Here is a 72,089-nt window from a genome sequence, read left to right as displayed (position 1 = left end):
ACATACCAAGGAACAATCCCGCAAAGCAGTTTTGTGAGAGGTGCTTTGAGCAAGGAGATCAAAAATCACAGCAAAATGAGCTAGAACTCGTGCTTGAGCTAGATGGTGATTTTTTCGGGAGGAAGAAGAAGTGTGTGGGTGCAGGAATAAGTGGAGGGGAGCCACCGTGGGCCCACGAGGCAGGGGCGCGTGGCCAGGTGCCAGCTCCCCCTGTTGTGTTTTCAGTGCTAGATATTCTCAAATATTCCAGAAAAAATCATATTAAATTGGCAGGGCATTTGGAGAACTTTTATTTTTGGGGTATTTTTATATTGCATATATAATAAGAAAATAGACAGAAATTACTATTTTTTGCTTTATTTAATATAAATAACAGAAAGTAAAAAGAGGGTACAGAAGGTTGTGCTTTCTAACTTCATCCATCTCATGCTCATCAAAAGGAATCCACTAACAATGTTGATCAAGTCTTGTTAACAAACTCATTTCGAGTAACATGAAACCAGAGAAATTTCGAATGACACTATGTTACCTCAACGGGGATATGTACATCCCCAATAATAAGAATATCATATTTCTTCTTGACAGTAGGAAGAGGAAATTCGAAACCTCCAAAAATAATCGATGGAATTTTTCCAATAGAATTGATACTGTGGACTTGAGGTTGTTTCCTCGGAAAGTGTACCATATGCTCATTACCATTAACATGAAAAATGACATTGCCTCTGGTGCAATCAATAACAGCCCCTGCAGTATTCGAAAAGGGTCTTCCAAGAATAATAGACATACTATATCCTCGGGAATATCAAGAATAACAAAGTCCGTTAAAATAGTAACATCTGCAACCACAACAGGCACATCCTCACAAATACCGACATGTATAGCAGTTGATTTATCAGCCATTTGCAAAGATATTTCAGTAGGTGTCAACTTATTCAAATCAAGTCTACGATATAAAGAGAGAGGCATAACACTAACACCGGCTCCAAGATCACATAAAGCAGTTTTAACATAGTTTCTTTTAATGGAGCATGGTATAGTTGGTACTCCGGGATCTCCTAGTTTCTTAGGTATTCCACCCTTAAAAGTATAATTAGCAAGCATGGTGGAAATTTCAGCTTTCGGTATCTTTCTTTTATTAGTAACAATATCTTTCATGTACTTAGCATAAGGATTCATTTTGAGCATATCAGTTAAACGCATACGCAAAAAGATAGGTCTAATCATTTCAGCAAAGCGCTCAAAATCCTCATCATCCTTTTTCTTGGATGGCTTAGGAGGAAAAGGCATGGGTTTCTGAACCCAAGGCTCTCTTTCCTTACCGTGTTTCCTAGCAACAAAGTCTCTTTTATCATAACGTTGATTCTTTGATTGTGGGTTATCAAGATCAACAACAGGTTCAATTTCTATATCATTATCATTACTGGGTTGAGCATCAACATGAACATCATCATTAACATTTTCATTAGGTTCATGTTCATTACCAAATTGTGTTTCAGCATCAGAAATAGAGATATCATTGGGATTCTCAGGTGTGTCAATAACAGGTTCACTAGAAGCATGCAAAGTCCTATCATTTTTCTTTTTCTTCCTTTTAGAAGGACTAGGTGCATCTATATTATTTCTCTGAGAATCTTGCTCAATTCTCTTAGGATGGCCCTCAGGATACAAAGGTTCCTGGGTCATTTTACCACCTCTAGTCATAATTCTAACATCATTATCATTCTTCTTACTATTTAATTCATTGAGCAAATCATTCTAAGCTTTAAGTACTTGTTCTACTTGAGTGGTAACCATAGAAGCATGTTTACTAATGAGTTTAAGTTCACCCTTAACTCTAGACATATAATCACTCAAGTGTTTAATCATATAAGCATTTTGTTTCAATTGTCTACCAAAATAAGCATTGAAGTCTTCTTGCTTAACCATAAAGTTATCAAACTCATCCAAACATTGGCTAGCAAACTTAGTAGGAGGGATTTCAGCTTTATCATATCTATAGAGAGAATTTACCTTTACTACCGTGTCGGGTTATCAAGACCATGTGTTTCTTCAATAGGTGATGGATTAAAACCATATATTTCTTCAACAGGCGGTAAATTAAGACCATGTATTTCTTCAATAGGAGGTAAATTCTTAACATCTTCAACTTTAATACCCTTTTCTTTCATGGATTTCTTTGCCTCTTGCATATCTTCAGGACTGAGAAATAGAACACCCTTTTCTTCAGAGTGGGTTTAGGAATAGGATGAGGAGTTGGCTCAGGAGCTGGCTCAGGAAGTGTCCAATTATTTTCATTTGTCAACATATTATTCAATAGAATTTCAGCTTCATCCGGTGTTCTTTCCCTGAAAACAGAACCGGCACAACTATCCAAGTGGTCTCTGGAAGCATCGGTTAGTCCATTATAAAAGATATCAAGTATTCCATTTTTATTAAGAGGATGATCAGACAAAGTATTAAGTAATTGGAGAAGCCTCCGCCAAGCTTGTGGGAGACTCTCTTCTTCAATTTGCACAAAATTATATATATCCCTTAAAGCAGCTTGTTTCTTATGAGCAGGGAAATATTTAGCAGAGAAGTAATAAATCATATCCTGGGGACTACGCACACAACCAGGTTCAAGAGAATTAAACCATATCTTAGCATCACCCTTTAATGAGAAGGGAAATATTTTAAGGATATAAAAGTAGTGAGTTCTCTCATTATTAGTGAACAGGGTTGCTATATCATTTAATTTAGTAAGATGTGCCACAACAGTTTTAGATTCATAGCCATAAAAAGGATCAGATTCAACCAAAGTAATTATACCAGGATCAATAGAGAATTCATAATCCTTATCAGTAACAAAGATAGGTGAAGTAGCATAAGCAGGATCATATTTCATTCTAGCATTCAGAGTTTTTTGTTTAAGCTTAGCTAATAATTTCTTAAGATCACTTCTATCATTGCGTGCCAGAAAGTCTCTTTTAGTTTCTTCATCCATAACATAGCCCTCAGGCACAATAGGCAATTCATATTTATTAGGAGAGCCTTCATCATCACTTTCATCAATATTATCAGTTTCAATAATTTCATTCTCTCTAGCCCTAGCAAGTTGTTCATCAAGAAATTCACCAAGTGGCACAGTAGTATCAAGCATAGAAGTAGTTTCATCATAAGTATCATGCATAGCAGAAGTGGCATCATCAATAATATGCGACATATCAGAATTAATAGCAGAAGCAGGTTTAGGTGTTGCAAGCTTACTCAAAACAGAAGGTGAATCAAGTGCAGAGCTAGATGGCAGTTCCTTATCTCCCCTCGTAGTTTAGGGATAAATTTTTGTTTTCGCATCTTTCAAGTTCTTCATAGTGACCAGTAGATATAAATCCCAAGTGACTCAAAGAATAGAGCTACGATCCCCGGCAACGGCTCCAGAAAATAGTCTTGATAACCCACAAGTATAGGGGATCACAACAGTTTTCGGGGGTAGAGTATTCAACCCAAATTTATTGATTCGACACAAGGGGAGCCAAAGAATATTCTCAAGTATTAGCAGCTGAGTTGTCAATTCAACCACACCTGGAAACTTAATATATGCATCAAGTGTTTAGTAGCAAAGTAATATGATAGTAGTGGTAACGATAGCAAAAGGTAACGGTAGCAAAAGTAATATTTTTGGTGTTTTATAGTGATGATAACAATAGCAACGGAAAAGTAAATTAGCGAAGAACAATATATGGAAAGCTCGTAGGCATTGGATCGGTGATAGAGAATTATGCCAGATGTGGTTCATCATGTAACAGTCATAACATTGGGTGCCACAGAACTAGCTCCAATTCATCAATGTAATGTAGGCATGTATTCCAAATATAGTCATACATGCTTATGGAAAAGAACTTGCATGACATCTTTTGTCCTACCCTCCCGTGGCAGCGGGGTCCTAGCGGAAACTAAGGGATATTAAGGCCTCCTTTTAATAGAGTACCGGACCAAAGCATTAACACATAGTGAATACATGAACTCCTCAAACTATGGTCATCACCGGGAGTGGTCCCGATTATTGTCACTTCGGGGTTGCCGGATCATAACACATAGTAGGTGACTATAGACTTGCAAGATAGGATCAAGAACTCACATATATTCATGAAAACATAATAGGTTCAGATCTGAAATCATGGCACTCGGGCCCTAGTGACAAGCATTAAGCATAGCAAAGTCATAGCAACATCAATCTCAGAACATAGTGGATACTAGGGATCAAACCCTAACAAAACTAACTCGATTACATGATAAATCTCATCCAACCCATCACCGTCCAGCAAGCCTACGATGGAATTACTCATGCACGGCGGTGAGCATCATGAAATTGGTGATGGAGGATGGTTGATGATGATGATGGCGACGGATTCCCCTCTCCGGAGCCCCGAACGGACTCCAGAACAGCCCTCCTGAGAGAGTTTAGGGCTTGGCGGCGGCTCCGTATAGTAAAACACGATGAATCCTTCTCCTTTATTTTTTTCTCCCCGAACACGAATATATGGAGTTGGAGTTGAGGTCGGTGGAGCTCCAGGGGGCCCACGAGGCAGGGGGCGCGCCCAGGGGGGCAGGCGTGCCCCCCACCCTCGTGGCTAGGGTGTGGGCCCCCTGGCCTTGATTCTTTTCCAGTATTTTTTATTATTTCCAAAAATAATCTCCGTGGAGTTTCAAGTCATTTCGAGAACTTTTGTTTCTGCACATAAATAACACCATGGCAATTCTGCTGAAAACAGCGTCAGTCCGGGTTAGTTCCATTCAAATCATGCAAGTTAGAGTCCAAAACAAGGGAAAAAGTGTTTGGAAAAGTAGATACAACGGAGACGTATCAAGAGTGTCGTCCATGTACCCTCATAGACCGTAAGAGGAAGCATTATGATAACATGGTTGATGTAGTCGTACGTCTTCAGGATTGACTGATCCTAGTACCGAACGTACGACACCTCCACGATCTGCACACTTTCAGCTCGGTGACGTCCCACGAACTCACGATCCAGTAGAGCTTTGAGGGAGAGTTCCGTCAGCACGACGGCCTGATGATGGTGTTGACGAAGCTACCAATGTAGGGCTTCGCCTAAGCACTGCTACGATATGACCGAGGTGGATTATGGTGGAGGGGGGCACCGCACACGGCTAAAAGATCAATGATCAACTTGTGTGTCTATGGGGTGCCCCCTTCCCCGTATATAAAGGAGTGGAGGAGGGGGAGATGCCGGCCCTACTAGGCGCGCCCCAAGGGGAGTCCTACTCCCACCGGGAGTAGGACTCCAACCCTTCCAAGAGTAGGAGTAGGAGAGAGGGAAGGAGGAGAGAGGGGAAAGGAAAGGGGGGCGCCGCCCCCCTCCTTGTCCAATTAGGACTAGAGTGGGAGGGGGCGCGTGGCCTGCCCTGGCCGCCCCTACTCTTCTCCACTAAGGCCCAATAGGCCCATTACACTCGCCGGGGGGTTCCGGTAACCCCCCGGTACTCCGGTATTTGTCCGAACTTGCCCGGAACCCTTCCGAAGTCCAAACATGGTCATCCAATATATCGATCTTTATGTCTCGACCATTTCGAGACTCCTCATCATGTCCGTGATCATATCCGGGACTCCGAACTACCTTCGATACATCAAAACACATAAACTCATATTACCGATCGTCACCGAACGTTAAGCGTGCGGACCCTACGGGTTCGAGAACTATGTAGACATGACCGAGACTCGTCTCCGGTCAATAACCAATAGCGGAACCTAGATGATCATATTGGCTCCTACATATTCTACGAAGATCTTTTATCGGTCAAACCGCATAACAACATGCGTTGTTCCCTTTGTCATCGGTATGTTACTTGCACGAGATTCGATCATCGGTATCTCAATACCTAGTTCAATCTCATCACCGGCAAGTCTCTTTACTCGTTTTCTAATGCATCATCCTGCAACTAACTCATTAGTTACATTGCTTGCAAGGCTTATAGTGATGTGCATTACCGAGAGGGCCCAGAGATACCTCTCCGACAATCAGAGTGACAAATCCTAATCTCGATCTATGCCAACTCAACAAGTACCATCGGAGACACCTATAGAGCACCTTTATAATCACCCAGTTACGTTGTGATGTTTGGTAGCACACAAAGTGTTCCTTCGGTACTCAGGAGTTGCATAATCTCATAGTCATGGGAACATGTATAAGTCATGAAGAAAGCAATAGCAACAAATTAAACGATCATCGTGCTAAGCTAACGGATGGGTCAAGTCAATCACATCATTCTCTAATGATTTGATCCCATTAATCAAATGACAACTCATCTCTATGGTTGGGAAACATAACCATCATTGATTCAACGAGCTAGTCAAGTAGAGGCAAACTAGTGACACTCTGTTTGTCTATGTATTCACACATGTACTAAGTTTCCTGTTAATGCAATTCTAGCATGAATAATAAACATTTATCATGATATAAGGAAATATAAATAACAACTTTATTATTGCCTCTAGGGATTATTTCTTTCAATCCATGTTCCAACATGGAACAAACTTCAACTTCACCTGCAACTAGCAACACTATAATAGGGACTGAGCAAAAGTGGTAACATAGTCAAACACCGGTTTGCTAGGAAGGTGGGTTAGGGGCTTGACATGGCAGTATGGGAGGCATGATATAACAAGTGGTAGGTAGCGCGACATAGCGATAGAGCGAACAACTAGCAAGCAAAGATAGAAGTGATTTCGAGGGTATGGTCATCTTGCCTGCAATGTTCTCAAGAGTTGTCGAAAGCTTGATCCTCGTTAGCATACTCAACAGGTTCCTCGGTCACGTACTCGTCTCCCGGCTCTACCCAAGTCAAGAACACAAGCAAAGGAACAAACAATCAATCACGGTGCAATGCACAAGCAACATGATGCAATACATGGCATGGTATGCAAAATATGATCTGATATGCATATGCGTGCTCCGGAAGGGAAAGAATGATCAAGGCATCAACTTGGAAAACCAAGCATTCCATTGGAAAGATGAGATGATTTCGGTTTAAATCAATATAAAGATCACAGGAAACGGATGCACGGTTTGCAAAAGGCAAGCAAAACAAGAATGCCGCAAATCTGCGATTAACAACATGATGGCACTTAGAATGCAACAAGAAACTAAGCTACTGCACTCCAACATAGCAAAAAAGAATATGGCAGTGATGTACATGTGATGCTTGACAAAACATGAACACTGAGCTACAACTAAAACACACTAGAACAGGTTCAAACAAGCATGGCAAAAGTGCAAAAGATATCAACTTCATAGACTGAAAATACTAACAGGTCAAAAACAACATCAGGACGCAATGTTTAGAGCAAGCAAACAACATGCTAAAAGAACATATCATAGCAAACAAAGGCATGGCATGATTCTACTAAATGCATAGAACAAAAGTCCCTTACGGAATATGAGCCAAAAAAGCACAAAAGATAAGATGGCACCCATGTAAACATAGCAAGTTTTACTAACAGTTTTAGACTTGGAAGAAAGACAGAGCAAGGCATAAACAGATTCATGATAGCAACTTTGTAAGCTCATGCCACTCACGACAAAGCATTGCATGACAACATAAGCATACCAACAGCAAGATGGCATGTTCATGAAGCTAAACATGATAAGAGAAAGTTAATAGGACGCATGGATCACTAGCAAAACACATGGCAAAATGGATTAACATGTTAACAATCTGCCAGGAATAATTTATAGCAAAAATAGAGCAAGCAAAAGACATGCTAGAGCACTCCATAATTTCAACCAGGGGTATGAATGGATAGATCATAACCACATGTTCAAAACATCCTTACTGAAGTATCTCAAAATAAGCATGGATCTCATCGTAGCATCAAGTTTACATGGCATCAAAATAACAGCAGGAAAAGGACTTAGCAAAAACATGTCCCTAAAAACAGCAACATTATGAAGCCTACTTTGCATTCTTGTGCTAGTCACCACATAGATCACAAAAATACAAGGCTTGCACCTCTGTGAAGATGGCATGATTTAGTTCAAAAAACATGTAGACCTCATGCTCAAAGAATGCACACACCAAATGTAACAAAAATGACAAATCACCATGATCTGGTAAGTACCAAAAGTTAACATTTTATAGCACTCTTGCATCGATGAAAATGGCATCATAGTGGACAGTAAAATGCATGGAAATATATCTAACATGAAGAGCTTAATGAGACGAACATTTTGATATATCAAAAGCATGATTTGGAGCCACGGTCATCGAGATATAGCATGTCAAAGTGGGCATGAAAAAAATAAGAGGATTACTGGACTTAGAGGAATTTTACCCTCGCGAAAAGTCAACGCGGGACGAGGTGATTCCGGGACGGAGTGGATCGGGACGGGGCGTGGCGTTTGGATGGTGAAGCGAGTGGATCTCCTCCACCTTCCCCGGATCCGGCGAGACGACAGCGGTCGGCGCGGGGACGGATCGGGCCGGATCGGCCTGGATCCGTGGCGGACGGCGGCGGAGGACACATCCGGCGAGGAGGCGGCGCGGGCGGCGGCGCACGGTGGAGCGGGTGGCGGACGCGGCGGCCGGTGGAGGTTCGGTCGCCGGCGGGAGGAGGCGAGGCGGAGGAGCTCCCGGGCGACGGCGACGCTAGGGCATGGGACGCGGGTGGTGCGCGGGGTGAGGCGGCCCGGGACGGGCCGGCCTGGCGGCGGGGAGGAGAGAGGAGGTGTGGAGGACACGTGGCGGCGGTGGATTGGTGGGAGGGCGGCGGCGGACACGTCTGATGGCGGCGCGGACAAGTCCAGCGGCGGGGGAGGAAGAAGCTAGGGTTTGGACTGCGATTTTTGGACGGAGGAGGTGTTTATATAGGTAGAGGGAGGTAGGAGAGTCCAAATGAGGTGCGGTTTTCGCCCACACGATCGTGATCCAACGGTGAAGAACATGGAGATGGTTTAGATGGGTTATTGGGATGTTTTGGAGGGGTGTTGGGCTGCAACACAAAGAGGATTTTGCGGTTACCCGGTTAACCGTTGGGGCATCAAACAACCTCCAAATGAATGAAATTTGACAGGCGGTCTACCGGTGGTGTACCAAGGCCACTTGACATATCTCGGCCCATTGCGAGAACGTTTAACTCCCGCTCACGAAAAGAGACAAGAGGGGTGCGCCGGGTGCAAGTGGGAGTGTCGGATTGCGAAACGGACAACGGGGAAGAAGCTCGGATGCATGAGACAAACACGAATGCAAATGCGATGCACATGATGACATGATATGAAATGCATGACAAGAACAAAAAACAAAACGAAGACAAAAACCTAACCACAAAGGGAATATCATATCGCATCTCCGTAAAAGGCAAGAGTCGGAGTTACAAATATGGAAAGTTGTATCCGGGGTGTTACAACACTCTACCACTACAAGAGGATCTCGTCCCGAGATCTAGGATGGCACCGAAGGGAAAACAGAAAATGAATAGGAGAGGTAAACTAAGTTGCTTCTTCGACAAATGAGTGAAACCACGAACCTTGAGAGGTTGAAAAGTTGAAAGAAAGAACGCAATGGAGTTGAACACAATTGAGAGCAATGCGGTAGAAAAGAGAAGGAAAACTTGATAAGATGAAAAGAAATTGAAGAGATGACACAACACTCCGGTTAAAACAAGATAGAGAAGGAATAACAATGATATCAGCAAACTTATGGAAAAATCCTCAAAATTGAGGCGAAATTCTGCAACTACGGAAACAATAGACTGGATTGATATCAACAATGATATGAGAAACTTATTTCACCGGGAGGATAAATGAAGAACTTGGGTCATTTATAAGCACCATAAATAGCAACAATCCTCAGGGAAGGCTTTAGGTGAAAAATGACACAAGATAACTCCAACGAAGAGATTAATGGATTGCAAAGGATCTCCTGAATGAAAAGAAAATGATGGGTTTACATATCTCATCCGTGACAACTTGCGAATCATGAAACATGAAGGGAAATTGTCAAGAATGACATAACACCACCTCAAAAGATAAGGTAGAAAGAATTGCACTTTGGAATGCAGGAAGAATACTTGAACTCCTCAAAACAAAACATTTGCTGAGCGCCCTGTTTAAATTTGAGAATAACTTGGCGGATCATAACTTCGAGAGAAATCTTGAAGAACAATTGAAGAATGAAAAGAATCCTTGACGAACCACCATGTAGAGCTTACATGAAGAACTCGGGTAATAAAAGGATGATAAAAGGAAGAGAAGTTGAAAACACAAGGTGAAGTCTTGCGATGATTTAGATGGAGCTTTGAAATGATATAATTGAGAAAAACTTGGAACTCCAGAAAGAAAGATGAACAACATATAATTGAGAAATTGATATCACGAACAAACTCCGAAAGAAGGAATTAATCACTTGGATGAAACAAAAGCAAGAATTATGTTATACGTATCCTTCCCCAATATGAATTGATGACAAGCAACGGATTTGTCATACTACTTATTCTCATAGAAAAGGATTAAGATAGATATAGCGTAAACTTGAGAAAGGTCTTCAACGAACCACTGGTAGAACTTGAAAAGAACAAATGAATTGATATGATAACAAGAGGAAAGGAGTCTTGAACGAACCACTGTAAGAATTGAAAATGAACGAAGAAAAGATAAAGAAACACTGGGAAGAATTCGAAAACGTACGAAGATACTTGAGAGATTTTAGATACAAGTTAACGAAGAGATCATGAGCGGATTAGAGAGTACTTGAATGATGCACCGGTAAGATTTGGAGAACGAGAGCTGAAAGCTGAAATGAATAATTCTGATATGATGGGCTCCGGAGAATCAAACTGAAAATACTCCTAAATTGCTCCGGATGGGTGAAAAGAATTCTCACAATCAAAAACAATTATGAGAGGATGGCATCAAGCTAGAACCATGAATCTTTGGAAGAGCGGGTAAGGATTTAAGAGGAACTCTTCTTCGGTCTTGAAGATCCGAGAATGACGACGAGAAACACCACCATGAATTATTGAGACACTCCGGAATGAATAATAGAAAGGTTGAACCAATGATGAAAAGAATTTGGAGGCGATCTTGGAGAAGGTATATGACTGATGAATATTCATTCTTACGTCAAACTTTGAAAAGAATTTGAGAATAACTCCATAAAATAGAAGAGTTAGGTAAGATCCTGGGAAAAAACCTATTGGTTAGTGATGTAGGGTGGAACCCTATTCGGCCGATCTTTCACGAAAGGAGCGGATCCCGCGAAGAACACGAAGAACACGAAGAGGGAAACAAGGGAAAACACAAAAGAAACACTAAACCAATAAGAGATAGTCACACATGTGCTAGATCCTCGAGTACATAAGAGTTCACACGGTACACGAGCAACTAGGGATGATACAAAGGTAGCCGGTCTTCTCCGTGAGGAGGTCTTGATGTTCTTCTCCGCAAGGAGGTCTTGAATCCAAAGGGATCTTCTCCGAAGAGGGGCCGCGGTCTCTCTCGTGGAGTAGATCCGATGTGGATGAGCAATGCTCTATCTCTAAATATGAGCTAAACCAATGCTAACCCAAGATAGAAGGAATATGAGGTCTATTTATAGCCTTAGTGCAAAAGGGGACGGAGTGGGGGGATACATGGGTTGCGGCCCAACTCATGGCAGCACATAGGCACCAGACGTCCGGGAGTAACCGGTCGTCCGGAGGCTCGCGAGGGTCTGGACATCCGGTGCCTGTCGGACGTTCGTAGATTCGGTTTGGGTGGACTTCGGTCGGACGTCCGGTCGGGGTCGGACGTACGGAGCCTGGAGGTCGTTGGTCGTCTGTAGCGCTTCGGAAGTCCATAGTTTTGGCTCGGGTATGGAAGTGTCGGTCGTCCGGAGAGGGCCGGACGTCCGGAGCCTAGAGGTCGTCGGACGTCCGGGGTTCGTCGGTCATCCGGAGCCTGGGGACTTTGAGCAGTTCTTCTTCTTGTCCCGTGAACTTGGCGTCCTCACCGTCTTGTCCGTTGAATGTAGTTGGTCTGTGGCCTTCCTCCAAGCACCTGATCACACATAGGGTTTCCGCTTGAGGTAGTAGCCAATTCTCATGTATGGAAAGTGGTAGTTCGGAGAGGAGTGAGTTCACCTTAGTTTCGAGAGCTCTTGCACGTGCTCATGTCATTGGTCCTCTAGTCACTTGGTGAGATGATGGTAGGTCCATGGGGATGACCTTGGGATGCTCCGCATCATCTCCCCTCCCTTGGGGAAGATCCGTCCTCGGATCAAATTCTTCATCACCATGGAAGGGCGAGAGGTCCTTAACATTGGGGATATCGCTCACGTTGTACTTGTCACGGGGGAGGTCGATCTTGTAAGCGTTGTCGTTGTAGCATGCAAGCACCTTGAAGGGTCCGTCTGCTCGTGGTTGAAGTTTGGACTTGCGTTCTTGGGGAAAGCGGTCCTTGCGAGGGTGTAGCCACACGAGATCACCAATGTTGAAGACCATGGGGTGCTTGTTGATGTTGAGCTTGGTCGCAAGTCGTTGTACTTGGCGCTCGATAGTATGTCTTGTATCTTCATGCACCTTCTTTAGATGAGTCACACGTGCACTTGCGTCCAAATTGATGCGCTATTGGAGTGGTAGAGGGAGGATGTCCAATGGTGACAATGGGTTGAATTCATAGACGACCTCGAATGGGGACTTGCCGGTTGTTTAGTGTCTTGCTCGGTTGTAGGCGAACTTGGTGATAGGTAGGTACTCTTCCCACTCCTTGATGTTCTTCTTGATGAGTACTTGAAGTAGAGCGGAGAGTGTGCGGTTGGTCACCTCCATTTGGCCATCGGTTTGTGGATTATACGCCATGGAGAAGAGTAGCTTGATTCCGAGCTTGGCGCATAGGGTCTTACAAAAGTAGCTAAGGAACTTGACGTCACGGTCCGAGATGATCGTCCTTGGCATTCCATGTAGACACAATATTTCCCTACAAAATAGATTAGCAACATGTGAAGCATCGTCTATCTTGTTGCAAGGAATGAAATGTGCCATCTTAGAGAAATGGTCCACAACGACAAATACCGAATCCTTTCCATTTCTAGTCCTAGGAAATCCAAGTACAAAATCCATGCTAATGTCTTCCCATGGTTGATATGGAATTGGGAGAGGCATGTAAAGGCCATGGGATTGAGCTTTAGACTTAGCTTTGCGACATGTAGAGCATCGGTTGGTGAAGCGGTTGACGCTGTGAAACATCTTGGGCCAATAGTAGTTCTTGGAGAGCGTGGCGAAAGTCTTGTCGCATCCAAAATTTCCCATTAAGCCTCCTCCATGAGATTCCTTCAAAATCAACAAACGAAGATAAGACTCGGGAATGCAAAGCTTGTTAGATCTCATAAGATATCCATCTTTGAAGTAACAGCGTTCCCAAGAGGTGTGCGTCAAACACTTGGCATAAGGAGTAGCAAAAGTAGGATCATGCTCATACAAGTCTTTTATATGCTCAAAGACAATGACATCCAATTCAAGTTGAGTAACAAGCATGCATATGCGGGAAAGGGCATCCGCCACAATGTTTTCCTTACCTTTAATGTACTTGATAACATAAGGAAAAGACTCAATAAATTCACTCCATTTAGCATGACACTTGTTCAACTTGGTTTAGCCTTAAGATACTTGAACGTTTCATGATCGGTATGAATGATAAATTCATGAGGGCGAAGATAGTGTTCCCATTCATGCAAAACACGGACTAAAGCATATAGCTCTATGGCATAGATGGGATAATTGAGTTGTGCGCCGGAGAGTTTCTCACTAAAGTAAGCTATGGGGCGCTTCTCTTGTGTTAACACACCTCCTATGCCATTACCACTAACATCGCAATGAATCTCAAAGGGCTTGTCAAAGTTCGGTAAGGCAAGCACGGGAGCATGAGTAAGCAAATTCTTAAGCTCATTGAAAGCAGTATCTTGGGATGGTCCCCAAACAAAATCCACATTCTTCTTGCTCAAAGCATGCAAAGGTGAGGCAATGGCGCTAAAATCTTTCACAAAGCGACGATAGAAACCTGTAAGGCCAAGAAAGCTACACACTTGATGCAAGTTGGTTGGTTGTGGCCAAGTTTTAATAGCATTGATCTTGGAGTCGTCAACATGAACACCCTTAGAAGAAACAACAAAACCCAAGAAAATGAGCTTATCAACACCGAAAAGGCATTTTTCCATGTTAGCAAAGAGATGCTCATTTCGAAGAGTTTGCAAAACGGTTCGGACATGGGTGACGTGATCTTGAAGAGATTTGCTATAAACAAGGATATCATCGAAGTAGACCACAACAAACACACCAATGTAAGGGCAAAAGACATGATTCATAAGACGCATAAAAGTACCCGGTGCTTCCGATAGACCCATAGGCATGACTAACCATTCATATAACCCAAACTTGGTTTTGAAAGCGGTTTTCTATTCATCACCCTCTTGTATGCGGATTTGATAGTAACCACTCTTAAGATCAATTTTTGAAAAGATAGTGGCACCACTAAGTTCATCAAGCATATCATCAAGGCGTGGAATGGGGTACCTATAACGAATGGTGATAGCATTGATAGGTCTACAATCGGAGCACATGCGAAAGCTACCATCTCGTTTTGGCACAAGAATGATCGGGACAGCACAAGGGCTAAAACTTTCACGCACATGTCCATGGTCTATGAGATGCTTTACTTGCCTTTGTATTTCTTTGGTTTCTTCGGGGTTGACGCGGTAGGGAGCTTTGTTCGGAAGAGGTGCTCCGGGGATGAGGTCGACGCGGTGCTCAATGCCTCGTAGTGGAGGTAGTCCCGGAGGTAGCTCGTCGGGGAAAACATCATGAAATTCCTACAAAAGCGAAGACAACACTAGAGGAAGAGTGTGAGAGGTGTTATCTTGTGGTTCATTGTCCTTGCACAAAAGGGCATAGTGTAGGACAGTAGATGGGTTCTCACACACTCCTCTTATCTCACTTTTGGTGGTAAATAGGACTAAGTTCTTCTTTTCGCTCATCGTGGAGGCGCTCGATTTGGGCTTGTGGCGCTCACTCTCTTTTTGGTCACTCGCTCTCTCACCATTATCTCTGATACGTCTCCAACGTATCTATAATTTTTGATTGCTCCATGCTATATTATCTACTGTTTTGGGCAATATTGGGCTTTATTATCCACTTTTATATTATTTTTGGGACTAACCTATTAACCGGAGGCCCAACCCAGATTTGCTGTTTTATGCCTATTTCAGTGTTTCGAAGAAAAGGAATATTAGACGGAGTCGAAACGGAACGAAATCAACTAGAGAAGTTATTTTTGGAACGAAAGCCACCCGATGGACTTGGACCCCACGTCAAGGAAGGAACGAGGAAGCCACGAGGGTGGGGGCGCGCCCACCCCCCTAGGGCGCGCCCCCTGCCTCGTGGGGCCCTCGTGGCTCCCCTGACGTACTCCCTGCACCCATATATACCCACGTATCCTAAAACTTCCAGAACGGAGATTAGATCGGGAGTTCCACTGCCAGAAGCCTCTGTAGCCACCGAAAGCCAATCTAGACCCATTCCGGCACCCTGCCGGAGGGGGCAATCCTTCTCCGGTGGCCATCTTCATCATCCCGGTGCTCTCCATGACGAGGAGGGAGTAGTTCTCCCTCGGGGCTGAGGGTATGTACCAGTAGCTATGTGTTTGATCTCTCTCTCTCTCTCTCTCTCGTGTTCTTGAGATGATACGATCTTGATGTATCGTGAGCTTTGCTATTATAGTTGGATCTTATGTTTCTCCTCCCCCTCTTCTCTCTTGTAATGAATTGAGTTTCCCCTTTGATGTAATCTTATCGGATTGAGTCTTTAAAGATTTGAGAACACTTGATGTATGTCTTGCCGTGGATATCTATGGTGACAATGGGATATCACGTGATTCACTTGATGTATGTTTTGGTGATCAACTTGAGGGTTCCGCCCATGAACCTATGCATAGGGGTTGGCACACGTTTTCGTCGTGATTCTCCGATAGAACTTTGGGGCACTCTTTGAGGTCCTTTGTGTTGGTTGAATAGATGGATCTGAGATTGTGTGACGCATATCGTATAATCATACCCACGGATACTTGAGGTGACATTGGAGTATCTAGGTGACATTAGGGTTTTGGTTGATTTGTGTCTTAAGGTGTTATTCTAGTACGAACTCTAGGGCTGTTTGTGACACTTATATGAATAGCCCAACGGATTGATTGGAAAGAATAACTTTGAGGTGGTTTCGTACCCTACCATAATCTCTTCGTTTGTTCTCCGCTATTAGTGACTTTGGAGTGACTCTTTGTTGCATGTTGAGGGATAGTTATGTGATCCAATTATGTTATTATTATTGAGAGGACTTACACTAGTGAAAGTATGAACCCTAAGCCTTATTTCCACACATTGCAATACCATTTACGCTCAGTTTTACCTTTAGTTACCTTGCTGTTTTTATATTTTCAGATTACAAATACCTTTATCTACTATCCATATACCACTTGTTTCACCCTCTCTTCGCCGAACTAGTGCACCTATACAATTTACCATTGTATTGGGTGTGTTGGGGACACAAGAGACTCTTTGTTATTTGGTTGCAGGGTTGCTTGAGAGAGACCATCTTCATCCTACGCCTCCTACGGATTAATAAACCTTAGGTCATCCACTTGAGGGAAATTTGCTACTGTCCTACAAACCTCTGCACTTGGAGGCCCAACAACGTCTACAAGAAGAAGGTTGTGTTGTAGACATCAAGCTCTTTTCTGGCACCGTTGCCGGGGAGGTGAGTGCTTGAAGGTATATCTTTAGATCTTGCAATCGAGTCTTTTAGTTTCTTGTTTTATCACTAGTTTAGTATATAAAATAAAACTACAAAAAAATGGAATTGAGTTTGTCTCATACGCTTCATCTTTTAAATATCTTTCGTGAGTATGATGGAAAGGATAATTGTGCTCAAGTGCTAGAAGAAGAAATCTATAAAATGTTTGGCACTAAATATTTGAATGATGAGCATGATTGCAATGTTGTTAGTATGAATTTCTTGAATATCCATGATGCTAATGATATGCAAAGCCACAAGCTTGGGGAAGCTATGTTTGATGAAGATGATATTTTTTGTCCCCCAAGCTTTGATGAGCAAATTTATTATGATGAAAGCATGCCTCCTATCTATGATGATTATTGTGATGACACTTATGCTTTAAAGAATAATGATAACAATGAAACTTGTCATCTTGATTTCAATTTTCAATCCCATGATAGTTACTTTATTGAGTTTGCTCCCACCACTATTAATGAGAATTTTTTTGCTTATGTGGAGAGTAATAAATTTTCTATGCTTGTAGATCATGAAAAGAATGATTTAGGTGCTGGTTATATTGTTTAATTCATTCATGATGCTACTGAAAATTATTATGAGGGAGGAATATATGCTTGTAGGAGTTGCAATAATATCAAGTTTCCTCTCTATGTGCTTAAAGTTTTGAAGTTATGCATGTTTTCCTTTCCTATGCAAGTTGATTCTTGTTACCGTAAGTTGTTTGCTCACAAAATCCCTATGCATAGGAAGTGGGTTAGACTTAAATGTTCTAGTCATATTCTTCGTGATGCTCTCTTTATGTTTCAATCCTTATCTTTATGTGAGCATCATTGACATCATCATGCCTAGCTTTTTGATCATGTGGGGCGTTAAACGATAGCGCTTGTTGGGAGGCAACCCAATTTTATTTTTGTTCCTCGCTTTTTTCTCCTGTTTAGTAATACATAATTCATCTAGACTCTGTTTAGATGTGGTTTTATGCTTTTAATTAGTGTTTGTGCCAAGTAGAACCGTTGGGAAGACTTGGGGGAAGTCTTTGCGATCATGCTGTAAGAAACAGAAACTTTAGTGCTCACGAGAATTGTTGCCATTTTTATTTGGATAGTGCTATTTAGTTCATTATTTTTTAAGATGATTAATATATAAATTACTCAGGTCCAGCAATTTATTTGAGAATTTTATGTGTTCCAGAAGTGTACGTTTGATCCATATTACTACAGACTGTTCTGTTTTTGACAGATTCTGTTTTTCATGTGTTGTTTACTTATTTTGATGAATCTATGGCTATTAAAATATTTTATAAACCATGTAGAAGTTGGAATACAGTAGGTTTAACACCAATATAAATAAATAATGAGTTCATTACAGTACCTTGAAGTGGTGATTTATCTTCTTATACTAATGGAGCTTACGAGTTTTCTGTTAAGTTTTGTGTTGTGAAGTTTTCAAGTTTTGGGTAAGGATTCGATGGACTATGGAACAAGGAGTGGTAAGAGCCTAAGCTTGGGGATGCCCAAGGCACCCCAAGGTAATATTCAAGGACAACCAAGAGCTTAAGCTTGGGGATGCCCCAGAAGGCATCCCTCTTTCGTCTTCGTTCATCGGTAACTTTACTTGGAGCTATATTTTTATTCGCCACATGATATGTGTTTTGCTTGGAGCATCAGTTTATTTTGTTAGTATTTGCTTGCTGTTATTTAGAACAATGTTTTGCATCTTTTATTTCAATAAAAGTGGCATTGATAGCCTTTACTATGCCTATGTTACAAGTATACATGTTGCTGTTTGAAAACAGAAAGTTTACCGCTGTTGAAATAATTCCCTAGAAAAGTCAGAATGTGATAAAATGTTGAAACCTTTTGAATATTCAGCTCTGATAAATTTAATACAGTGGGAATTTTCTTTCATAATTTTTGGAGCTAGGGAAGTATGGATGTTGCAGCATTCTTTACAGACTATCCTGTTTAGGCAGATTGCTGTTATGTTTGCATTGTTTGCATATGGTTGCTTCTTTAATGATTCTATTTGAGGATAGGACTATTAAATATGCAGAGGCATTTAGTATGCAATGTTGAATAATAATTTTAGTGATTTGCTACAGTAGAGTATGATAAGGTTTTTGCAATGGTTTATACTAACTTATCTCACGAGTCCTTGTTGAGTTTTGTGTGGATGAAGCTTTTGAGATTTAGGGAGACCTTGATATGAGAGGAACTAAGGAGACACAAAAGCTCAAGCTTGGGGATGCCCAAGGCACCCCAAGATAATATTTCAAGAAGTCTCAAGCATCTAAGCTTGGGGATGCCCCGGTTGGCATCCCACCTTTCTTCTTCAATAACTATCGGTTAGTATCGGTTGATCGTAAGTTTTTGCTTCTTCACATGATGCTTGAAATTCTTAGAATGTCATTTTATTTTGCTTTGCTTGCTGTTTGAATAGAATACCAAGATATGAAATTATTAAATGTTAGAGAGTCTTCACATAGTTGCATAATTATTCGACTACTCATTGATCTTCACTTATATCTTTCGGAGTAGTTTGTCATTTGCTCTAGTGCTTCACTTATATCTTTTAGAGCATGGTGGTAGTTTTATTTTGAAGAAATAGATGAACTCTCATGCTTCACTTAGATTATTTTGAGAGTCTTAAATAGCATGGTAATTTGCTTAAAATCCTAATATGCTAGGTATTCAAGAATAATAAAATTCTCTTATGAGTGTGTTGAATACTAAGAGAAGTTTGATACTTGATGATTGTTTTGAGATATGAGGATGGTGATATTAGAGTCATGCTAGTTGAGTGGTTATGAATTTGAGAAATACTTGTGTTGAAGTTTGTGATTCCCGTAGCATGCACGTATGGTGAACCGTTATGTGATGAAGTCGGAGCATGATTTATTTATTGATTGTCTTCCTTATGAGTGGCTGTCGGGGACGAGCGATGGTCTTTTCCTACCAATCTATCCCCCTAGGAGCATGCGCGTAATACTTTGTTTCGATAACTAATAGATTTTTGCAATAAGTATGTGAGTTCTTTATGACTAATGTTGAGTCCATGGATTATACACACTCTCACCCTTCCACCATTGCTAGCCTCTCTTGTACCGCGCAACTTTCGCCGGTACCATACACCCACCATATACCTTCCTCAAAACAGCCACCATACCTACCTATTATGGCATTTCCATAGCCATTCCGAGATATATTGCCATGCAACTTTCCACCATTCCGTTCATCATGACACATTCATCATTGTCATATTGCTTAGCATGATCATGTAGTTGACATAGTATTTGTGGCAAAGCCACTGTTCATGATTCTTTCATACTTGTCACTCTTGATTCATTGCATATCCCGGTACACCGCCGGAGGCATTCATATAGAGTCATACTTTGTTCTAGTATCGAGTTGTATCATTGAGTTGTAAATAAATAGAAGTGTGATGATCATCATTCAATAGAGCATTGTACCCAAAAAAAAGAGAAAGGCCATAAAAAAAGAAAGGCCAATAAAATAAAATAAGGCCAAATAAAAAAAAGAAAGGCCAAAAAAGGGGGACAATGCTACTATCCTTTTACCACACTTGTGCTTCAAAGTAGCACCATGATCTTCATGATAGAGAGTCTCCTATGTTGTCACTTTCATATACTAGTGGGAATCTCTAATTATAGAACTTGGCTTGTATATTCCAATGATGGGCTTCCTCAAAATGCCCTATGTCTTCATGAGCAAGCGAGTTGGATGCACACCCACTAGTTTCTTTTGTTGAGCTTTCATATACTTATAGCTCTAGTGCATCCGTTGCATGGCAATCCCTACTCACTCACATTGATATCTATTGATGGGCATCTCCATAGCCCGTTGATACGCCTAGTCGATGTGAGACTATCTTTTCCCTTTTTGTCCTCTCCACAACCACCATTCTATTCCACCTATAGTGCTATGTCCATGGCTCACGCTCATGTATTGCGTGAAGATTGAAAAAGTTTGAGAACATCAAAAGTATGAAACAATTGCTTGGCTTGTCATCGGGGTTGTGCATGATTTAAATATTTTGTGTGGTGAAGATAGAGCATAGCCAGACTATATGATTTTGTAGGGATAACTTTCTTTGGCCATGTTATTTTGAGAAGACATGATTGCTTAGTTAGTATGCTTGAAGTATTATTATTTCTATGTCAATATGAACTTTTATCTTGAATCTTATGGATCTGAATATTCATACCACAATTAAGAAGAATTGCATTGAAATTATGCCAAGTAGCACTCCGCATCAAAAATTCTGTTTTTATCATTTACCTACTCGAGGACGAGCAGGAATTAAGCTTGGGGATGCTGATACGTCTCCAATGTATCTATATTTTTTGATTGCTCCATGCTATATTATCTACTGTTTTGGGCAATATTGGACTTTATTATCCATTTTTATATTATTTTTGGGATTAACCTATTAACCGGAGGCCCAGCCCAGATTTGCTGTTTTATGCCTATTTCAGTGCTTCGAAGAAAAGGAATATCAGACGGAGTCGAAACGGAACGAAATCAACTAGAGAAGTTATTTTTGGAACGAAAGCCACCTGATGGACTTGGACCCCACGTCAAGGAAGGAACGAGGAAGCCACGAGGGTGGGGGGGGCGCCCACCCCCCTAGGGCGCGCCCCCTGCCTCGTGGGGCCCTCGTGGATCCCCTGACGTACTCCCTGCACCCATATATACCCACATATCCTAAAACTTCCAGAACAGAGATTAGATCAGGAGTTCCGCCGCCAGAAGCCTCCATAGCCACCGAAAGCCAATCTAGACCCGTTCCGGCACCCTGCCGGAGGGGGCAATCCTTCTCCGGTGGCCATCTTCATCATCCCGGTGCTCTCCATGACGAGGAGGGAGTAGTTCTCCCTCGGGGCTGAGGGTATGTACCAGTAGCTATGTGTTTGATCTCTCTCTCTCTCTCTCTCTCTCTCTCTCTCGTGTTCTTGAGATGATACGATCTTGATGCATCGTGAGCTTTGCTATTATAGTTGGATCTTATGTTTCTCCTCCCCCTCTTCTCTCTTGTAATGAATTGAGTTTCCCCTTTGAAGTAATCTTATTGGATTGAGTCTTTAAAGATTTGAGAACACTTGATGTATGTCTTGCCATGGATATCTGTGGTGACAATGGGATATCACGTGATTCACTTGATGTATGTTTTGGTGATCAACTTGCGGGTTCCGCCCATGAACCTATGCATAGGGGTTGGCACACGTTTTCATCGTGATTCTCCGGTAGAACTTTGGGGCACTCTTTGAGGTCCTTTGTGTTGGTTGAATAGATGAATCTGAGATTGTGTGACGCATATCGTATAATCATACCCACGGATACTTGAGGTGACATTGGAGTATCTAGGTGACATTAGGGTTTTGGTTGATTTGTGTCTTAAGGTGTTATTCTAGTACGAACTATAGGGCTGTTTGTGGCACTTATATGAATAGCCCAACGGATTGATTGGAAAGAATAACTTTGAGGTGGTTTCGTACCCTACCATAATCTCTTCGTTCGTTCTCCGCTATTAGTGACTTTGGAGTGACTCTTTGTTGCATGTTGAGGGATAGTTATGTGATCCAATTATGTTATTATTGTTGAGAGGACTTACACTAGTGAAAGTATGAACCCTAGGCCTTATTTCCACACATTGCAATATCGTTTACGCTCAGTTTTACCTTTAGTTACCTTGTTGTTTTTATATATTTCAGATTACAAATACCTTTATCTACTATCCATATACCACTTGTTTCACCCTCTCTTCGCCGAACTAGTGCACCTATACAATTTACAATTGTATTGGGTGTGTTGGGGACACAAGATACTCTTTGTTATTTGGTTGCAGGGTTGCTTGAGAGAGACTATCTTCATCCTACGCCTCCTACGGATTGATAAACCTTAGGTCATCCACTTGAGGGAAATTTGCGACTGTCCTACAAACCTCTGCACTTGGAGGCCCAACAACGTCTACAAGAAGAAGGTTGTGTAGTAGACATCAATCTCCATGATGGGTGGCTTGCTTGTCGGCGATCACTTGACTTGGAGACATGGGACGAAGTACATACTCCTTTCCTTTCATCTTGAAGATGTAGTGGTTCGTTCGGCCGTTGTGGATGACTCCTCTATCAAATTGCCATGTGCGTCCAAGGAGAAGGTGGCAAACGGTCATTAGAACGATGTCGCACTCCAAAGTGTCTTCATAGGCGCCAATTTTGAAGGAGACTTGTACTCGATGCTCAACTTGGAGAGTGCCGGAGTCGCTAAGCCATTGAACTTTGTAGGGATGTGGGTGCTTCGTCTTGGGCAATTGGATCTTGGAGCAAAGTTCGTTACTTGCGAGATTATGACAACTCCCTGCATCGATGATGACCTTGACGGATCTTCCATTGATGCTGACCTTGGTGTGGAATATGTGGCATCTTTGGTCTTCGTTTTGGTGATGTTTGGAGACAACAAGAGTGGGACTAGAATCTTCATCACAAAAGACTTGTTCCTCTTCATCGTTCACTTGCCGGTGCATGGCGACTTGCTCAAGAGCGTCCATTTATCCTTCACTCACTGAGTCGTAGGTGCCGTCGTTGTTGAGGATCATGGTCCGCTTGTTGGTGTACTCATAGGACTTGTGGCCTCGGCCTCCGCATGTGAAGCATTTGAAGGAACTCATCTTGACGGTCTCATCGGTCGGAGTGGATGATGATGAAGCTCTCGGCTTGAAGTTGCTTGTAGTAGGAGGATGAATTGGAGTTGACGAAGCTTTCTTGGAACTTGACTTGTCGACGTTGCTTGTAGAAGTCCTGGTAGACGGTATTGGAGTCGTTAAAGCTTGGTTGTTGGAGAAGCCATAGGACTTGGATGAGAACTTGGCATACTTGAAATCGTCTTGCACTTGATGTTTCGCTTTTGTAGCTTGATGCACTAGCTCGATGAGGTTTGAGTATGGTTGGAAGTCGGCAATCTTCTTGATGGGATGGTTGAGTCCATTCAAGAAACGTGCCATAATTTACTCATCATATTCCGTGATGTTGGCTCTTATCATGGCAATCTCCATCTCCTTGTAGTACTCTTCAACGCACTTGGTTCCTTGCTTGGGTAGTTGGAGTTTCTTGAAGAGGTCGCAGTTGTAGTAGGTAGGCACAAAGTGTGCTCTCATGATATCCTTCATTTGCACCCAAGTAGTGATGGGTGGTTCACCTCTTGCCTCTCGGCACTCGATAACTTGTTCCCACCAAATGATGGCATAGTCTTGGAACTCAAGGGATGCCATCGCGATCTTTTTCTCTTCTTCATAGTTGTGGAAACAGAAGATTTTGTCAACCTTCAATGCCCATGAAAGATACCCTTCTGGATCGTTGCTTCCATTGAACTTGGGCATGGTGAACTTGAGTTTTCTGTAGCGTTGCTCTTCATTGTGTTGGGGTCGGGGATGATGACGCCCATGTTGTTGATGATTGTCAAGCTCGTGTTGCTCTTGGTGAGGAGGGTTGTCAACCTCATGTTGCTCTTGTCGTGGAGGATTTCCATTGTCATCATGTGCTTGATGAACTTGATGTTCTTGGCGAGCTTGTGGAGGAGCTTGTCGAGCTCGAGGAACTTGACGATGCACGCAAGCTTGAAATCTTCGTTCGTGAGCTTCTTCGCGAAGTGCTTCCTCTTGTTCACGCCGATGGCGATTGCGTGTGGCGACGGCGTGACTTGAATCTTGAAGGGCACGTTGCGCCTCAAGTGCTTGAGCTTCACGGAGTTGTTGTTCTTGGCGTTGTGCCTCGGCATCTTGTGCATCTTGGTGTAGACGCGCGCGCTCTTCCTCTTCATGTTGGCGTTGTCGTTGCCATTCTCATGCTAGCGCAAAAGCTGCTTGGGTTTGACGTTGTCGGTGCTCTTGAGAGTTGGTGTCGCGTAGAGGATTGAGGCTTGCATGACGATCGTTGCGCGCGGCACGTCGAAGAGTGTTCGACATCGGTGTACTTGAGCCGGAGAGGGGGAAGTCGGAGTGTTGACTTGAGCGGCTCCTTCTTGATGAAGACGAAGTGGAAGAAGAGCGGTTGAGCAACAAAGCACGAATCTCGTCCATTCTTGCGTTGTTCTCTTGCTTGTGATCGTCGAGCTTGTGGTCGAAGTATTCCCTTGTACGTTGCTCGGAGAGTCGCAAGTCGGCGGCGAGGTTGTCGATGCGTTCACTCATTGCTTGTTGCTCTTGATGCAAAGCACGTTGTGCACCAAAGAGGTGGCTCTTGGTGACGTAGGAGTTCATGTCATCGTCATGCTCAATGAAGAGTGGGTTGGTTGAAGTACTTAGCCTATCCATCATTCCAAGATAAAAATGTGAGTGGTAGAAAGAGAAGAACGAATACCAAATGTACCTTGACCGAAGTTGAAAGTGGATCAATGATCACTCCAATGCGGACAAGGAAATAACACAATTGGTACCAATTCTTGTCGGTTTCTCACACCTACACAAGTAAAAGCTTACGGTGGAGCTTGGTTAGGATGGTGGCACAAAATGTGATGCAATTGTAAGTGAGCTTTAATAATGTTGGAAAAGATTCGCAAGATTGCAATGCAATAAGTAGACCAAGCAATATAAGGTACACGGAAATACACACGCAAAAAGATAAGTGGGGTTGTGCAACCAAGGATGAGCCAAAATGTGGAACCCAGAAAAATGCTCTTGTTGCACAACACTAGAGAGACGCTAGCACGATTGCACAATAGGCGGATACAAGACTTGTGCACAACCTACTATGCAACGACTTCTATCCCAAGTATGCTCTATGCAAGGTGTTTCTATGATATGATCCAAGATGATCGAGTATGAGAATCTTAATGTTGTATGATGCTATGGTTCTTGCTTAAAAGCTCTTTGCTTATCTTTCCCTTTTGCTTAAAAGCTTGTTTGGTTCTTTGTTGTTTGAGCTTTTTTCTCATGCAATTCTTGATGAACCAAGATAGCAATTGTGTATGCGATGACAACCTTGTGACACAAGAGATGATACCAAGATATGCAACAATGATGTATGTATGCTATGGGAAGTATGATCACTAATGTGCACAAGTCTCGTTGCCGGCAATACTCAAAGTCTAGTCTCGATGGGTAAGCGACGCCAAGGAGTAAGGCTATGATGGCTATCAAAGTAATGGCAAGAGTGATATGTCCGATACCAAGATGAGGTTACCATTTCTTGCATACGGTATGGTGTCAAAATGGTGGCACGAATACCAAGATGTAGTCGAGGTGGTCGTTGTTGATGGCGCGTCCGTGGAGAAGATGAGCGGCGGTGATGTTGATGTCGAACCGTACCTAGATAGCCGAAACACAAAAGGACACGGAACCGCAACTCAAATTCTCAAAGCTCGAAGTGGTAACACCCGTCGGAGTACGGAGCGGGTAAGCAATGGTGGTGGTATGCGTAAGTGGTGATGGTGTATAGGTGGTAGGAGTGCGTATGCAGAATTGTGGGGCAGTGGTGGTGACTAAACTCAAAAAATTCAGTTTCGTCAGGGTTCGTCGGACGTCCGGGCTGGGCCGGTCGTCCGGTCGTCGGACGTCCGGTGGGGGTCGCATGTCTGGTGCCTGGGCGAATTTCGGGCACGGGGTGAACTTCAAGTGGGCGGGGTGGATGGGGAGAAAATCATCGAATCCGGGCGATTTCGTGGATGGAAAAGGTGGGAAAAGGGGGGAAAAGCTAGATCCACTCAAAACAAAGCAAATCCATGGATCAAATCCAACAAAATTCCAACACACCAACAAATCACAAAAAAAATTTGGGGCTATTTTTGTGGGGAATTTTCGAATTAGGGACTAAATCAACAAAAACTAGGCTAGCAACACAACGTGGAGGCTCCGAAATCATGATCAACGTGGCTCTTGATACCAAGATGATGTAGGGTGGAACCCTATTCGGCCGATCTTTCACGAAAGGAGCGGATCTCGCAAAGAACACGAAGAGGGAAACGAGGGAAAACACGGGGAAAACACTAAAGAAACACTAAACCAACAAGAGATAGTCACACATGTGCTAGATCCTCGAGTACATAAGAGTTCACACGGTACATGATCAACTAGGGATGGTACAAAGGTAGCCGGTCGTCTCCGTGAGGAGGTCTTGATGTTCTTCTCCGCAAGGAGGTCTTGAATCCAAAGGGATCTTCTCCGAAGAGGGGCCGCAGTCTCTCTCGTGGAGTAGATCCAATGTGGATGAGCAATGCTATATCTCTAAATATGAGCTAAACTAATGCTAACCCTAGCTAGAAGGAATAGGAGGTCTATTTATAGCCTTAGTGCAAAAGGGGGCGAAGTGGGGGGATACATGGGCCGCGGCCCAACTCATGGCAGCACACAGGCGCCGGACGTCCGGGAGTCACCGGTCGTCCGAAGGCTCACGAGGGTCCGGACGTCCGGTGCCTGTCGGACGTCCTTAGATTCGGCTCGGGTGGACTTCGGTCGGACGTCCGGTCGGGGTCGGACGTCCGGACCCTGGAGGTCGTCGGTCGTCCATAGCGCTTCGGAAGTCCGTAGTTTTGGCTCGGGTATGGAAGTGTCGGTCGTCCAGAGAGGGCCGGACGTCCGGAGCCTGGAGGTCGTCGGTCATCCGGGGTTCATGAGTCGTCCGGAGCCTGGTGACTTCAAGAAGTTCTTCTTCTTGTCTCGTCAACTTGGCGTCCTCACCGTCTTGTCCGTTGAATGTAGTTGGTCTGTGGCCTTCCTCCAAGCACCTGATCACACATAGGGTTTCCGCTTGAGGTAGTAGCCAATTCTCATGCATGGTAAGTGGTAGTTCGGAGAGGAGTGAGTTCACCTTAGTTTCGAGAGCTCTTGCACGTGCTCGTGTCATTGGTCCGCTAGTCACTTGGTGAGACGATGGTAGGTCCATGGGGATGACCTTGGGATGCTCCGCATCAGTTAGGGCCCACTCAAAGATACACCGTTTAATGATTTAAAAGAGAGATTGCGCCGGTGGAATTAAATGGCTTGAATGAGGTAACAACCATGAAATGGAACAAACAGATTGAGAATGGAAATGCGAATCTTCCGAGATATCTTCTGCACTCCGGAACAAATGGAAAGCGAGAGGTGAATGATTATGAGAGGCTTAGATAAGAACTTCCAACATGGATATCATGTGAAACAAAAGGAAGAGATATAATCAACACCGAAGCTTGAATTGAATACACCTGAGAAAAAAATGTAACGAAGAATGATGAACTTGAATCTTCCTTAGTATCTTCCTGAGAATCACTGGATAAGAACATGAAGGAAAAGAATGGAGAGACTTCCCACCAATAAAAGGATACTTGAATAAGAAATCTGATTCCTTGAAGGAAAAGGGGGGGGGGGGGGGAAAAACAAAGGCAACTTGGAGTAGATGGAATGGAACAAACACCGCTGAGAAGAACTTAGAATTGATCTTGCGGATGTTGAAAATGATCGGATCCACTTGAAGAGAAGCACACCGGTAGAAAAGAATTAGCATGACCATCTCGATGATCAATAAGGATTAGTATACACATAGGAATGTGAGAACACCACATAGGGAAGGTATGGAATCAACACTTAACATCGAAGCAACTCGAATACCACAACAAAAACAAAACAAGGATTTGGCTCACAGAATAAGCCGGAACAAACATATGATAGACCCCCATATCGTATCATGTGTCTGTTGGAAGGATATCCTACATGATACTTGAATTCCTGCTTATAAACTCCCGAAACTTACTGGTTATGCAATCAGGTGTTGGGGATATAGGGGAAGCATAATATCTCACCCAAACTAACAATCCCTACATCCAGCTGTATCCATCCTTCAACACATAACCTAGAAACCTTCGGAAATCATGTACCTCAACCTTCAAAAAGGATCCGTTATACGAGTTATGGCAATACTCCCGAACTCCCGCCCCAGTACTGGGTGGCGTCGAGGTTATCTCACCAACAACTGCATAAAAGAGATTTTCGATGTCTTCGAACTCAGGTATTCCATAACTGCAACGATAAAATTGTGACGACAACACCTCGGAGCTCAACTCCCCGGGACACTGCCACAACCCCTAAATGTCAGGAGGCACCAAGAACAATGTTCTTGTCACAAGACTATCGGAACGATTCCAAGATACCCGCGTGATCCTAATTTTTTTCGTGAAATTTGAGGAGAGGGAAGTCAAAACTTCTACATCAGGAGGCCTCACCAGAGCGACGAAGGGACTGAGGAGTAAAAAGAATCCTACTCTCCGATATATATATATATATATATATATATAAAATCCTAAGACTCAAAACATTTTGTTCTAGACTCAACAACGTCAGCGATTCGATCAAGCAGGGGGCTCCTAAGTCAGGGATGGCTCTGATACCAACTTGTAACACCCACAATGCGGCTATATCTCCCACGTGTCGGGGCATGACTTAGAGGCATAGCCGCATGGTAGTTTTGTCGCAAGAGGGGTAATCTTCACACAATCCCACGTATTGAATAAGAAAGGGATAAAGAGTTGGCTTACAATCGCCACTTCACACAACACATAAACTGACTACGGTCAAATCCGAATAAAAAGGAAGATAAACCCCAAATGCTAGATCCCCGATCGTCCCAACTGGGCTCCACTACTGATCATCCGGAAAAGAAACATAACAACGACAAAGATCTTCATCGAGCTCCCACTTGAGCTCGGTTGCGTCACCTGCACTGGTATCATCGGCACCTGCAACTGTTTGGAAGTATCTGTGAGTCACGAGGACTCAGCAATCTCACACCCGCGAGATCAAGACTATTTAAGCTTATGGGTAGGATAGGGTAATGAGGTGCAGCTGCAGCAAGCACTTGTCGGATTTCGGGTTCTGGCAGACCCTTGAGGTTCGAACACTGGGGTGCGCACGAAGATCTCTCCCCTACCGATCTACGTCCAATCTCCTCGCGTGATCTAAGCTTGAAACAACGAACAACACAAGGGACACGAGATTTATACTGGTTCGGGCCACCGTTGTGGTGTAATACCCTACTCCAGTGTGTGGTGTGGTGGATTGCCTTGGGGGCTGATGATGAACAGTACAAGGGAAGAACAGCCTCGCGAGAGGTGTTCTTGAGCTGGTGCGATGAACTGCTGGGGCGAGTTCAGTCGACTCTTTCTCTCTCTACTAGGGTTCTATCACATCTCTAGCCGTCTCTCTTTTACCCCCCCTTGGGTGTCTCCTTCCTTCTGTGGTGGCTAGCTCTATTTATAGGGGCTCTGGGCCTCTCCCCAAATAATGAGCGAGAAGGGCGCCAACAATTGGCCATTTTGAAGGGGAACATCTAGTACAAGTTATCCTGACCAAAGGTGGTCTTCGGCTGCCAAAAGCTCTGGTGATGACGCCGTCTTGGGCTCCACGGTGACCTCTGTCCTGCCGCTCTGCTGGTCTTGGTCTCGTTGCACTGGAATGGTAACCTTTGCTCGATGCCTTGGCCTGTGCTTGCACCCTTTGCACCAAAGGGGAAACAAGGACACTGCGCAGGCTGGCGCCCGCCTGGTCTCGATCGTCATGGCTTGCATCATGGGCTCCTCGCGAGGTACCCCTGCCTTGATCTCTCCGCCTCCTCGCGAGCCTGCCTGATGAGGCTGCCTCCGAGGAAGCTTTCTGTCGTCCGCCCCGCGAGGCTTGGCCCCTCGTGAGGGTCTTGAGCTTGAGCTGATGAAGATGGGCCGCGCTGGGCCCCCCACTTGAGCCATGCCGTAGGCAGGCAAGTCTGGGGACCCCCGTTCCCAGAACACCGACAGTAGCCCCCGGGCCCAAGGCGCACCCGGGCTTGGCCTAGCAGGGAAGCGAAGGGGCAAGCGCGAAGCGCCGCGGGCCCCAACAGCCTGCGGCCCTGGGTGCCGCGTGGCGATTGATTGGTCGTGGGCGTCTACGCTTCCCACGATGCTTCGTCAACTATCCATCTGACAAAAGAGGTGCCCGGGCCAGACTTACTTGCTTTGTTCTTGTCCGCATCGCCCCAGATCCCCTTTCTCGCTCTCCTCCTTCTTGCTTCCAAAATCCTCCAGATCTGTCTCAATCCTTCTCGCCCGGCACGCCATGGCGCCTCACAAGTCCCTGACCGAGGCTTGGTACTCGCCGGCCCTGGATTCCCCGAACTTGCCAGAGAAGAACCTCACCCTCACGCGCCTGATGACGGTGGCGCAGGGCAGCAAGGGGGCGACTGTGCTCAAGGCCGGCTCCGACCAGCCTGAAAGCAGGGGGAGCACCTTCTACCCGCTTTTTGTGAGCGCCATCATCGCCGGTCTGGTGCCTCCTTTCTCTGAGTTCTTCTTTGCCGTTCTCCACCAGTACAACTTGCAGGCTCTACATCTCCACCCTAACTCTGTTCTTCTCCTAGCGATTTTTGCTTACTACTGTGAGGCTCATGTCGGGGTAAAGCCCTCGGTGGCCTTGTTGCGCCACTATTTTTCCCTCCGGGTTTCTGGTGGCCATGTCTCCGCATGTGCGAGCTTCATCGCATACTCCAATTCCAATGCTATCTCGAAGCCTGGGAAGAGAATCGAAGGCTTCCGGAGCAAGTGGGTCATGGTGGACGTCGGGCGCCTCCACCCCCGTCTGGTGTTGCCTACGGGGCAGCCCAAGGCTGTCGACGCGTGGTCCCGCACGGAGCTCGTTGACCTCCGTGCGAGGGCGGTGCTGAAGAGGATGAATGCGGACCTGAGGCAGAGCAACTTGGGGACGGCGAAGCTGACTGGAGCCACGCTCCTGAGGGAGTTCTTGGAGCACCGGGTGGCTCCACTCCAGGAGCACTCGCTCCCGTTGTGGAGGCTTGGGGAAGCGGACGCGGCCTTGCGCCTAAGCTCTGAGGCCCTGACCGATGAGAATCTGGTCGTGGCCCTCCATTCCTTGGTTGGGGGAGACGTGGCGAAGCCGGTGGGCGCCCCCGCCCCCTGTTCCTTCGCGACGATTGGGAGCAGGTGGTGAACGCCATGCCCACCTTTAATGGTGATGGGCTGGTGCCCGCAGAAGCTCCCGAGGGTCTTGCGGCACTGGCGATGGTGAACATGTCCTCCGACAGCTCCAGCGAGAGCGATGGGGAAGAAGAGGCGGAGGAAGAAGAATCTGACTCTGAGGCGACTGGCGAGGAGTCGAGGGAGTCTTTCCCTCGGCTCAGGTCCCAGGTTATTCGCTCCATGCTGGACGATGATGAGGCCGGCGCCAGGCGAGGAGGGGAGGACTCTCCCTTGGTCGCGAGGAAGGGCAGGTCGGGGCTAGTTCCCCCAGGGTCTGCTCTGGTCCCTAAGCGATCCGAGACCAGCTCCAGCCCTCCTGATGTGCCTTCTGCTTCCGAGCCTCCCGAGGCTGACCCCAGCTGCAAGCTCTCGGGCTTCAAGTTTGGCCGGAGGTTGCTTGGGTCCGCGAGCGACGACCAGTAAGTGCTCGGTTCGTGCTTTGCTTGGTTTCTGCCGCCGAGGCTTGACGTCCATATTCTTTTGTCAGGTTGGCGCCTGCGGCGAAGAGGTTGAAAGGGGCTTCCGTGGCCCCGCTTGGGGCGAGTCCACCTGCCAGGATGGCGCCTTCGTCCACTAAGGGGAAAGACGGCGCGGCTCGCGCCTCCCCTGCCCGGTCGTCCTCGCGAGGCTGACTGGGACACCTCGGCGAGGAGTCAGCCCCCGTGGCTCCGCTGACCCTGGAGTCGACTGCGCTCGATGCTGTAGCCGGGGCAGCCAAGGCCCAGGGGGTTCCTTCCTGCCAAGCCGTGATCACGCTGCCGTCTTCTTCGCCTGCTCCGCCGGTTGCCGCTTCTTCTGTTCCCTCTGCCGTCGTCCTAGACCAGGTCGCCAGCAAACTGAGCCAGCTGCGGGAGGATCTTCTGAGCGCAGACCCTCGCCTAGCGGCCGGGCGCCTGGAGTTAGCTTCTGGCTGGGCCCGTTCCGCTGCCTCCGTCCGAGCAGCGCTGAGCCAGGCCATGGAGGCCTCCGAGGGGGAGAGTCAGGCCGCCAACCAAGCCAAGGCTGCTCGCGACACTGCCCTGGGCGACGCTGAGGCTGCCAAGGCTCGCTGCGAGGCGCTGGAGACCGAGCTGCAAGGCCTGCGCGATGAGTTCGCCAAGGAGGTCCACGGCCGCCAGGAGAAAGAGAAGGAGATGAAGGCTCGGGAGGCTGCCGTCAAGGACCCGGACGTCAAGCTTGACGACCGCCACGGCCGGTTGGAGATGCTGGAGCGGTCGCTGAAGGCGGAGAGGACCGAGCTAGACGCCAAGGCGAAGGTCCTGGCGGAGGATTGGGTGGCCTTCGCGAAGATGGAGAAGAGGGCTCGTGCCGCGCCGAAGACGCTTTACGAGAGCGGCTTGGAGGAGCCGCTAGCCGGTGCGGAGGACGGCCCTGCTGAGATGCTTCCCTTCCTGGTCTGTGCACTTGAAGATGTCATAGACGGCCTTGGCCCTATGGCCGAGGCCGAGGTGCGTGCCCTGTCTTCTGCGGCGCTGACGCATGTCCTCAGCCACGTCTACCTGCGCGACCCCGACGTCGACTTCGATAGCCCGCTGGAACCCGTGAGCGGCGACCTTGCCGCTGCTGCCGTTGAGGCCGTGAATGGCCGAGCCGAAGCTTTGCTGGGGAGGTTCCACACCTTCAGCGTCTTGCCCGGGTGCGGTGCCGCTAGCTCCGCGGCCCCAGGAGGCGGGGTCGCCCAGCGCGACTCCACCACAGGCGGCGGCGCCACTGGAGAGTGATCCCTTCGCGGCTTCTGTGCTGTTTTTATTCCTGCAACATGCACCATGCCTTGCGGAGGCGTTTAAACTTGTGTTTGACGTCGTGAAACAATCTATGGCTTGTAATATTTGCTTTGAATTTCCTGGAATTTGCATTTTTCTCCCCTACTTGCTCGCGCTCTACGTCGGCAGGGCCCGGCCTCGCGCATACCTCACCCAGCGTTAGCCCCGAACGGAAACCAGGACGGGACTAAGGAGTGAGGGGCTACGTGGCAAGTTAGTCTCCTGAGTCGCGATGCTCAGGAGTCCCCCTTGACGCCCAAGCAACAAGTAGGAAAGGGGGGGGGACGAGGAGTGGATTGATCGTTCTGCGTCGGCAGGGCTCGGCCCCACACATACCTCACCCAGCGTTAGCCCCGACCGGAAACCAGGACGGGACTAAGGAGTGAGGGGCTACGGGGCAAGTTAGGCTCCTGAGTCGCGATGCTCAGGAGTCCCCCTTGACGCACAAGCAACAAGTAGGAAACAGGGGGACGAGGAGTGGATTGATCGTTCTGCGTCGGCAGGGCCCGGCCCCGCGCATACCTCACCCGGCGTGAGCCCCGACCGGAAACCAGGACGGGACTAAGGAGTGAGGGGCTACGGGGCAAGTTAGGCTCCCGAGTCACGATGCTTAGGAGTCCCCCTTGACGTTCAAACGGGTTTCCATACCTTGGCTCCGCTCGAGGAGGGGCGCGTGACGACCAGGTCCGAGGGACCTGGCTGGGTGGCGTGCACTCGGGCAAGACCCGGGCATAGCCCCCGCATCCAGCCCCCTCGCGTGGCGCTCCCGAGGGGAGGCGTTGCGATGGTGCCAGACACTGAGCTCTGGGCTCCCTGAGGTTGGTACGGCCGTAGGCCGCCCTCAGTTGTTTATCACCAGCGCGGAGCATAGCGCTTCCGTATGTGTACGGGCATAGCCGCTCCTCGACAGTGTCATCAGCCAGCACGGAGCATGGTGCTTCCACTGGTACGTGGGAGGGGGCTCCCCTCCGGGAGGAGCCCCCGGGGCGTGTACAGCCCCGCCCTGACACATGGCCGGCACGGTAGGGCTAGGAGAGGTATATCTGGGCACTCGTGAGCCAGCGCGGGACTCACGAGGCCCTACCTCGAGGCTGGTTGCGCCTGGCTCTGGGCCTTATCAATGGTGTGTTCCTGCAGGGTGGTTAGAATGCAATTGCTCTACGTCCTTAGGTCCCAGCCCTCGAGCGAGCTCAGCCGCCGCTGTCATGACAGGTCGCAATGCCGTGGGTCAAGGCCATGGGGTGAGGGCTGGAGAGCCAGTAGGAGCCCATGAGTCGCGATGCTCAGGTACCCCCCTTTTAACGTGCAAGCGCTTTGCATGAAAGCGGAGAAGTCTGCGATAAGCAGTAGGTGACAATTAAGCGCAAAAGAGCAAATTCATTTTAAGTAGACGCGGGAAAGGCAAACGCCGCAGGGCCAGGCCCGAGCAGCTCGGGGATGATGCAGCCTGAGGGGCGCCCCCAACAAGGTAAGTAAAGAGCGTAAGCAAAACAGATACATGCCGCAGGGACGGACCCACGCGACCTGGGAATGATGCGGCCCTGTGGGCGCTCCCAGCTAAAAACGGAACTTAGAAAGATGTCACCTGGTGTCGTTGAAGTTGAAGTGATGCTGAAGAAGCGGTCGATGCACGATGAAGACGTCGATCCTTATGAGCCCCTAGGCCCAGGAGCCTCGGGAGGCTCCGGGGGCACTGGTGGGTTTCCGAGGGCCTTCTCCATCTCCGCCAGGACCGCACCATGCCTGACCTCCTGAGCCTCCAGAATGCTCCTCAGCAGGCGCTGACGAGCGGTGACCGCGTTCGGTAGGCCAAAAGGCATGCGAACGTAGCTGTGAGGTGGACCCTCGCAACGCCCCGCGCGCGAAGGCCAGAGGCGCTCCAGAGACGCGGCTCGGTTGAGCCCTGGCACGTCAAAGCAGACGCGCAGCCCACCATCCTCACCTGGATGTGGGGTTACAATGGGCAGGCGGCGCCTGCCGCGCATGACTCTCGATTCCTGTAGCTCATGGGTGTTTCTTGCGATGAACTCCTGAGGGTTTGGTTTTCCTTGCCTTGTACCTTCCTGAGGGAAATGTGCCTGGAAGCACCCCTCCAATTGGTGCCCGAGTGCCTCCCTCGCGACCTCGGCAAGGTCGGTGGCTCTCCAAGAAAGAGCCCCCGAGCCCTGTCTGAGGAGGGCCTTGGGCGCGCCTTCCTATGCGAGAGAGGGTGGCGCTCCCTGATTGGGCGCAGATCCTGACGCTACACCTCTGGAGGCGCCTGCCTCCTTATGGCTCAGGCCAGGCGAAACCTTCTTCTTCTTAAGGGTCGCCTCGGGAAGTCTTCCGTTTCTGTGGTCCGGGTCTTCGATTGCTGCGGCTTGGAATGCACGCTCAAGTGAACGCACTGCGTCCCTTTCTTCACAGGGTACGGTGATGACTCCGCCGCTTCCTGGCATCTTGAGGACATTGTACCCATGGTGAGTCACTGCCGTGAACTTGGTCAGGGCTGGGTACCCGAGAATGGCGTTGTATGGCAGATGGATGTGGGCGACGTCGAAGTCGACGAGCTCAGTGCGGTAGTTGTTGTGCTGCCCTAAGGTGACTAGAAGGAGAACCTGCCCTATCGGAACAGTGGAACCATCAGTGACTCCTGAGAAGGGCTTGGTTGGCTGAAGCTGATCGTACGACACTTGGAGATTGTCGAACGTCTCGACGGACAGGACGTTGAGTCCTGCTCCGCCGTCAATGAGGGTCCTGGTGACCTGCACGTTGCTAATGACTGGGGAGCAAAGCATCGGGAGGACTCTGGCCGTTGCCGCACACTTGAGCTGATCCGCTGAGCTAAACATGATAGCGCACGCAGACCACCTGAGAGGGCGAGTGGCCTCAAGCTTGGGGAGGACTGCATTCACCTCGCGAGCAAACTGCTTGAAGATGCGCTGTGAGGCTGGGGCCTGCGCGCCACCCAAGATGCAAGCGATTGTGCGCGGCTCCTGGAAGCCCCCAGCCCCCTCGTCTTGATGTTGGTCTTCGTTCCTCCTTGGCGGTGGCGGCAGAGGAGGAAGGCCTGCGTTGCCGTGCGGGCGATCCTCGCGAGGCTGATCTCTCCAGCCTCCCTCGCGAGGCTAGTCCTGCCAGCGATCCTCGCGAGGTCGGTCTCACCACCCTTGGCGAGGGCCACGGTCTTCCCATCATCCGCCACCTCTTCCTCCTCCTCGGCCATAGCCTCTGTCATTGCGCTCGGGGCGTCGGCCGACACGTCCATCTCTCACGGCCCTGAGCTCTTGACATTTGTTGGTGTTGTGGGTGTGGAGGTCGTGGTACACGCAGTACCGGCTGCCCTTGGATGACTCAGGCTGATCCCTACCTCGCTTGATGTCTGGTTCCGCTGCAAGCACGGCAGCCCCCTTGCACTTCACGTCCTTGGCCTTGGGCTTCTTCTCTTCTGGGTCGGCAGCCAGGAGTTCGAGGAGGGAAATGCGCCCTTCTTCAGCCCTGGCGCACTTGGTCGCCAAGTTGAACAACTCCAGGGATGTGCACAGGTCTTCATGGATTGCTAGCTCCTCCTTCATCTTGATGTCGCATACGCCATCGGAGAAGGCCGAGATGATGGCTTCTTCAGTCACCTTGGGGATCTTGAGGCGAGCGTTGTTGAAGCACTGGATGTATTTCTGCAGGGTTTCCCCTTGCTGCTGCTTGATGCGGCGCAGATCGCTCACGGCCAGGGGCCGGTCGTGAGTGCCCTGGAAGTTGGCGATGAAGCGAGTGCGCATCTCGTCCCAGGAGGAGATTGTGCTAGGAGCCAGGTTCAGGAGCCAGGTGCGGGCCCTGTCCTTGAGCGCCATGGGGAAACAGTTCACCTGACCCTTTCGTCTCCGTTGACGGCTTCGATGCATAGCTCATAGAGCTGCAGGAACTCCGCAGGGTCCGCCATGCCATCGTAGCAAGGGGGCAGGTCAGGCTTGAACTTGCCTGGCCATGCGATGCCGCATAGCTCGGGGGTGAGGGCACGGCAGCCTGCTGTGGCCACCAGTGCCTTTTGCTGGTACCGGGCTTGCTCCTGGGGATTACCGTGCGCCACCGCTTGGAGCAGCGCGGGGTCTTGGCGTGGAGGTGCAGGGACGCGATCTTGGCGTGCCGGTGCTGGGAGCGCGCGAGCACCTTCTTGGGGACGAGGGATCTCTTGGCAGCTCCTTTCTTGCTGTGCAGGCACCGGGCGCGGAGGGTCTCGCCTTGGGGCTGCGCGCCTTGGAGCCAGGGCGCCTTCTTGGGGAGGAGGTGGTGGAGGCGTCTCCTGATCCTCGCCTCCTGCGCGGAATGGAGGGCGAGGTAGCGAGAAGGACGGCAAGGGGGAGACCCCTGCGGCGCTGACGAGCTCGGTGATGTGGGCGAGCCAGTCTTCGTAGAGGTCATCGACGGGGCGGTAGTGCAAGAGCTCTCTTGCCAGGAGCAGCGCGGCATGCGCGTCCGTGGGGGCAGGCCGGGCGTGGGATGACGAAGCGGCTGGAGTCAGCGACGGTGTGGCGGTGCGGCCCTCCCACCGTACCGAAGGATGCTGGGACGAGGCCTGCTGCTCATTCCCCGCTGGGCCGGTGGCGGCGTTGGCAGCAGGCAACGGGGAACGACGAGGGCGTCCGCCAACGGGCACCGTCTGGGCGACGCGGGCGGCGAGAGCAGCCCGGTGCTTGGCGCGAGCCCGACGAGCGTCAGCCATGGACACGACGGAAGATCACACGCGAACAGTGGAAGAAAGATTCCGGTGCACCCCTACCTGGCGCGCCAAATGTCGGATTTCGGGTTCCGGCAGACCCTTGAGGTTCGAACACTGGGGTGCGCGCGGAGATCTCTCCCTACCGATCTACGTCCAATATCCTCGCGTGATCTAAGCTGGAAACAACGAACAACACAAGGGACACGAGATTTATACTGGTTCGGGCCACCGTTGTGGTGTAATACCCTACTCCAGTGTGTGGTGTGGCGGATTGCCTCGGGGGCTGATGATGAAAAGTACAAGGGAAGAACAGCCTCGCGAGAGGTGTTCTTGAGCTGGTGCGATGAACTGCTGGGGCGAGTTCAGTCGACTCTTTCTCTCTCTGCTAGGGTTCTATCACATCTCTAGCCGTCTCTCTTTTACCCCCCCTTGGGTGTCTCCTTCCTTCTGTGGTGGCTAGCTCTATTTATAGGGGCCCTGGGCCTCTCCCCAAATAATGAGCGGGAAGGGCGCCAACAATTGGCCATTTTGAAGGGGAACATCTAGTACAAGTTATCCTGACCAAAGGTGGTCTTCGGCTGCCAAAAGCTCTGGTGATGACGCTGTCTTAGGCTCCACGGTGACCTCCATCTTGCCGCTCTGCTGGTCTTGGTCTCGTTGCACCGGAATGGTAACCTTTACCCGATGCCTTGGCCTGTGCTTGCCCCCTTTGCACCAAAGGGGAAACAAGGACACTTCACAGGCCGGCGCCCCGCCTGGTGCCCGCCTGGTCTCGATCGTCATGGCTTGTGTCACGGGCTCCTCGCGAGGTACCCCTGCCTTGATCTCTCTGCCTCCTCGCGAGCCTGCCTGATGAGGCTGCCTCCAAGGAAGCTTTCTGTCGTCCGCCCCGCGAGGCTCGGCCCCTCGCGAGGGTCGTGAGCTCGAGCTGATGAAGATGTGCTGCGCTGGGCCCCCCACTTGAGCCACGCCGCAGGCAGGCAAGTCTGGGGACCCTCATTCCCAGAACACCGACAGTAGCCCCCGGGCCCAAGGCACGCCCGGGCTTGGCCTAGCAGGGAAGCGAAGGGGCAAGCGCGAAGCGCCGTGGCCCCAACAGCCTGCGGCCTTGGGCGCCGCATGGCGATTGATTGGTCGTGGGCGTCTACGCTTCCCACGATGCTTCGGCAACTATCCATCTGACAAAAGAGGTGCCCGGGCCAGACTTACTTGCTTTGTTCTCGTTCGCCTCGCCCCAGATCCCCTTTCTCGCTCTCCTCCTTCTTGCTTCCGAAATCCTCCAGATCTGTCTCAATCCTTCTCGCCCAGCACGCCATGGCGCCTCGCAAGTCCCCGACCGAGGCCTGGTACTCGCCGGCCCTGGATTCCCCGAACTTGCCGGAGAAGAACCTCGCCCTCACGCGCCTGATGACGGTGGCGTAGGGCAGCAAGGGGGCGACTGTGCTCAAGGCCGGCTCCGACCAGCCTGAAAGCAGGGGGAGCACCTTCTATCCGCTTTTTGTGAGCGCCATCGTCGCCGGTCTGGTGCCTCCTTTCCCTGAGTTCTTCTGTGCTATTCTCCGCCAGTACAACTTGCGGGCTCTACATCTCCACCCCAACTTTGATATAACAAGTGGTAGGTAGCGTGACATAGCGATAGAGCAAACAACTAGCAAGCAAAGATAGAAGTGATTTCGAGGGTATGATCATCTTGCCTGCAATGTTCTCAGAGTTGTCGAAAGCTTGATCCTCGTTAGCATACTCAACAGGTTCCTCGGTCACATACTCGTCTCCCGGCTCTACCCAAGGCAAGAACACAAGCAAAGGAACAAACAATCAATCACGGTGCAATGCACAAGCAACATGATGCAATACATGGCATGGTATGCAAGATATGATATGCAATGCATATGTGTGCTCCGGAAGGGAAAGAATGATCAAGGCATCAACTTGGAAAACCAAGTATGCTGCTGGAAAGATGAGATGATTTTGGTTGAAATCGATATAAAGATCACCGGAAATGGATGCATGGTTTGCAAAAGGCAAGCAAAACAAGAATGACGCAAATCAGCGATTAACAGCATGATGGCACTTAGAATGCAACAAGAAGCTAAGCTACTGCACTCCAACATAGCAACAAAGCATATGTGAGTGATGTACATGTGATGCTTGACAAAACATGAACACTGAGCTACAGCTAAAACACACTAGAACAGGTTCAAAAAAGCATGGCAAAAGTGCAAAAGATATCAGCTTCACACACTTGGTGAAAATACTAACAGGTCAAAAACAACATCAGGTAGCAATGTTTAGAGGAAGCAAACAACATGCTACAGGAACATATCGTAGCAAACAAAGGCATGGCATGAATCTACTAACTGCATAGAATAAAAGTCCCTTACTGAACGTGAGCCAAAAAGGCACAGAAGATAAGATGGCACCCATGTAAACATAGCAAGTTTTATTAATAGTTCCAGACTTGGAAGAAACACAGAGCAAGGCATAAACGGATTCATGATAGCAACTTTGCAAGCTCATGCCACTCACCAAAAAGTATTACATTACAACATAAGCATACCAACAGCAAGATGGCATGTTCATGAAGCTAAACATGGCAAGAGCAAGTTAATACGATGCATGGATCACTAGCAAAACACATGGCAAAATGGATTAACATGTTAACAATCTACCAGGAATAATTTATACCAAAAATAGAGCAAGCGAAAGACATGCTACAACACCCCATAATTTCAACCAGGGGCATGAATGGATAGAGCATAACCATGTGTTCAAAACATCCTTACTTAAGTATCTCAAAATAAGCATGGATCTCATGGTAGCATCAAGTTTACATGGCATCAAAATAATAGCAAGAAAAGGACTTAGCAAAAACATAAGTCCCTGAAAACAGCAACATTATGAAGCCTATTTTGCATGCTTGTGCTAGTCACCACATAGATAACAAAAATACAAGGCTTGCACCTCTGTAAAGATGGAATGATTTAGTTCAAAACACATGTAGACCTCATGCTCAAAGAATTCACACATCAAATGCAACAAAAATGACAAATCACCTTGATCTGATAAGTACCAGCAGTTAACATTTTATAGCACTCTTGCATCGACGAAAATTGCATGATAATGGATAGTAACATGCATGGAAATGCTGATAACATGAAGAGCTTAACGAGATGAACATTTCGATATATCAAAAGCATGATTTGGAGCCACGGTCATTGAGATGTAGCATGTCAAAGTGGGCATGAAAAAATAAGAGGATTACAGGACTTAGGAATTTTACCCTCGCGAAAAGTCAACGCGGGACGAGGTGATTTTGGGACGGAGTGGATCGGGACGGGGCATGGCGTTTGGATGGTGGAGGGGGTGGATCTCCTCCACCTTCCCCGGATCCGGCGACGAGGAGCTCCGGCGAGCTCCGGCTCCAGCGAGACGGCAGCAGTCGGCGTGGGGACGGATCGGGCTGGATCCGCCTAGATCCGCGGCGGAGGACACATCCGGCGAGGAGGCGGCGCAGGATGTCGGCGCGGGCGGCGGCGCACGGCGGAGCGGGCAGCGGACACGGCGGCCGGTGGATGTTCGATCGCCGGCGGGAGGAGGCGAGACGGCGGAGCTCTCGGGCGCGGCGACGCTAGGGCACGGGACGCGGGCCGGCCTCGGGCACCGGTGGGCCTGGCGGCGGGGAGGAGAGAGAGGAGGCATGGGGGACACATGGCGGCGGCAGATTGGTTGGAGGGCGGCGGCGGACACGTCCGATGGCGGCGCGGACAAGTCCGGCAGCGAGGGGAGGAAGACGCTAGGGTTTGGACTGTGATTTTTGGACAGAGGAGGTGTCTATATAGGTAGAGGGAGGTAGGAGAGTCCAAATGAGGTGCAATTTTCGCCCACACGATCGTGATCCAATGGTGAAGAACATGGAGATGGTTTAGATGGGTTATGGGGCTGTTTTGGAGGGGTGTTGGGCTACAACACGAAGAGGCTTTTGCGGTTACCCGATTAACCGTTGGGGCATCAAACGGCCTCCAAATGGAACGGAATTTGACAAGCGGTCTACCGGTGGTGTACCAAGGCCACTTGACCAATCTTGGTCCATTCCGAGAATGTTTAACTCCCGCTCATGAAAAGAGACAAGAGGGGTGCGCCGGGTGCAAGTGGGAGTGTCGAATTGCGAAACGGACAACGGGGAAAAAGCTCGGATGCATGAGACAAACATGAATGCAAATGCGATGCACATGGTGACATGATATGAAATGCATGACAAGAACAAAAAACAAAACGAAGACAAAAACCTAACCACGAAGGGAACATCATATCGCATCTCCGGAATAGGCAAGAGTTGGAGTTACAAATATGGAAAGTTGTATCCGGGGTGTTACACATTCACTACATCACTGATTGTCCTTAATGGGAGAAGGAATCAAAGAACAATAAATACAAGGATTACAGTTCTGATGACTCAAAGAAGAAGAAGAACTCTTCAAAATCCTCATCATCAAAATCTTCAAAGTCTTCATCTCACAAGAAGAGCAGCTCCAAAAAGGCCCAGGCATTCATTGGCAAGCAAATGGACTCTGAAGCTGAATCTAAGGAAAATGTGGATGAGGAGGCATCTGAGGAGTCAGACTTGCTGTGGCGAGCCTAGCCCTCACTACTGCTTTCGTCAGCAAGTCCATCTTCAACTCTGAGGAAAATGACTTTCCCAGCACTGCTGACGATGGAAATGATGACTACGCTCCCACCTATTGCTTCATGGGAAAAGGTGCTGAGGATGATCAACCCAAAGCCACCGAGTGGGTCCTCGACAGTGGATGTACAAATCACATGACTGGTGACAGGAACTTATTGATGGACACTGCTTTATCTCCATCGCATCTGAAGCATATCACCTACGCTAGCAAAGGCAAAAGCAAGGTATTGGTCTAGGTAGGGTTGCGATCTCAAAGGATTGACACATGGACAAAGTCATGCTTGTCGATTCCTTAGGGTTCAACCTCATGTCTGTCTAATGCTTTGTGATCTTGATATGGTTGTTGTCTTTGGCAAGTACCGTTGTGTTATGATCATGGAAGATCACAATTCCAAAGTCTTCGAAGGCTTTAGGAGAGGAGACTTGTATATTGTTGATTTCTCTACATGACCACAACCTGCTACATGTCTACTTGAAAAAGCTTTAGAAGGCTGGCTATGGCATCGATGACTTGGTCATGCTGGCATGAGGAACTTGCACATGCTCGTGAAGAAGAAGCATGTCATTGGCATCGAGGGTGTCAAATTCCTCAAGGATCATCTATGTGGAGCTTGTGAAGCTAGAAAGATGACCAAGGCCAAGCATCCCTCAAAGACCATCATGACTACCACACGTCCATTTTAATTGCTTCACATGGATCTCTTCGGCCCTACTCATTATGCCACATTAACTAATGTTGCATCTTTATATGGCTTTGTCATTGTTGATGACTATTCTCATTACACATGGGTGCATATCATCACTTACAAAACTGAAGTGCAGGAAGTCTTCAAACGATTTTCCTCGAGGGCTCAACCAACTTTGGTGTGAAGATCAAGCACATCAGAAGTGACAATGGGACCGAGTTCAAGAACACTGGTCTTGATGACTATCTTGATGAACTTGGTATTACTCACGAATTATCTGCTCCCTATACTCCTCAGCAAAATGGCGTCGTGAGGCGCAAGAACAAGACTCTTGTTGAGATGGCTCGCACTATGCTTGATGAATACAAGACACCTCCTCTCTTCTGGCCTGAGGCAATTGATACTGCGTGCCATATCATCAACAAAGTATATCTTCACAAATTCTTCAAAAAGACCTGATATGAACTCCTCACTGACAAGAAACCCAATGTGAGTTATTTCAAAGTCTTCGGTGCTAAATGTTGGATTAGAGATCCTCATCACAATTCTAAATTTGCACCGAAAGCACATGAAGGTTTTATGCTTGGTTACGCAAAGGACTCGCACACCTACAGAGTCTTCAACACCTATCACCACAAGGTTGTTGAAACTGTAGGTGTGTGGTTCGATGAGACTAACGAATCGTAGAGAGAGCACCTACCTCCTGTGCTAGATGAAATGTCTCCTAAGGAATCCATTAAGTTTAAGGCTACTGAGGATGTCATTCCTACCAAAGAATCTGCTGATGAAGTCATTCCAGAACGTGAAGAACATCATGCTGGTGCACCTGAGGAAAATGGCTTTGAAGAAAATGCTGAGCCCACTCAACGTCGTCAACCCGCTCATCCTCGGGTTGCTAATGAAGTGCAGATTGAGAGAATCATCAACGACATCAAAGCACCAGGTCCTCTCACACGCTCAAAAGCTTCACATTTGTCTAACTTTTGTGGGCACTTTGTTTTTGTCTCTATTACAGAGCCCACCAAAGTAGATGAGGCATTTCTGGAGACTGAGTGGATTCAAGCGATGAAAGAGGAATTACATCAATTCGAGCTCAACAATGTCCAAGAACTTGTCAAGCGAGTAGACCCACGCAAGCACAATATCATCGGCACCAAATGGATCTACCGCAACAAGCAAGATGAAAATGGCCTTGTGGTGAGGAATAAGGCATGACTAGTAGCTCAAGGCCACACCCAGGTTGAAGGAATTGATTTCGATGAAACCTTTGCACCTGTTGCTAGACTTGAGGCTATTCGCATATTGATTGCTTATGCTAATCATCATAATATCATCTTATATCAAATGGATGTGAAAAGTGCATTCCTCAATGGTAAGCTTGAGGAAGAAGTATATGTTGCTCAACCCCCAGGTTTTGAAGATCCAAAGCATCCTGACCAAGTCTTTGATACGTCTCCAACGTATCTATAATTTTTGATTGTTCCATGCTATTATATTATCAATCTTGGATGTTTTATATGCATTTATATGCTATTTTATATGATTTTTGGGACTAACCTATTAACCTAGAGCCCAGTGGCAGTTTTTTTTCCTTCCTTTTGAGTTTTATAGAAAAGGAATACCAAACGGAGTCCAATTGATGTGCCAATTTTTGATGTTTTTTATGGACCAAAAGTAGCCGCCGGAGTAAAAGAGTTGGCCAGAAGTGTCTCGAGCCGTCCACGAGGGTGGAGGGCGCGCCCCCTATCTCATGGACGACTCGGAGACCCCCCTGACTTGTTCCCGACGCCAAAATTCCTATAAATAACCAAGCCTCCAGAAAATAACCTAGATCGGGAGTTCCGCCGCCGCAAGCCTCTGTAGCCACCAAAAACCAATCATGACCCCGTTCTGGCACCCTACCGGAGGGGGGATCCCTCACCGGTGGCCATATTCATCATCCCGGCGCTCTCCATGACGAGGAGGGAGTAGTTCACCCTCGGGGCTGAGGGTATGTACCAGTAGCTATGTGTTTGATCTCTCTCTCATGTTCTTGATATGGCACGATCGTGATGTACTGCAAGCTTTGCTATTATAGTTGTATCTTATGATGTTTCTCCCCTCTATCTCCTTGTGATGAATTGAGTTCTCCCTTTGAACTTATCTTATCGGATTGAGTTTTTAAGGATTTGAGAACACTTGATGTATGTCTTGCATGTGCTTATCTGTGGTGACATTGGGATATTCACGTGATCCACTTGATGTATTTTTTGGTGATCAACTTGTGAGTTATGAGACATTGTGAACTTATGCATAGGAGTTGGCACATGTTTTCGTCTTGACTCTCCGGTAGAAACTTTGGGGCACTCTTTGAAGTTCTTTGTGTTGGTTGATAGATGAATTTGAGATTGTGTGATGCATATCGTATAATCATACCCACGGATACTTGAGGTGACATTGGAGTATCTAGATGACATTAGGGTTTTGGTTGATTTGTGTCTTAAGGTGTTATTCTAGTACGGACTCTAGGATAGATTGAACGGAAAGAATAGCTTCATGTTATTTTACTACGGGCTCTTGAATAGATCGATCAGAAAGGATAACTTTGAGGTGGTTTCGTACCCTACAATAATCTCTTCGTTTGTTCTCCGCTATTAGTGACTTTGGAGTGACTCTTTGTTGCATGTTGAGGGGTTGTTATATGATCCAATTATGTTATTATTGTTGAGAGAACTTGCACTAGTGAAAGTATGAACCCTAGGCCTTGTTTCAATGCATTGCAGTACCGTTTTTGCTCACTTTTATCATTAGTTACCTTGCTGTTTTTATATTCTCAGATTACAAAAACCTATATCTACCATCCATATTGCACTTGTATCACCATCTCTTCGCCGAATTAGTGCACGTATACAATTTCCCATTGTATTGGGTGTGTTGGGGACACAAAAGACTCTTTGTTATTTGGTTGCAGGGTTGCTTGAGAGAGACCATCTTCATCCTACGCCTCCCACGGATTGATAAACCTTAGGTCATCCACTTGAGGGAAATTTGGTACTTTCCTACAAACCTCTGCACTTGGAGGCCCAACAACATCTACAAGAAGAAGGTTGTGTACTAGACCCCAGTCTTCAGACTCAATAAGGCCCTCTATGGCCTCAAGCAGGCCCCTCGGGCGTGGTATGATACTTTAAAGGAATTCCTCATGAAGAAAGGCTTCAAACCCGGTTCCCTTGACCCAACACTTTTCACCAAAGCCTATGATGATGAATTATTCATGTGCGAAATCTATGTTGATGATATTATCTTTGGATGTACTAACCAACGTTACACTGACGAATTTGCCTATATGATGAGTGAGGAATATCAAATGTCTATGATGGGAGAATTGAAATTCTTCTTAGGTCTTCAAATTCGTCAACAGCGCAATGGCATCTTCATATCTCAAGAGAAATACCTCAAGGATGTGTTTAGGAAGTTCGGCATGCAAGATTGCAAAGGCGTCAAAATCCCTATGCCCACAAATGGCCATCTATGCACTGATGAAAATGGTATTGACTTTGATCAAAAGGTATAATGCCACATGATTGGTTCTTTATTGTATCTGTGTGCATCTAGGCCAGATATTGTGCTTAGTTTTTTCATGTGTGCCCGTTTTCAAGCTACACCAAAGGAATCACATCATAAGGCTGTGAAGCATATTCTTCGATATCTAGCTCACACTCGAACACTTGGATTATGGTATCCCAAGGGCTCGACTTTTGATCTCATTGGATATTCTAACTCTGACCATGCTGGTGATCGTGTGGACCGCAAGTCAACATCAGGCACATGCCATTTCCTTGGGCGATCCTTAGTATGTTGGTCCTCGAAGAAGCAGAACTGCGTATCACTCTCTACTGTTGAAGCTGAGTACATTGCTACTGGTTCGTGCTATGCTCAATTGCTATGGATGAAGCAAACCCTCAAGGACTACAACATCAATGTGAAGAATGTGCCACTCTTCTGTGACAATGAGAGTGCCATCAAGATTGCTCATAACCCAGTTCACCACTTGAAGACAAAGCACATCCAGATTCGTCATCATTTTCTTCGCGATCATGTGTTGAAGGGCGACATCTCTATCGAGCACGTGAAGACTGAAGAATAGCTAGCCGATATCTTCACAAAGCCCTTGGATGAGAAGAGATTTAGCAAGTTGCGGTGTGAGCTAAATATCTTAGAATATTCGAATGTCCTTTGAAAAGGACACACATCCTAACACTTATGCAAATTGATGACTTAGATGTGCAACACACGAAGTACCGTTTTTTTCAATCAATGAAGACTAACCCTCTAAGTGTGAAGAAATTAATGAAGAATTTGATTCTTAGAGCCCTACGACAAATGTACGCGGCGTCTGAAATCATCATTCTTATACGGTGGGTCATGCCACCAACAAAAGTTGAAAATCTTCAATTTGAGTATTTATTCAGTTTTGAAATTCCTCGGTTGTTCAAATTCTTCAAATTTGCATAGTCTTCACTCTTTCCGACTGTGTTCTTCATTGGCTATATTATATATTTCAGTGTTCTGTCCTCTACAACATTCCCTTATTGCTAATTTCTTCAAGTTGACTATTCTGCTAAGTGAATGTGATCGGACCCTTCCCCCTCTATGCTAAACTCAACCCAGTCTGTTCACAAATTCTTCATGTGCGTTCTATTTGAAACCCGTTCAAAATCTTCACTGTGTCCTTGTCAGCTAAAGAATTTTCAAACAAAATACTAAAATTTTCATATCTCAATTTTCGGCTTTTGCCGCTCAAACCGTTCCACATCCCACGATATTATTATTCTACTCACCCACAATCTCACACGATATCCACCTCACTGTGCGTGGTTGACACATGTCGCTAGGATGAGAAGGGTCAGGGGCACGTTCGTCCTATTTCCTCGGGCGAGCGATTTTTCACCTCGGCTATAAATACCCTCACACTCCTTAGACTGCATTTACCCTGCTCGACCTCACTTCCCTCGCTCGAGCTCTCAGACCTAGCGCTGCCGCTACTTCCATCATCACGGTGAGGAAGAGATTCATTGCCTCGACCTCGTCGCCGTCGTACTCGCGCTGGCCGCAAAAATCTTCACTCTGCCACTGCCGTAGCTGTCTTCCGCCGCTGAGTTAGGGCGTGGAAGATCTGAATGGACAAACTTCCCATCTACACCTCCCAGTTCGTCGTGTTCTTCATCAAGGGTAAATAAAATCTATTTTTACCGCCCTTGTTGATTCTGATGATTTTCATAAAATCTTCAAAAGGTGTTTATTCTTCAACTTCCCCACTCGTTAACACCTCACATGCATCTGTTCTTGATCTATTTCTCTAAGCAATGTTTTTCTTCAAGATTCCTCAATTGTGTGGATTTTCAATCTATACAACTTGGAACCTAAGTCAAAGACCGCTTAGTGAAATTCCTCAAGACACTCCTGGTCAAATTCCTCAAACTTGTTCCTTTTGAAAAACTTCTGAGAACGCATGTGACCTCTCCAAATTCTTCGCACCTATACTCTGTTCACAGGTACACATGTCCGCTCCTGAATCACTAGGTTCTCATCAACTTAACTCATTTGCAGTGTTCCTCGAAGACATATTGCATACCTCATCAGAGAATTCTATTGTTCAAAATCCTCAGCTGAAGAAAATGGCTGATGGCAAGAGACCTCAAAAGGGAGGGAAGAAATTGGAAGTGAACACGGCCTTTGAGATTCCAGATGACATTTATGAGGAATATTGCACTCCTGATGAAGCCACACATGGCAAGGAGAACAAGAATCAGCGCAAGGTGCACATACAGAGGATAGAGAGGAGATGGGCATAGGAATGGAGGGAGTACAGATATGTAGCTCCAAAATAAATGAAGAAATTCGCTTTGCATCCTCCTTGCCCAAGACCTTCGTTGGCACCTGGCCAAATTGCTGATCCCACTAGCCTCAAGCGCGGTGAGGACCTTCGTTGGCACCTGGACAAGCAGCAAGCCAAGTTGGCCAAAATGGCCAAGGAAGCAGTGAGGAAATTCAATGAAGACTCTGCCGCTGCCGCTGTTGAGGCCTCTGCTAGCAAGCCTAAGAAGGTTATGCCCAAGAAGCCTGCGCACAAGCCCAGTTCCTTAGCAATGCCCTCACGGCCAAGCTCATCAAAGCCCTCAAGGCATATTCCTCAAGCAGCTCCAGTTCCCACTGTTGCAAGACCTTCAGCTGCTGCTACAAAATCCCTGGCACCTATGCATCTCGCCTCGTGCCAAAGGACAACTGGTATCTCAATTGCTTCAAGATCATCTACAAGTTCCTCAGCTCGTCCTCAGTCCTCAACAGGACCAACTCTGCTGAAGAAGAAGGCCACTGCTGGACGAGGCACAAGACCAAGTCCTCACAAGAAGCAGGTCACCTTCCAAGTGCCGTCAAGTGAAGACGAAGCTGATGATGAGGAATTAGCTTAAATTATTAGAGACAGACATCATAGGGCCGCTAGAGCCAAAGGTAGTAATGTGCCATTGATGCTGGATCCAAAGTTGATCCTAGACTTCATCAACCTCTAGCATAAGGACCCCAACATTCCTCTGCCCGAGCTAAACCTCACTCCTGGCCAAAGTCATGTGTTGACGGCCTTCATTGATGAGGAAAAATGGAAATTTGAACAGGGGAGGAGGGTGAAGAAAGCTCAGTACAAGAAAGAGCGCTTTCTAAAGCAAAATATTTTGAAGCTATCACTTGATGAACTTGTTGCTCTGCAATCAGAAATCAAGGGTCTCAGTGATGAATTTGACCGATACTATGCTGATTGGTTGGGTGCCAAAGTCATATTCGTCAAGCTGACCAAGGGATTCACCTCAAATGTTGTAGCCCCAACGCAACATGAAATTCCTCAGGCTAAAGCATCTGCCCAGCCTACTAAAGAACATGCCAGCACCGCTGATGAAAATCAGGCTGCTGAAGAAAATAGGAGCACCAGGGCTAATGAAGACATTCCAGTCGCTAAAGAAATTACCAGGGCAACCTCTAGTGTTGCGCCTGAAGAACCAGCTACGCTAGTTGAAGCATATGCTACTGCGCCTGAAGAAACTGAACAAGCCAGGGCAACTGCATCAGTTGTGCCTTAAGAAATTGCACCAATTTCCTCTGCTCCTCCTGCACAAACAAACATCAACCTTCCTTCTGCATCAGAAGCGAAGAAAACCAAAGCTGCGGAGCGAGCAGCTGTGAAGAAAAGGAAATCATCTGCTTCCTCAGAGTCTTCAGCTCCGAAGAAAGTGAAGACTTTGACAAGCTCTTTTGAAAATCCTATAGATGTTGTTCCCATATTAAGAATGCCATCAAAGGAGATTATTCCCTTTGGTGAGGAATATGTGATTCCAAGTGAATTTGATGAAGAAGATCCTTCTGCTGCTACATCAGAGCAGTTGGATGAAGAAATTGAAGTGGATGATATCCCTTCAACTCCACTGGCATCATCGCCCATGCCTCAGTTCATAGCTGAAGAGGCAGGCGTTGAGGAAATAGATGAGGAAGATGAAGATGAAGATGTGGACATTGGGTGTAGAACACCGATTCTGAATGATGACTACTGGGAAAGTCATCACCCCAATTCACCACTGTTCACCCCTCTGCAATAGATTCCTCAGTCTCCTGTCCAGACTGAAGAAATTCATATGGGCTCTGAAGAACATCAAGCTTCACTTCTGACTATTCCTGAAGAAGTTCCAGCCACTAGTGCTGATGAAAATGTTGCTGAAGAAATGGAGGCCAAGGCCGCTGAAGAAATTGCCACTGAAATTCCTCAGCCTGTGGCTCCAGAGATTGTGATTCAAGAGGCTGTGAAGACATCAACTGAAGATCTTCATCCCAAGCCTCAGAATCCTCACTCCAAGAAGCAGAAGTTCAAGGCTGATGACTTCTTTTCTGAGCACATTTTCTTCACAGATTACAATCCATATGACTCTGCAAGACTTAGACGCAAGCGCTTCTGGACCACAAGTCAAATGATCTTCTACTCCTCGCTGCTGTTTGATAAAGACAAGATCTTTAACCAGGAGCAAATTCCTCATGTTGATATGGAGTCGCTGCCATGCTTCACCCCAGTCCTCAGTGTTCTTCATGATGCTGGGCTGCTCAACCTCTGCACCGACATCTGCGACTGGAATGAAGAATTCATTCTTCAGTTCTATGCCACGTTGCACATCACTGGCAACATTGAAGATGTGAATTCATGGGTATTGGACTGGATGACAAAAAATACTCACTACAAACTCCGACCTATGAATTGCTTCATGCCGTCTCAGTCAGTGCTCCCACTGAAGGTGCACGGCGCATCTGTGATGAACCTAAGCTCTCCAACCATCTGATGCAAGTACTAACGAAGCCTTTGAAGCCAGGCCAAGCTCCGAGAACCAAATTCCTCGTCAAGGAATTGCTTTATGTGCCAAGAACCATATACAGGATATTAACCAAAACCCTTAGTGCAATCAAGGGCCACAACTCTGATGATGAAGAAGTTGTTGGCATCATGAATAATCTGCTTTTCAACATCATACATGGTATTCCTATTGATGTCTACTACACAACTTTATTCTTGTAGACATGTTGGGCCTCCAAGTGCAGAGTTTTGTAGGACAGTAGCAATTTTCCCTCAAGTGGATGACCTAAGGTATATCAATCCATGAGAGGTGTAGGATGAAGAAGGTCTCTCTCAAACGACCCTGCAACCAAATACAAGAAATCTCTTGTGTCCCCAACGCACCCAATACAATGGCAAATTGTATAGGTGCACTAGTTCGGCGAAGAGATGGTGATAAAAGTGTAATATTGATGGTAGAAATACATTTTTATAATCTGAATAAATAAAAACAGCAAGGTAGCAAATAGTAAACAGGCACAAAAACGGTGTTGCAATGCTTGAAAATGAGGCCTAGGGTCCGTACTTTCCCTAGTGCAACCTCTCAACAATGCTAATATAATTGGATCATATAACCATTCCTCAACATGCAACGAAGAATCACTCAAAAGTTCCTATCTAGTGGAGAACATAAGACAAAATTGTTTGTAGGGTACAAAACCACCTCAAAGCTATTCTTTCCGATCAAGCTATCCTAGAGTTCGTACTAAAATAACACCAAGCTATTCTTTCCGTTCGATCTATCCTAGAGTTCGTACTAAAATAACACCAAAGAAAATTCAGATTCATAATATTCAATCCAACACAAAGAACTTCAAAGAGTGCCCCAAGATTTCTACCGGAGAAACAAAGACAAGAACGTGCATCAACCCCTATGCATAGATTACCCCAATGTCACCTCGGGAATCCGCGAGTTGAGTGCTGAAACATATATCAAGTGAATTAATAAGTTACCCCATTGTCACCACGAGTATTCAATTGCAAGACATATATCAAGTGTTCTCAAATCCATAAAAGTATTCAATCCGATAAAAAAAAAATCTCAAAGGGAAAACTCAATTCATCACAAGATAGAGAGGGGAAAACACCATATGATCTGACTATATTAACAAAGCCTGCGATACATCAAGATCGTGACATCTCAAGAACACGAGAGAGAGAGAGAGAGTAAACACATAGCTACTGGTACAAACCCTCAGCCCCGAGGGTGGACTACTCCCTCCTCATCGTGATGGCCGCCGGGATGATGAAGATGGCCACCTGAGATGATTCCCCTCTTTGGCAGGGTGCCGGAAAGGGTCTAGATTGGTTTTCGGTGGCTACGGAGCCTTGCGGCGGCGAAACTTCTGATCTTGGTTAACCCCGAAGGGTTTCAGAATATTCGGGAATTTATAGTGCAAAGAAGGGGTACGAGAGGCCACCGAGGTGAGCACAACCCACTAGGGCGCGCCTGGGGGCCCAGGCGCGCCCTGGTGGGTTGTGCCCCCCTCGGGGCACCCTCCAGGTGTAGCTCTGGCCCATTGGAAGTGTTCTGGTCCATAAAAAATCCTCAAAAAGTTTCGTGGCATTTGGACTCCGTTTGATATTGATTTTCTATGATGTAAAAAACAACAACTGGCACTGGGTCAATAGGTTAGTCCCAAAAAATGATATAAAGTTGCTATAAAATGATTGTAAAACATCCTAGAATGATAATAAAACAGCATGAATACTTCATAAATTATAAATACGTTGAAGACGTATCACCTATCAACTAGCACGATTTCTTCATGAGGACTTTGGCAAATGTAGCTCTCTCACCGTTTGAGTTGAAGCCTTATGCTCCCAGGATCATGAGATTCATCAGACCAAGGTCTTCAATTCATTATGAGGCTATTTGTCAATGCCATCTCAGCTATTTGCCCCTGATTGAAGTCGTCAAACGAACTATTTCCTCAGCTGATGAGAAGGGCAAGGATGCTATTATCAATGAAGGCATTCGTCCATTGGATGGACAGTTTCGCAAAGCTGCATCCTACTCCACCAATGATGACTCTGCCACCCATGACACTGCCGGAAATGCTTCAAAGCAAAATCCTCAAGCCACTGCTCCAAGGGTGATGACTGACCGTGAGCTTCTCCTCAGTCTTCATCAGAAAGTGGATCGCAATCACAAGTGGGTCAAGCGACAGTTTGGTTCAATTCTTCAGAACATGACAATCACGCAAAACACTGTGAAGAAGAACCACTACTACTTGCATGAAGTTTTTGACCGCACTTGGGTTGTACTGTCTCACCTCTACGGTGATGAAGATCTCAAGCAGATGGGCTTCAAGCGGGAATTTGACTAGTCTTAGCCACGTTCAAGGAAATTCAAGAAGATCAGAGTTCCTCACTTGGTGGCCAACTCATATTCTTCATCGCGCGAGAAGGATGAACATGATGACTTAAACGACACTGCATCAACGGACGACCCCAACAACGCTGGCGCTCCTTTTTTCGTCCCTTTTGGTCATTCGATGACAAAGGGGGAGAAATTTGAGTTAGTATTCAAGCGGATCTATATATGGGCATTTTTTTTTGCTAAGTTACAACTCTCATTCTTCTGAAGTATTTGTTGGATCGAGTTGTAAACTTAAGTCCGATGGTGGTCTGATAATTTTGCTATGTTTTTCTACATTCTATTTCCTCATATATGTCAATGCACGCATGCTGAATTACATTAGTCACCATATTTCATCATGCATGTCAAATTCTTCATATCATATGTTAAGTGCGTGTATGAATTACAAGATATAGGGGGAGATCTCCATGATTCTATTCTACAATCACTACAAAAAAAGACACATCCGTGACAATTTGGGCCGAACGAAACAAATTCTGTCATGCTTATGACACTTCTATGGCGATAATTGTGCCAAAACCCGGTATCATCATAGATGTGGTGGGCTCGTACTTCTACGACAAAAAATCATGACAGAAAATGGCCTTTTTGTCCTGGGCAGGCCGGAGACACAGCTACATGACATTCTTTGGGCCATCCATGACGGAATAAACCGTGGTAGAAGCAAGGACGAGGAAAATATCGGGGAGTTCCCGGTTACGGTGGGTGGTCGGGGTCGAGCGATGCACGGAGGTTTGCGCGTTTCTCTTGTACACGTTGATACATCTCCAGCGTATCTATAATTTATGGAGTATTCATGCTGTTATATTATAATTCTTGGATGTTTTACAATCATTTTATAGCAACTTTATATCATTTTTTGGGACTAACCTATTAACCCAGTGCCAAGTGCCAGTTGCTGTTTTTTGCTTGTTTTTTACATCACAGGAAATCAATATCAACCCACCAATGGGCCAGAGCTGCACCTGGGGGGTGCCCCGAGGGGGGCAAAACCCACCAGGGCGCGCCTGGGCCCCCAGGCGCACCCTGGTGGGTTGTACTCACCTCGGTGGCCTCCCGCACCCCTTTTTTGCACTATAAATTCCCAAATGTTCTGAAACCCTTCGGGGTTAACCTAGATTAGAAGTTCCGCCGCCACAAGGCTCTGTAGCCACCAAAAACCAATCTAGACCCTTTCCGGCACCTGCCGGAGGGGGGAATCATCTCCGATGGCCATCTTCATCATCTCGGTGGCCACCACGATGAGGAGGGAGTAGTCCACCCTCGGGGCCGAGGGTCTGTACCAGTAGCTATGTCTTTAATCTCTCTCTATCTCTCTCTCTCTCGTGTTCTTGAGATAGCACGATATTGATGTATCGCGGGCTTTGTCAATATAGTCGGATCATATGGTGTTTTCCCCTCTCTATCTTGTTGTCATGAATTGAGTTTTTCCCTTTGAGATTTCGTTGTTATCGGATTGAATACTTTTATGGATTTGAGAACACTTGATATATGTCTTGCAATTGAATACTCGTGGTGACAATGGGGTATCGTACTGATTCACTTGATATATGTTTTGGCACTCAACTCGTGGATTCCTGAGGTGACATTGGGGTAATCTATGCATAGGGGTTGATGCACGTTCTTGTCTTTGTTTCTCCGGTAGAAATCTTGGGGCACTCTTTGAAGTTCTTTGTGTTGGATTGAGTATTATGAATATGAATTTTCTTTGGTGTTATTTTAGTATGAACTCTAGGATAGATCAAACGGAAAGAATAGCTTTGTGTTCTTTTAGTACGAATTCTTGAATAGATCGAATGGAAAGAATAGCTTTGAGGTGGTTTCGTACCCTACAAACAATTTATTCTTATGTTCTCCGCTAGATAGGAACTTTGGAGTGATTCTTCATCGCACTTTGAGGGGTGGTTATATGATCCAATTATATTAGCATTGTTGAGAGGTTGCACTTGTGAAAGTACAGACCCTAGGCCTCATTTCCAAGCATTGCAATACCGTTTGTGATCACTTTTGTTACTTGCTACCTTGCTGTTTTTATTGTTACTATTACAAAAACCAATATCTACAATCATTACTACACTTTTATTACCATCTGTTCGGCGAACTAGTGCACCTATACAAATCACCATTGTATTCGGTGTGTTGGGGACACAAGAGACTTTTTATTATTTGGTTGCAGGGTCGTTTGAGAGAGACCATATTCATCCTACACCTCCCATGGATTGATAAACCTTAGGTCATCCACTTGAGGGAAAATTTCTACTGTCCTACAAAACTCTGCGCTTGGAGGCCTAACACGTGTCTACAAGAATAAAGTTGCGTAGTAGACATCACACGTACACGCGTGTGTGCGAGGCGTTGCGCTCTAACTAAACCCGAGCGAGGCGTTGGGCTCTAACTGAACCCGAGCGCTTGAAGTAGCTACGTTACTGAACCCCGATTGACCCCTTGCTGTGAACCCGAGTGATTCTTTTGCTACTACTGCTAACTAAAGTCGATCGATGCTGCCTCTTGATGAACAATGACCGTTGTTGGGGGGGGTGGATGAACATTTGCCGGTGGGGGGGGTGTATGAACAGGATCCCGTGGTAGTAGAGGCTGTTGCCGCTGGATGAACAGGACCCCGATCGAGCCGGTTGGGGGTGGATGAACAAGACCCCGTGGAGGGCTGGATGAACAAGACGCCGTGGAGGGCTGGTTGAACAGTAGCCCATGGAGGGGTGGTTGAACAGGACCCATGGAGAGGGCTGGTTGAACAGTAGCCGGTGGAGGAGCGGTGGAGGCTGGATGAACAGGAGCCCGTGGATGAACAGTCACATGTGGAGGCTGGAGGAGGTCAACAGTGGATGAACAGTAGCTTGTGGAGGCTGGAGGAGGTCGACGGTGGAGATGAACAGTATCCCGTGGAGTCCCATTTTGCGGTACGCCACACCCCTCCCAATGAACAGTACCCCTTTCGTCCCTAGCGCTCCAACACAAGTCCGTTTCCTCCATTTTGTGGTACGCCACACCCCTCCCGATCAACAGGATCCCGTTTCGACCATAGGAGTTCCAAGAGAAGTCCATTTCCTCCATTTTGCGGTACGCCAGACCCCTCCCGATGAACAGGATCCCATTTCGACTGTGGCTGGTCGAACACAAGGCCATTTCCTCCGTTTTGTGGTACGCCAGGCCTCGTTTCGATTGGTTGTTCCGTCCAAGGTAGTTGGCTTCCGATGAACACGACGACTCAGTTTCTCTGTTCCGACCCAGCCATGTACACGAGCCCTGGCCGCATGTATGCGCGAGTAGGCATTCGAGACCCCGCCTGTATGTACGTACGTGGTCGTATGTTTTGGCGTGTGGCTGTATGTACGTGTACACAGTTTAGATGGGACAACCTAAACTGCTACGTGGGGGGCTCTACTATGACATGTGCCGCTACTTACTCGGCCACGGTTCATCGTTGCAGAGCGACCGATCGACCAGTATGTACGTACACGTTCGCGACAAGACAGACAACCATACGTACGCTTCGACCGGGTGGGTCCCAGCTGTCAGGGGGGAATCTTTTTTTGCCCGTAACAAGGACGCACTTCCTCGCATGCGAAGATGTAGCTAGTGGGTCCCCACAGTCAGGGGGAGAAAACATTATTTTTCAGGGTAAAAGGATGCAGTTGCATGCATGCGTCCATGGGCATGGTGCGTCCCCACTGTCAGCCTCACACGTACAGTCATCTTCCGATGACTCTCGCTTGTTGACCACGTTGACCACACTGTGCCGAGTGCACCAAGGCCGATGGACGATGGAGAGGCCCCATACTAGAACGACCCGGAGATGGGGAAGACGCGGCGGTGGAGTCGCAGATGGAGAGGAGTGGAAAACTTGACTGGTTCAGGTGCGCGGCAGCACTGCCGCGGTGCCGCCCATGGGAGACAGGAGCAAGAACAGAGGTTGAAGAAGGAGTACGACTGTTGGATTAGCATCCAACGGTCCAGCTGCTAGAATCATTTGTTGATTAAGTTGACAAAGCCCTGCGTACACGTCCGCTTAGTAGGCCCACAAGTCAGCCACCAAATCTAACGGGTCCCAGCTGTCAACAGGAGGAATAGTTTTTTTGCATAACAAGGAGGCACTTCCTTCTGTGCGAAGATACAGCCGGTGGGTCCCGAAAACATTTTTTTCAGCTTAATAAGGAGGAACTTTCCTTGCGTGCGATTGTTGAGGAAATTGTTAACTAGTAACTGCTCGGTTGGCTGGCGAGTAGGGGATTAATAGGCTAATCGGCAAGTTAATCGGCCATTTAATCAATTAATCAGATGATTTATCAGTTTATCGGCTACTCCGTGACCCTATGAGTAGGGATTAATCGGCAAGTTAACTGGTTAATCGGATGAATTCTTGAACAGGGCATGCGACCATGGACCTCCTAGGTCTCGGCCGTCAGGCTCTCCACATACAGTCCTCTTCCGATGACTCTCGTTTGTTGACCACGCCGCGCCGAGCGCAGCGAGGCGGTGGACGACAGCGAGGCCTGGGATGGGAACGACCCCGAGATGGGAAGACGCGGCAGTGGAGTCGCATATTGAGAGGAGTACAAGGGTTATAACTAGTTCTGGTGCGGCGTGGGGCTGTAGTCGGTGGAGAATAACAGGAGGTGTGGAGGGGTGGAGGGATAGCCTGGCCAGCGGTGGGGTAGCACTTCGCAGCAATGCGTGCTAAGCAGAGCCGCTAGCCGCCGGAGGCCGTACCAGGCGGTCCTGATGACACTGGAGGAAGAAGACGAGAGATTGAAGGTGCATGCCGGCCGTTGGATATAAATCCAATGGCTGATGATGTCATAATCATTTGTTGACCAAGTTGACATTGCCTTGCGTAGGCTTTGACCTATTGGCCCACATGTTAGCCTGCAAAAATGTGGCACATATTTAACCCATGTTTTCTAGAATTTACAGTCCATTTGCGTCAATGCGACCCATTTAATATTTTCTAAGAAATCCCAGCCCATTTGCACTTTCTTGAAATACACGAATTAGCTGGGCTTGTTCTATATATAATGTTAGGTTATAAGGAGCAATTAATATAAAAAAATAAACCGGAGAGACAAATTTTTATATATAAAATTGACAAATTAGCGAGTTATTGCTCAAAACAAAAATGAGCGCGTTATTATTACATTGGTCCTTAAAATCTTTGCAAGCTTTTGTACGCAATCACCAGGATTTTCCTTGCCTGTGAGTGAAAAACAACCAGGATTTTCCTGGCCAACTTCTGTTAAACATTTACTTCTATAAGTTAATAACACGTGGGATGTTTTTATAATGTATATATAAGTCTATATACATATATGATAATAGTAATAATATAAATATATATAATGTGGTTAGAAGGGAAAACATAAATTGAACACAACATTATTATTCTTATATATAGATAAATAGAACATAGATCTGTGTTTTATTAAAAAAATACATTGAGCTGCCGATCTTTAAGAAAAATTAAAACCTACGTTGGGAGGCCCATAGGCCGGTATGGACCTCAAAAAAAAGTTGAAACCACTGTCTCCGTATGTCGTGGGCTATGCATGTTAAAAAACAAAACCTAGGCCTACCTGATACTTGTTCGTCCTCTGGAAAAAAATGATACCAGCTAGATCCCCGATACCCCTTTCCCGCAACAAAAAAAAAAGAAAGATCCCCGATACGCCTGAAAAAAAGCTCCCCGATGACAGTCATCGTTGAAAATTTATTTCATTTATTGACTAAGGTTGACAAACCCGTGGGCCCCAACGTCAGTATACAATTAGGAAGAAGTTTTTCTCCAATGGGGCACTTGCTTGCATACGGCTTGGACCTAGTGGGTCCCCACTGTTAGTCTCCCGGTGTACAGTCCTCTCTGGATTCCTCTTGTTTGTTGAGCATGTTGACAATGGCATACGGCGGTGCCATGGAGAGCGCACACGGACGGGAAAGAACCAGAGCCGGGGAAGACGCCTTCATTCTTTCGAACATACCACACTAGGCCGGTGGCTGCAACCCTCTCACCCAAAAGCTGTACTGCCCGGGTTCGATTCCAACTGGTGTAGTTGAAAAATATCTAACACTTGCCAAAATTCGTCCCTAGTTTACCCAGTTTTTCGCACACTCAACATTGTCTTGCTATTCCCAGTTTAGAAAAAACATTGTCTTGCCATTTGGAAAATAGCATATCTTTTTGACTTTGCATCATATGAAGATGTGCTATACATGAATGTTGATGAGCATGATGTTAACTTGTTAATTCCATTTTTTACCATGAATAAAATTTCCAACATTCTGTTATCCATGTTTGAAAAGTTCCTGTTGATTTAAATGCTCTGCCTCTAAAACATGCAGTTTCTTATCTGAAAATCACTTGGACAAGCAGCCATCACCGGTGTTGGATTTGACGCCGCGCTTCTTCAATCCCCCGATAGGCGCAAGGGGGAAATAAACTTCTGTCTCGTGCTGCCGGTTGGGGAATGGAGCAAATTGGATTAAAGAGGGGGCCGGCGGTGCGACTGAAGAAGCACATCAGACGCGATTTTTTTCTTCAGTGGATGGCTCTCGATGGCGTTTTTTTACTTGCCTCTGCACCATACAACTTGTATTTTTAGCCTCCCAGTCCATGGTGGACCAGCAGCCCATTTGCTGGGCAGGCCAACCTACAGAAACCAGCACTCAATTTTTCATCAAGCCCCAAAAAGAACATAGTACTATATTTGTTTTGAGGCCAAATACATTACGGCAGGGGTTGAGCGGGGGAGGGGGAAGACAGAGCAAAAAGATTAAAAAGAGCTGATGCGCCGTTGCTACCCTAACAAAGCAGGCACAATTCTTCTCGGGAAGAAGGTGTGCCATTGACACCCACACATCACAAATCCCACAGTAGACATACTAACAAGTGCACACACAAGTACAACAGAAAATGTAAACATTCATATCAAACTCGGGTTCACAGGACACATTCATATTCATAGCCAACATTCACAATCAACAACTCAAAAGATTCATATATACACAAGTTCAGCATGTCTATGCATCCAAATGATGATTGATAGATCACACGACAATATTCATAGATAATTCACAAAAATATTCAGATATACACATGTTCAATATGTTTATGCATCCAAATGATTGAGATCACAACCAATATCATCCATGGACGAACTTTAATTACCTAGGGTATAGACTGGTAAATGGTGTTCAGCCGGAGGTACTTTCTGCTAAAATTAATGCTTGTACGAGTAAACTTTCGAGTACATAAGAGGCAACACAGACAATCCGAACTTTGCTTGTAGGTTTATCCTCAAATAGCGGCCTCGTGGCAAGGGAGGTTTGAGCAACTTGGCCACTACTTTCATCCAACTAGTTTACTAGCTTATCTTGGCCCTGTACCTTGCCAAAATTCTACATTGCAGACAAGAAAGGAGGCGGTTGAGAAAATGAACCACCCAAATTTTTTGTGCAGTTCAACTGAAATGGAGCATCCCTGGCATGCAGACTGATTAAGTTCCAGATGAATATACGCGTCAACCAACTTGTCTGGAATCTTTAGACTCCATGCCATACAATTTGCTACCATACGTGCCGATAACCAAAAGGCACAAGTTGGGACCAAAGACTGTACTGCGTTTTTCTGGGCTATGCGCCAAGCAATATTTTTGGCGTTCACTCTCCTAATACTTGGAGTTTGACAATTGGTTTATACTCGAATGAATATAGACACTTCTTCTTGTCAACATCGATGCTTGTCCGAGTGAACTTTGGAGTAGATAGCAACAACATAAGTATCTGTCCACCTGATCTTTTTGTGCAGTTCTATTGAAATCGCCCAATGTAATGATTTGCCTGCGAGTTCAGGCTCCAAGTTACTCCTTTATGAAATCAGCAAATTGTAGCACAATACCAAATTACCAATACATATGACAAGCACAATAATCAGGATAAAGACCAGTACCAACCTATGTGAGGTAGCATATCAATTACTATTTCCTTTGACTGGAAGCCGAGATAAGCGAAGCGACTGACAGCAAAGGAAGCAAGCAAGCCGAGATAAGCGACTGACAGGAAAGGAAGGAAGCAGTCGAGGCAATGAAGCACCCTAAGTTTTTGTGCTGTTCCACCAAAATCGAGCATCCCTATTGGCACATATATTGAGAGAGTGAGATTACTGTAATAGTGGGACAAGTTGATGAAACATGCACTAACAAATAGAAGCACCCTCATTATCTTAGTGGGTAATGTTAGCAACATAGTAGTCTCGCTTAAAGAGAAGTATTAGTTTATTTAACCAGTGCCAATTAGCTCAACACTCAAAGCATTGCCATGTATCACAGGTTGCAAGACTTTAACGTGCAAAGATAAAGGAGTTTCTCATGACAGTAGCATGATACAAATAGAGATGCCAACAAACTAATATGGATGAAGGCCTTAGGCCGGTACCAACCTGAGCAAAAAACCTCATTCATGTAGTCCCAGAAGAGATGATAAAGCACTCTCTGGAATCACTCAATAGTATATATTTTTGAGCACTTCAAATGTATGGTTGAAATCACTCTTGTTTACCAGTGCTCAGATTATATCGAAAGATTATCAAGAACTTCCAGCAGAGTTAAAGCACTGGCTGGGATATAGTTCATTGTATTGTCTTGTGTAGTTCCACTAAAATGTATTATTGGCACAACATGATCCCTTCCATCTTGCAATATAGGCCGTCTGATTTATATCTGATGGATAGGAAGGAAACTATGGCAATTTTGCAAAAAGGTACCCACAACCCTCTCCACATTTGCAAATAAGGCATTCCCGCGTTCATCCTTTTCTCTCACAAGATAAACTACTCATACACAAATGCATATTGATATTACATGCAACGCACGAGCATCTTGCTAGTATTCCAAGTAAATTAAGACTATGTAACACCCCGGACACACCCGCCAGTGGTCGTTACTCCTGGCGGGTGTGTCCGGGGCATTACAATTTGGTAACAGAGCCTTCCCCGACCTTAGGAGCCCCCTGCTTGATCGAATTGTTGGCGTTGTTGAGTCTAGAAAAATGTTTTGAGTCATCTAGGATTATATATATATATCAGAGAGTTTAGGAATTCTTTTTACTCCCCAGTCCCTTCATCGCTCTGGCGAGGCATCCTGACATAGAGTTTTGACTCTTTTCTTCTCAAATTTCACTAATTTTTTTTCTTAGGATCACGCGGGTATCTTGGAATCATTCCGATGGTTTTGTGACAAGAACATTGTTCTTGGTGCCTCCTGTCATTTAGGGGTTGTGGCAGTGTCCCAGGGAGTTGAGCTCCGAGGTGTTGTCATCACGATTTTATCGTTGCAGTTCTGGAATACCTGAGATTAGTTTCGCCAACATCGAAAATCTCTTTTATGCAGTTGTTGGTGAGATAACCTCGATGCCACCTAGTACTGGGGCGGGAGTTCGGGAGTATTGCCATAACTCGTATAACAGATGCTTTTCGAAGGTTGAGGTAAACGATTTCCGAAGGTTTCTTGGTTATGTGTTGAAGGATGGATACGGCTGGATGTAGGATTTGCTAGCTTTGGGTGAGATATTATGCTTCCCCTGTATCCCCAACACCTGATTGCATAACCGGAAAGTTTTGGGAGTTCATAAGTGGGAATTCAAGTAGCTCTTAGGATATCTTTCCGACAGATGTATGATATGAAATTGGGGTTCGACGTCTAGTGGTCTGCCTATCCACGGTCGGTTTTACAGTGGTCTCATTGTGTCTTAAAGAGTCCTTGGCTATGCTAACTCGGGGACGCTTCGTATGTCATGTGCACTGCCTTGTACATGATGGTGCTGTACGATCGAGCCCGTGTAGGCCCCACCACGAAAACTTTGAATGAAATCTCTATCATATGTTTGTTCCGGCTTATTCTACAAGCCAATCCTTTGTTTTTGTTTTGAGTTGTGGTATTCGAGTTGCTTCGAAGTCAAATGTTGATTCCATACCTTCTCTAAACGGTGTTCTCATGCTCCGATGTGAATACCAAACCTTCATGATAATCGAGACTGTCATGTCAATCCTTTTCAACCGGTGTGTTTCTCTTCAAGTGGATCCGATCATTTCAATATCAGCAAGATCCATTACTAGTTCTTCTCAATGGTGTTGTCTTCATCCGTTCCAAGTTGACTTTGTTTTTTCCCCCCCCCCCCCCCTTTTTTTTTTCAAGGATTCAGATTTCTTAATCAAGTATCCATCTTTTTGATGCGAGGCCTTTTCATTCCTTTTTCGTCAATATCCTTATCCGGTGATTCTCATGAATTTTCTAACGGAGCTTCAAGTTCGTCACTCTTCACTCGTTTTCTTCTCCGGTGGAACCAATTCAAGCTTTCGGTGTTGATCATATCTTTTTCCTCGTTTCAAATACCTTCTCATGCCGGTGCACCTTATATTCATTCACTTCTCGATATTTAATTGTTCCGGAGTGCTCAAGATATCTCGAAGATTCGTGTTTTCATTCCTAATATGTTCAAGTTATTTCGAGGTTCTTTTCTTTTTCAAGCCATTTATATCAACCAGTGCAATCTCTCTTCAAAAATCGTTCAACGATGTATCTTTTCAGTGGGCCCTAACCCACAGGTCTTTTTCCAGGATCTTACCCGACTCTTCTAATTCTCCTGGAGATATCTTTAAAATTCTTTTCGAAGTTTGACGTAAAAATGAACTGTCATCAGTCAAATGCTTTTATCCAAGATCTTTCAAATTCTTTTCATCATTGGATCAACTTTTCTATTCTTCATTCCTTTGTGCCTCTACAATTTTTGTTGGTGTTTCTCGTCGTCATTCTCAGGTTTTGAGGACCGAAGAAGACTTTTCCTCCATATCTATCCGTTCTCTCAGAGATTCATGATTGTAGCTTGTTGCCATCCTCTCATAGTTATTTTCGATTGTGGGAATTCTTTTCACCTATCCGGAGCTATTCAAGAGTCTTCTCAGTTTGATTATCCGGAGTTCAACATTTCAGGATCATTCATATTTAGTTTTCAGCTCTCGTTATCCAAAAATCATACCGATGCATCATTCAAGTATATTCTCTAATCAGCCCGTGATCTTTTGTTCTCGTGGATCTAATTTCCCTCAAGTATTTTCATTCGTTCTCTAATTCCTTTCCGGTGATTTATCCCTTTACTTCATTCTTTGTCAATGCTTACGGTGGTTCGTTCAAGATTTTTCTTCTTTCTTATCATATCAATTCATTCGTTGTTTCCTAATTATACCGGTGGTTCGTCGAAGACCTTCTTAAGTTTGCGCCATATCTATCTTCATCCTTTCCATGAGAATAAGTACTGTGCCAAATCCATTGTTTGTCATCAATTTAATTGATGAAGGATAAGCATAATGTAATTCTTAGTCTTGTTTCATCGAGTTTATTCAATTCCTTATTCTGGAGGTGCATCATATCACATTCTTGGTTCGAGATGATTTATCTTTTCTTTTCCCGGAGTTCCTAGCTCTCGCAATTACATCACCAAGGAGATTCATTTAAATCATTGCAAGGCTTCAACCTTATTCTTTTCATCCTCCATTTCGATTAATCATTTCTTTTATTACCGGAGTTCTCATGAAGGCTCTACAAGATGGTTCATCAAGGATTTAATTCTTTCTCGAAGTGTTCATCGAGATTCTTTTCAGAGGAGCTCAAGTATTCTTTATCTTGCATTTTAAAGTGCAATTCTTTCAACCGTATCATTTGAGGTGGTATTATGTCATTCTTGATAATTTGAGTTCATGTCTCATGATTCACATGTTGTTAAGAATGAGGTATTTTAAATCCATCAATCTCATCATTGGAGTTATATTGGGTTATATTTCATCGAAAGCCTTCCCTGAGGATTGTTGCTATCATGGTGTTTATAATTGACCCAAGTTCTTCATCTATCCTCCCGGCGAAATAGCTTTCTCGTCTCCTTGTTCATACCAATCCAATTCTTTTCCGTGAGTGGCAGGTTGTCACCTCATAATTTGAGATGTATTCCATAAGACCATATCAAGTTTATTCTTTTCGTTGTTGGTTTTCCAACAACTCCGTTCTAGCATTTGTTGTAAGCGTGCTCTCACAAGATCTTGTTTCCCTTCGTTCATTCCATTCCATTCTTTCTTTTGTTGGCATTGTGATGTTGCTCTCTTCAACCCATCTTCTTGTTCTGTCAGGATCGTGTTCTTTTCTTGGTTTATCCATTTAACAGGAGTGTTGTGTCCCTTTGCTCAAGCTCTTTCATTTTATCAAGTCTTTCATCTCTTTTCAACCGGAGTGCTATTTCAGATCTTTCTTACCCCTTCTTCCATTCATTCAATAGTTACGGAGGCAGTGTTTTGTGATTTCATCAAGTATCTTCTCATCTTATCAAGTTATTATTCAGTTCCTTTTTCTTTTCAACGGAGTGCTCTCCGAATTTGTTCTTCCTTGTTCCTCGTTCCTAACGGAGTGTTTTTCAACTTCGATCACCTCCATGGTTTTATTCCTTTCATTTTGCTCAACCTTTTCAAGGTTCTTTGGTCTCACTCATTTGTCAAAGGAGCAACTTAGTTTTACCTCTTTTCTTTCTCTTCTGTTTGCCCTCTGGTGCCATTCTAGATCTCGGGACGAGATCCTCTCGTAGTGGTGGAGTGTTGTAACGCCCCGAGACTGATGTGCCAGGTGTCCTCCAGTTATTCGCTGTTGTTTGCCTTGTCATTGCTTGCGTGTCATGCATTGCATATCATGTCATCATGTGCATTTCATTTGCATACATGTTCGTCTCACGCATCCGAGCATTTTCCCCGTTGTCCGTTTTCCAATCTGGCGCTCCTATGTCACCCGGCGTTTGTTTCTACCTCTTTTCGTGTGCGGGTGTTAAACATTTTCGGATTGGACCGAGACTTGTCATGCGGCCTTGGTTTACTACCGGTAGACCGCCTGTCAAGTTTCGTGCCATTTGGACTCCGTTTGATACTCCAACGGTTAACCGAGGGACCGAAAAGACCTCGTGCATGTTGCAGCCCAACACCCTTACAAAGTGGCCCAAAACCCACCTAAACCTCCTCCATCATCTCGGTCGTTCGATCACGATCGCGTGGCCGAAAAACGCACCTCATTTGGACTCTCCTAGCTCCCTCTACCTATATATATGTGGCTCCCCCCGAAATTTCACGGTCAAACCCTAGCGTCTTCCTCCTCGCGCTGCCGGACATGTCCTTCCCGCGCCGGACATGTCCGCCGGAAACCTCACTCCAGCCAATCACGTTGTGCCACATCAGCACTGCCGCCTCCCTTCTCCAATCGCGCTTCGCCACGTCGTCTCAGCCGCCGTCTCCACCGCGCGAGGCCCGCAGAGCCCGCAGCCGGCCCGCGGGGCCCATCCGCTGCCGCCGCCCGAGCCCACGGGAGCCCGGATCTGCGCCGCCCGGGCCTCCCCTGCACCGCCGCTTCGCGCCTCGCCGCCGGCCGCCGCCGCGCGTCTACCCCGCCGCCTTCGCCGGATCTTCCGCCACCGTCCGCGCCGGCGAGCTGCTCCGCCGTCCTCCGGCCACCGCGCCCTACCGCCTAGCCTGCCCCGCCGCCTCGGGAGACAGCGCAGCCGCCCGCGCCCGCCTGAGCCGCCGCGCCCCACGCCGACGACGCACTCCGTGGCCGCCGCCATCCTTCGCCGGCGACCGCACCGCCCGGTGCCAGCGCCTCCCCGCTGCTGATCCGTCTCCCCTCGGCCGGATCCGGTCCGATCCGGTCCGGGCCCGCCTCCTCCATCGTCCTCCCCCACTCCGGCGTCAAACCCCGGTGAACTCCGGCCGCCGCTGCGAATTTCCGGCGACATATTCTGGCGAACCTCGAACTACGTGCAAGTCAACCCTAGATCTGATTTGAGAGGGTAATTTTTCGTCTAAATCCTTTTTCCTGTAATTTTTTTGCATATTCATCGCATCATAACTTTGCATCCATGGCTCCGACTCGTGCGTGTAGCATATCAAAATGTTCGTCTCGACGAGTACATCATTTCATCTCATTGCATCATTTTCATTTGAGCTCATCTTGATGCCCGAAATGCTATTGGAAGAGGGCTATGTGAGGAATTTGTCAGATCTGTTTCAGCAAATGGCATTTTGTCATTTTTGCCATGATTAATGTCTGCATGCTATGATCCTGAGCTCTACATGTGTTTTGTTATATGCCATGCCATCTTTTCAGGGGTGTATGCCATGTATTTTTGTGATATTTGTGGTGACTAGCACAAGCTTGCAAAGTAGCGTAATCGGTAATGCTGATTTCAGGGACTTAGAATTTCACTAAGTCCTTGTTCTGTTTTCGTTGTTATGCCATATGTTCATGTTGTTTCCTAGTGATCCGTGCCTCTTTTGAGGATGATCCATAAGGATGTTTTGTTAACATTGTGGTGCTCTATCCATCCATGTCTTTGTGAGGACCCGTTCGTCTACGTCCGTTTGTCTTCTTCATGGACTCGTTCTTCTTCCTTGCGAGATTTCAGGCAAGATGACCATACCCTTGATATCACTTCTATCTTTGCTTGCTAGATGCTCGCTCTTTTGCTATGCCTATGCTGCGATACCTACCACTTGCTTATCATGCCTCCCATATTGTTAAGCCAAGCCTCTAACCCACCTTATCCTAGCACTCCGTTGTTTGGCTATGTTACCGCTTTGCTCAACCCCTCTTATAACGTTGTTAGTTGCAGGTGAAGATTGGAGCTTGTTCCATGTTGGAACAAGGATATTTGTTGGGATATCACAATATCTCTTATTTAATTAATGCATCTATATACTTGGTAAAGGGTGGAAGGCTCGGCCTTATGCCTAGTGTTTTGTTCCACTCTTGCCGCCCTAGTTCCGTCATATCGGTGTTATGTTTCCGGATTTTGCGTTCCTTACGCGGTTGGGTTATAATGGGAACCCCTTGACAGTTCGCCTTAAATAAAACTCCTCCAGCAAGGCCCAACATTGGTTTTACCATTTGCCACCTAGCCTTTTCTTTCCCTTGGGTCGGCCAGCTCAAGGGTCATCTTATTTTAACCCCCCCGGGCCAGTGCTTCTCTAAGTGTTGGTCCAACTGAGCGATGTCCGAGGCTACCAGGGGCAACTTTGGGCTGGCTTACCCGACGTCTGGCTCATCCGGTGTGCCCTGAGAACGAGATATGTGCAGCTCCTATCGGGATTTGTCGGCACATCTGGGTGGCTTTGCTGGTCTTGTTTTACCATTGTCGAAATGTCTTGTAACCGGGATTCCGAGCCTGATCGGGTCTTCCCGCTAGAAGGAATATTCTTCGTTGACCGTGAGAGCTTGTGATGGGCTAAGTTGGGACACCCCTGCAGGGATTTGAACTTTTGAAAGCCGTGCCCGTGGTTATGGGCAGATGGGAATTTGTTAATGTCCGGTTGTAGAAAACCTGAAGTTGACCTTAATTAAAATACATCAACCGTGTGTGCAACCGTGATGGTCTCTTTCCGATGGTGTTCGGGAAGTGAACACGGTGTTGGAGTTATGCTTGACGTAGGTTGTTCTAGGATCACTTCTTGATCATAGTTGTTCGACCGTGCTTTTGCCTTCTCTTCTCGCTCTCTTTTTCTTCTTCTTCTTCTTCTTCTTCTTCTTCTTCTTCTTCTTCTTCTTCTTCTTCTTCTCCTTCTTCTTCTTCTCCTTCTTCTTCTTCTTCTTCTCCTTCTCCTTCTCCTTCTCCTTCTCCTTCTTATCCTTCTCCTTCTCCTTATCCTTCTTCTTCTTCTTCTTCTTCTTCTTCTTCTTCTTCTTCTTCTTCTTCTTCTTCTTCTTCTTCTTCTTCTTCTTCTTCTTCTTCTTCTTCTTCTTCTTCTTCATGCTCTATTTCTCTTTCTCCTCACCAGTTGGTGAAACCAAGTACATGATTGGCCTTCTATTTCAGAATTCGTTTTGTGAGTGAGGGAGTACAAGTGTACTAGTAAACAATAGCATTATTTTCTTATGGCAGTCGCAAAATAGAGATGAACACATGCATTAAATATCATTCTTACCTAAAGGAACGTTATGGTGCCAATATGGATGATGAGGATTGGAACACAAATCTCCCTTTGTGCAGTTCCACCAAAATGAACCAACTATTCCATTCTGACATTCCAGTTAAACAACACAAAAGTCATTTCTTTTAAGAAGTGTTTTGTGCAGTGCACCAAAAGGTCACAACAGCAACCAGGTGAAATGGATATCCCTGTTTGCACAAAAAGCTACAGAGGAAACAGTCAGAGTCTCAAACAATTATAGGAAAAAACATTTGGCTAAACTTTTCATGGCTTATAACAGTGGCATGGCTTCATTTTACCAGGGGCATTAGATTAAGAACAACTAAATATTTGGTATAAGGGCATGGGACAGTGGGTGCACCAGCAGTCTAGCACCATGTACCTAAACCGGGGCATAAAGTGGTGATTCAGAGTTTGTTGCCCCGAGAAACAAACATCCAAGAAACATATCTGGGTTGGTCCCATTTTTGTTCACTCTAGCCACCTACTCCTATGTGTGGATAGCAAATCTAGTCCTGGTCATACCACTGTGTACATCGTTTCCCCTATATTTCCCTTTTCGACCAAGAGACCGGTTGGATGACCAGTTTGTACTACTTTCACCCCCTTTCCTTCCTGTCTGTACCAAGTCTGATGTACATACTAAATCCCCCCTTTATTTCTTGTTTGAACCAAGTACAAGATTCGACTCCATGAAGTAGCTTTACCTCTAACAATAGAAGAAAAAATATGTGACATTGGACCATCCGATCGAGACAGGCTGAGAGGTAGAAAATGATGCACATGCAGCGACGTAGCGAGCTGGGGAAGTAGAGCTAGGGTGGTTTCGAAGCAAGATATACCTGAAGGTCGCCGGGATGTGGATAGGTGGGCAGCGGGAGGCCGGATCCGCCCACACTAGGGCAACAACGAAGGGATCGGAGGACCTCCTGCTCGGCGCTCGGCCAGAGATAACGATGCGGCCAACAGCGGGTCTCCTCCCTCGCAGTCAATGACGGCCTAAATGCTGCCCCTCCTCCCCTTCACCAGCGAAGGGGGATACGTCTGAATCTGTAACCAGCGGTGAGGATAGAAAGATAGTGTTACCACCGCTATCTTGTTTAGATCTGGAGAGGATGAGAGTGTGTGAATAGAGCAACCCTAGCAAGGAAGTGCGGTGGCTCCAGCCTATATATATAGACATAGTGGGGTAGTTTTCCTTTCAAAACAATCGTTTAAAATTGTGTACGTGCCAGGTCACCGTTTTTTTGAGTTGTTGATTGTTTTTTGACATAGCTACCCGCTTATTCCAAGTGGTGTTACGGTGTGCCAGGTCGCACATTGTATCGTTCAAGTTTGGTACAAGACCCTCCATTAAATGAACAACCACCGCCTCGTAAAATTTGTGAACAAGCCCACGGCTAAAATTATCAGAAACGTGGGCTGCCCCAACATGCATTATTATTTATATTTTCTATGTGGGAGTATCCTCAAAACAAAATGTGAGAGTACAATATTTATTGGGCCCCTTTGTAACTGGTGCTAAATTTTGACCAAAGATTTAACTAACATAATGTTAGTGCATGTTAACAAAAATTATATCGTTTGATTTGTATTTGAACATAGTTTTCAATGATGTAATTTTTTGTGACATGCATGAACATTTGGTTAGTTAAATTTATAGTCAAAAT

This window comes from Triticum urartu, chromosome 6 (assembly GCF_003073215.2).
Source record: "Triticum urartu cultivar G1812 chromosome 6, Tu2.1, whole genome shotgun sequence".
Lineage (NCBI taxonomy): Eukaryota > Viridiplantae > Streptophyta > Magnoliopsida > Poales > Poaceae > Triticum > Triticum urartu.
Note: the sequence above shows the minus strand (reverse complement) of the source record.